The sequence below is a fragment of the Gekko japonicus genome, unplaced genomic scaffold (genome assembly GCF_001447785.1).
Source record: "Gekko japonicus isolate JY-2015 unplaced genomic scaffold, Gekko_japonicus_V1.1 scaffold1189, whole genome shotgun sequence".
Lineage (NCBI taxonomy): Eukaryota > Metazoa > Chordata > Lepidosauria > Squamata > Gekkonidae > Gekko > Gekko japonicus.
This window is the reverse complement of record NW_015172592.1, coordinates 203322-275410: the sequence shown is the minus strand read 5'-3', so window position 1 is coordinate 275410 and position 72089 is coordinate 203322. Positions and strand designations below refer to the sequence as shown.

The following is a 72089-nucleotide window of genomic DNA, read 5'->3' as shown; positions in this document are numbered from 1 at the left end:
GACAGAAGGCACACCATTCAACATCTGGTGAAAGAGAAGTATAAATGGTTGGCAGAAGTGATTAAATAGGGAAGGAAGCAGAGCTAAATGAGGTGGAGTTCAACTTGAACTAGTGTGGAGTCATTGCGATAGCAATGAAGGCTACTAGTGGCTGGGGTGGCTTATAGCACCTTCTTTCTTGCTTAACTGGGAGGGCAATCAGGGTGACACCTACTGCAGTGCTGTGCGGCTGTGCATTCACCCCCATGTATAAGTGAACCTGAAAACTCAGAAACTACAATTGACAAAAATGCTAGTACTTGAAGGGGAATTTCAATACACAGCATGTCTGCATTTAATTCTGCTAGTCATGAGGAGGGAGACATGCAAAGGCATATTTGCATAATTGATGCACTTTGTACTTTTCAACTTGTTGGTGAAGAATTTGGGCACCCTGGTTATGAGGTTTTGATTTTACATGCAGACAATGCACAGCCCTAGTTGTGGTTCCTTTTACTTCAGTTGCAGGCAGATATTTCAAATAGACTTGTGTGATTTTGTATTATCATGCTGTTGTCTCAAACATCCCTTTTGAACAGACTTTATGACTGTTCTGTATGTGGGATTCAGAGCTTGACTGTGTGCCAGCATGCGGCTTTCTTGATAAAAGGAGAAATACCATAAATAAGAATGCTCGATTGTGCTCCCTTCTCTTGCTTCTCCCGCCTCATCATCTTTGTATGAATCACACTGGATTGACAACATGTCGGTAACAGAGATAATGATTTATATTAGCAGTGTTGCTTGCCCACAAGCAGTATTAAATGATACAATATTAGATACATGTGTATGGTACTCATTTTCCCCTTGCCACCACTCAAGGGGGGAATAAAGTAAGGGGGGGTGCTTTGTGGTGTGCTGGAACAAGCCCTGGGTTTATGCAGCAGATGCTCATCCAGCCACGCAGTGTAGATGATTTCATAGATGAGGCGAATTTACTCACCAATCACCCCCCAGCACTGAGTCATCATCACTCCTTGACTGTGTTTTCAATGGCAAGAGCAGAATGCTGCAGATAATAGTTATGACCTTTCCTGTCTTTTACTGATATAGTTCCTATGCATCACTTCCAAGCTAAACCTCTTCTGTTTTCTCAAATCTGGGATTTATTTATTTTTATTACCTGCTTCATCTTCGTCAAAAGAAACATATGATTAGCACTTGAATGTTTGTTTTCCTTACACACATTATTTCCTCCCTGATGCCCTTTACTTATAAAAATGCAAATCCAAGGTGATGACGACAGCAAACAAAAAAGGCCTTTTCCAAAATGGGAAATGAAAAAAGGAGTTCTTTTTTGGTCTTTTATAGCTAATTCTATTTTCAATAATTTTCAGTCGGGAAGAAATTGTTTTGCATAGATACTGAAGCCACTGGGGTAGGCAAAGCAATTTAAATTCTTCTGTTCAGTCTCCATGATACAATAGGCATTGTTTTGCTCACTCTATCTACAGCAGCCTGTGGATGGCAACTAGCAGTGTTCAAGCAGAGCATTATAAAACCCAAATTGTAAAAGCAGGAAAAATAAAGTCTCTAAAACAGGGAAAAAAGCATCCAATTTTTCCTCTGTCTATTGACAATACTTTCTTAAAATGTACAGGCAGGGAACTGAACTGCTGATTTTTGCATGCACTGACAGGAAAATACAGCAACAGGAGGCATAAGCCAGTTTAGATCCATCGTTCAGCCTAAATGAGCCACTAGAATTTGTTTAACTCAGCTATGGAGCTACGGACGCATGGTATATGCACTACTGTTCACAGTTGGTCTGTCTGTGATTATGTATATTGTTTGCTCCTGCTTTCTGCTTCTGGTGCTCTAGGAGGGTAATGTAATTTAATATATGTGTATTGATATGTGAAAGAGTCTTCCTTGAAGTAGGTGCATAGAGCTGGTACCCTTCTCGTGCAAGTGTATGTACATACAGAGATCAGTAGCCCAAGTGGGGAAAAGCTTTTGTTCCATGCAAGAATATGTGCTCTTGTATCTTGAAGCACCAGTTTTCATTCTGTGGAGTCTCCTGTTTGCAACCCAAAGAAAATGGGGCATTGACAGAATGCTAGCAACTAAAACCTACTTCCACATGAAACAGGGCTGCACACTAGCACAATGTTTACGAATCACAGCTTTGGGGTGATATTTTGAGGAAGACATGCATGCTAGTGGCAATGGCCTCTGGAAAGCTGCAACACTGTTAAAGGAATGGTTCCAGTGATAGCTAGGGATGCCTGGGGGTCCCTTGGAATTACAGCTCATTTCCAGACTATTTATTTATTTATTATATTTATACCCTGCCCATCCTGCGAACAGGCTCAGGGCGGCTAACAAATCGGTACAATGTACCTAATTGACATAACCATAAAAATTTAAAACTACATAAAACACATACTAATTCATTACATAAACTAACAATTAGCAATAAAGTGCTCACAGTACTAAAGATTAGATGGCGTGCTTTCCAGATCTAAATCCACGTTGTTCGTCTGATCATCATCCCTCGAGCCGATGGGCCTAGCGATACAACTGGGCCAGAAGTAGGATTCCGAAGTTCAATAGGATCATTGATGGTAACAATAGTGGCGGCTCCTATTTAAAAGCCTGGCAGAAGAGCTCCGTCTTACAGGCCCTGAGAAACTGTAAAAGGTCCCGCAGGGCCCTGATCTCCTCCTGGAGCTTGTTCCACCAGTAAGGAGCCGCCAGAGAAAAGGCTCTGGTCCTGGTACTGGTGAGCCTTGCATCCTTGGGGCCCGGAATAGTCAAACGATGTTGGGCCCCTGACCGGAGTGTTCTCTGGCATACATATGGGGAAAGGTGATCCCTCAGGTAGGTCGGACCCTGGTCATGTATGGCTTTAAAGGTAAGCACCAGCACCTTGAAGCAAATCCGGTATGCTATTGGCAGCCAGTGCAGTGACCTAAGCACTGCCTGGAAGTGCTCCCGATGTGGGAGATCCATCAGCAACCTGGCTGCGGCATTCTGCACCAGGTGCAGCTTCCGGATTTGGGACAAGGGCAGCCCCATGTAGAGAGCATTGCAGTAGTCAAGTCTTGAGGTGACCGTCACGTGGATCACAGTCGTCAGGTCGCGGCGGTCAAGGAAGGGAACCAACTGCCTAACCAGCCAAAGATGATAAAAGGCCGATTTAGCAGTGGCTGCTACCTGGGCCTCCATTGTCAAGGAGGCATCCAGGAGCAACCCCAGACTCCTAACCTCCGACGCTGGCACGAGAGGTGCCCCATTGAAGGCCGGGAGTGGGATCCCCAACCCTGAACTGCCACGGCTCAGGCACAGGACCTCCGTCTTCACCGGATTCAGCTTCAACCGGCTCAGCCGAAGCCAACCAGCCACGGCCTGTAACACCCGATCCAGATCTTCCAGTCTGGAGTCCAACCGGCCACCCAACATCTGATAAAGCTGGGTGTCATCAGCATACTTATGGCAACCCAACCCATACCTCCGAGCCACCTGGGCAAGGGGGCGCATAAAGATGTTAAACAACATCGGGGACAGTACTGCACCCTGGGGTACCCCACACTCAAGTGGGCATCTCCCAGACTGCTGTTCTCCAAGCACCACCCTTTGTTCCCAACCCTGGAGAAAGGAGACAAGCCACTGTAAAGCGAGCCCCTGTATTCCCACGTCGGTGAGGCAGTGGGCAAGCAGCTGGTGGTCGACCATGTCGAACGCAGCCGACAGGTCTAGCAACAGCAATGGCGCCGACCCACCCCAATCCAGGTGCCTACGGAGGTCGTCAGTAAGAGCGACCAATGCCATCTCCGTCCCGTGACCTGGGCGAAAACCGGACTGGAAGGGATCTAAAGTAGAAGCGTCATCCAGAAAACCCTGAAGCTGTCCTGCCACCACCCTCTCAATCAATTTGCCCAAAGAGGGCAAATTGGAGACCGGCCGATAGTTGGCCAATTGGACTACAGAGATAAGTTCTCCTGGAGAAAATTCCTGCTTTGGAGAGTAGACTTTATGGCATTATGGCCACTGAGATTCCCCTCCTCCCCAAACGCTGCTCTCCCAAACCTCTACTTCCAAATCTCCAGGAATTTCCCAACCTAGAACTGGCAACCCAACTGATAGCATTGAACCTTGTTGTCCATAAGTTACTGTTGGCTGCCATACTGCTAATGTCACATTTGAAATGGACCTTGATTAAAATAGCTTTAAGGAAATTTTGCCTAGGGAACTATGGCATCTGCGTTGTTTCTCCCTGTCAGCCTTCCTAGAACACTTTTCCAACTTGAGTTAATTCAGGCCACTGATTCTTATCTGAGGTAGCATGTACAACTTTGTTTGAAAGTCCTTAGTTACATGGACTATTGTTCTGATTCTGTATAATATGTCTTGTCATGTACCGAAGTATAAGTAATTTTAAACTAATGCTCATAGTTTCTCTGGGTGGTGACCACTTTTTTCAGCCTTGACAACTTCCTGTTTGTAGGCAGAGGTGCTTTGCAGAACATGTGGTTTTGCATGTGCAGTGCACACTTGGTTGGTTGTGGACTGCAGTATATTCAGAACTTCTCCTTAAATAGAACTTGACACAGGTTTAAGGAAAGAATTTGTATCCAAATATGTACAGTTTTATCTTCATGTTGGCACTCTGGCCAAATTAACAGAACTATTCCTTGCTAATTATTGATGCCATTGTCCTAGATATTTATTTTGTCTTTCCCATACTTTCATGCTAATGTTATACTGATCCATATTGTACCTTTTAAAATATTGAGCTTTCATGTCTATAAAAATATGCACTCACCGTTTTTAGTGTGGCTCAGCCCACTCCCCCAGGAGGAAACCCCTCCATGCTTTATTTTTTCTATGGCAAAATATTATTATCAGCAAGACAGCATCTGTTCACAGGAAAACACATCTGTCAGATCATAGAGATTAAATAACCATGTTCTAGTGACTGTCATTCAAATCAAAATATCTTTTTCCTCCCTGAACACTCCTGTAACTATACTGATAATTTTTCAAAAGTGTGTAAGACAGATGCCTCAGTCTAACTTGGGAGGTACCTGCGTGCATATTCTGTTCCTTCATTTTGGGGACAAGATGCTTGAGTGAGTAGTGGCTATGCAGCATCATGTGATTTGTAGGAAATAGATTATCTAGATCCATTTCCATCTGGATTTAGGCCTGGATTTGTGATGGAGATAGCCTTGGTAGCCCTGACAGCCCATTTGATGGTGCTTCCCTGTTGATTCTTCTGGAGCTTTCAGAGATTTTTGATAGCATTGGCCATGGTATCCTTCTGGACAGGCTGCGTTCACTATGGTTTGGTGGATTCACTATTGGCTGACCAATTCCAGACAGTGGTACTGCAGGATTGTTGCTCAACCTCCTGGCATTTATGCTATGGGAAGGAACCCACATGAAATGACTGGAAGAGATCTTCCAGTGATTTGAAGTGTGATGCCACTAATATGTGGATGACACCCAGCTCTATTTATCTTTATCAGCTGAGTCTGTAGAAGTCTGGAACAGATGCTGGGAGAAAGTAACAGATGGATGAAGGCCAAGAAATTAAAGCTCAGTCCAGACAAGACTGAGGTACTGGTCAAAGGAGAAACTGTTTGATTATTGCAGATTCAGCCTGTAAATATAAAGGTGCTTTGAGAGCACATACTCAGAATCCATTTGCTGACAGAAAGCTCTGGCTATATTGCCCTCACACCACATAGTCCTGTTTCATAATTCAGCTGGAGACAGTATATTGCAATAAAGTGATGCCAGCTTCTCCACAGTGCAGGCATAGGCTGAAGTGTGAACCAGTTCTTTTGCATTAATGGCTGGTTCTCAAGGCCTGGTTTATATGGCCTTGCCCTGGTCTTCTGTGAAGAAAGAACTATGCAGACTTGGCCTTTGCAGTCAGCCATGAATGTAGAGTCCAGTTTAAACTTCAAATTATGTGCATAGTGGATGGGAAGGCCTTCCACTGGTCTCTCATGCTATTACAGGTACTATCCCCCCACAGTATTATGAATAGAGTTTCCAACTTATGGAAGGCACAAATCTGATGGGGGGGGGGCTATCTGAGAGTGGGACCTGTCCCAGGGCCACTCACCCAGGTCTGAGGATTAGTGGAGTCAAGGGTGGAGCTTGGTAGGATCAAGAGAGAGAGCTGAATGGGATGGAGAAACAGACAAGAAACACAGCCAACAGAAAATAATAATTTCTCTAAGGTCCTTTTCATAAGAGCTCTCTAACCCACTTCAGCTTCTAAATGCAAACAGATTCTTTTCAAGGTTTCACGCACCTTAATGGTAAAGCCCACTGTCAGATTTGGCCTTCTATGGATAGGAGTCCAGGTTGGGTGCGCCCTCTACCCTCATCCTTTCTTTAGCAGAAGAAGAAGAGATTGGATTTATACCCCACCCTTCACAACCCAAAGGTGTCTCAGAGCAGCTTACAAACTCCTTTCCCTTCCCCTCCCCACAACAGACACCCTGTGAGGTAGGTGGGGCTCTTGACAGAAACTGTTATTTTTTTCAAGAACAGCTCTTATCAGAACTATGCCTTGCCCAAGGTCATCCAGCCAGGTGCAAGTGGAGGAGTGGGGAATCAAACCCAGTTCTCCCAGATTAGAGTCCGTGCACTTAACCACTACACCAAACTGGCTGGATGACCTCATGCGTGTCTCAGCATGAGGGGGCAGGGCTATAACACCCTCAGTCCTCTCTCCAAAGCACTTAGTCCACTCTGTCTGCTTACATGTGGCTGAGTCAGTCCTCCCAGACTGCCCTGGGGTTGCGCCTTAGGGCTACCAAACTCCAGGTGGCAGCTGGAGATCTCCTGGGATTACACCTGATTGCTAGGAGACAGAGTTTATTTATTTTTATTTTATTTGTTCGATTTGTATACTGCCCTTCCCACGGACGGGCTCAGGGCAGTTCTATTTATTTATTTGTTTGATTTGTTCACCTGGAGAAAATGGCCACTTTGGAAGGTGGACTGTATGACATTATACCTCATTGTAGTCCCTCCCCCTCCCCAAAGCCCACTCTCCTCAGGCTCCACCCCTACAATCTACAAGTATTTCCCAACCAGGAACTGGCAACCCTACTGTGCCTAACAAAAGCTCGACTAGAGGTGGGACTACCTCAGGCTCTGTCAACGCCCTCCAGCTAGGGGGGAGGGGCTGGCTCATTCCTACTTTCTGAGCAAATGGGCCTCCCTCTGTATTCTCCTCCCTCATCAGCAGGGTTGTCAGGTCCCTCATTACTCCGGTGGGGGAATTTGAGGGGCGTTCTGGGGGTGGGTAGGGACATCACGTGATGTCGGTGATGCAATGACATCACCCAGAAGTGACATCATCGTATCGGGGATGCTCTGGTATTTGGGCAAAACTCTATGGGTTTTTTGCTCTCAAACCAGAGTTTGCCCAAATACCAGAGTGTCCCTGTGTGACATCCCCAACACAATGACAGCACTTCTGGGTGATGTCATTGCATCAGGAATGTTCTATGGTGATGTCCCTGTTTAGGGGCAGGGTTCCCTCACTGGCCAGTTGGCAGGGAGAAGCCCCTGAAACTGGGGGATTCCCTGCCCAGACCCGGGGGCTGGCAACCCTACTCATCAGCCCCATCTGATCTGTACAGATGCCAGCAGGGTTTGTTTTTTTTGTTGTTGTTGTTTTGAAGAAGAGGTGCTGGAACTCTCAAGAATGAAATGAAGTTTTCAATCTGTATACTGAAAACTCATGAACTTTTAAACATTTTTAAAAGAATTTTGTTGAAGAGGTTCCAGAACTCCATTCTGGAGTGTTCCCCCAGAAAAAAGCCCTGGATGCCACCCTCCAGGTGGGGCCTGGGGATCTCCTGGAAATACAGCTCATCTCCAAGCTACAGAGATCAGTTCCCCTGGAGAAAATGGATGCTTTGGAGGGCAGACTCCACAGCATTATACCTCACTGAGGTCCCTGTCCTCCCCAGGCTCCATCCCCAGAACTCCAGGAGTTTCTCAACCTGGAGATGGCAATCATACACCTGTTCCTCACCAGCGGCCAGGGAGACCTGGCTACCCTCCTGACCTGAGATTTCAAAACAACCTCCTGTTGGCTGATGCCAGGAAGTCACTATCCCCTATCTCTCCCTGTCTACAGGTCCCTCCTGTGGCTCCTGCCCCTGCCCTGCTTGGCTGGGATGGCTGTGTCAGCCTGGCCGGTTGTCCCTGGGTGTGTTGCCAAGGCATCCTCCCTGCTTCTCCCCCAGGCTTTTCCTGGATGGCGATTCATCCTGACCCTGCTCACCTTCTGCAGCTGCTTCCATCACTTTGCTACTGCAGTGGCCCTCCATCAGTCTTCTGCCATACCATATGGGTGTAGGGAGGGTTTTTCCTGCCTTTCCAATGTTGCTGCAGCTGCCTGGCCTTCTCCTGGTGTGAATGGTGGGCATAGGGGAAGCTCCTCCAGCTCTGATGCTCACATGGCCTCCAGAGCAGTGTTCCCTCTAAGCTGAGTTAGTGTGAGCTAGCTCACAGTTTTTTAGCCTCTGGCTCACACATTTTTGTCTCAGCTCAGGAAGGATGGCTCCAGAGCAAACTAATCTATGCAGTAGCCAAATCGCTCACTCACAACTCTAATGCCAGTAGCTCACAAAGTAGAATTTTTGCTCACAAGACTCCACAGCTTACAGGGAGCATTGCTCCAGAGCTGCAGATAAGTGCAATGGGGGCTTTTCCAGCCCTGGACATCCACTTGGCTTCTGAAGGCAAGCAGATTTTTATTAGGTTTTCATATATCTTATGGATAAAGTTGAGCAGCAGCAGCAACAAAAACACTGGAACAAAGCAGGCTTTGGAAACCTGGATTAAAGCATAATTGTTTGTGGAAGGACAGTGTTTATCTTTAAACTGTGTGAAACCTTGAAACATCTGTTTGCCTTCAGAAGCCAAATTGAATTAAAGAGTATGTATGAAAGGGACTCTTCCTCTGGCTGAGAAGACATCAGGAAAGAAAGGGAAGCAGAAGAGGCATGAAAGACACCTGTATTAAGCTGTTTTTGAGGCATAGAAAAACCTGGGTAGAAAAAGAAAGTTAATGTTGGCTGCAGGTCTAGTGCTGTAAAGGTCTTGTAGGAACAAATTCCTGTGCTTTAAAAGTTACTATACAGTTTTGTTTTGCTTTTAAACAACTTCACCTTTATTCTCTCAACAACATTCTCTGGTAGTTGGGCAAGTACATCACATTGGAATGTGTTGTCATCAGGGGTCATTTTGTAGAAAAAGAGCTGCAGGAGCTCATTAGCATAATTTATTAGCATATGCCACACACCCTGACATCACCGGAAGTGTGCACCAGCCCCTCTGACAGGCAGAAGCACCTGGGATCCATTCTTCCCCCCTCTCCCTTCCCTTCGCCTCTCCCTTCCCATTGCCCCTCTCGCATGCGAGAGGTGGGATTTGCCCCTACGAGTCCAAGGCCACCACCCCAGGGCTCAAGGAGGCGGGGGAACATTTCGCCCCCTCACGGTTGCCCAACTGATGGCTGGTGGGAGCAGGGGGTGGGGCTTATGTGCCTGCCCCCTGGGCTCCTGACTGATGGAGCGGTGCTCCGGTGCACTCCGGCAGGAACCGAGGCCTGGTTGTCGTGCCTTTGGGCAAAGGACCGGACAAGGTAACTTTGATCTTTTACATCTTTCTGACTGTGACTCTCTTCCAGCCTTGTTTAGAACCACACAGTTCCTGAGAACTAAGGTGTAGCTTCATGCTTATTGCTTTCATAGTATATAAATCATTGTCTTGTATGACCTAGTGAACCTCAGCAATGTACTCTGAACAAGTACACAGTTTAATTCCTTCCTGTATTGCTGCATTCCTTTGGAGGTCTGGGGTGATGACATAAGAGGGATCTGGCTTATAACCTAGACACGCATTGTGCCTGCTCCCATGCTACAGCAGCAACTGGAAGAACAGCCTCTTCACACTGTTCCCGCTTTCCTAGTGGACTAGGAACAATTCGGAGAACAAACGCAAATGTGTAATGGTACATTTTATTGTCAAACTTGAAACAGGTTGATCTTGATGACAGCCTCCTGGAAATGACAACATATGGTGATTTATATTATGTTTCTGACTTTGTGGACCTCTGGAGGGAAGTTGATAGGTATTGAGGAACATATGGTCCAAAATGACTTATCCATTAGGGATGATGCTATAAATGCATAGTGTTCTCGAAAGTGATAGTACAGAAACTGGAAATAACAGCATGGAAATGAAAGTGCAGATATCCAAACAACACAAATATCAAAGAAAAAAATAACATATACAAATACATTTGCAGTTTTATTGTAAGCAGAGTTACATTCTTCAAAGCCCATTGATTTCAGGGTACTTAGAAGCATTTAACCCTGCTTAGAATGGCAGGATTAGTGAAGCATGAGGTGCATATATGTAAATGCCAAAACTTCCATGCCAAGATGGGTGAATTAGAGTGCTTAATACTAAAGAAGAGTATTGATACAGTGGGTGTATCGGGACCAACTAAATTAGATTATTAGTGATATGTCTTCCTGGTATATTTCTATAGAGAAAGACAGCATAAGGCACGTACTGAAGGTGCATTGCAAGCAGGACAAAGAAAGCATACATTTCAAAAGGTTTAACATCTTACAATGAATAAATATAACCTCAGAAACCACAATCCCACACATGGTTGAGTTTAAGCCACAAGGAAAATCAATGGCCCTAAGTACATCTAACTGTCTTGGATTATGACCAAGAATTATTATAAACACAGATTACAGGACAACTAAGCAATATATTAGGAGCATGCTATCATCTATCTGATCAATATTTTACATGATCTTGAGATGCGAGCAGAAATCAGGAAGACAACAAAAGAAGAGAATGCAACGTCAGAGAATGTAGCAACAAATTTTGAAATTTCTGCATAAATGGCATGACAATTATTTTTTTTAGGTACAGTAAGTGATGGCACCTTGGGGCAGTTATTTATTGAGACATTAAGGAGAAGGGAGACTTCTGGTTTAATCCCACATAATGCCTGTAATGGGATGGAAGCCTTCTTGAGCCACTTGGATATAATTATGTTAAATGCAACCGATATGTGACTGGAAAATTATCCAGAAAATACAACTGTTATATTTAATTTCTAAATAGGGAATTCCTTTTTTAAAGAAATGATTAAAAGGAAGCTGCAGGGTATAATATTAGTTTTTTATGTCTTGAGTAATTTGTTATCATAGATTTACATGTGGTTTGACGCGGTTTTCCCCTCCCCCCCCCCCCCGGACAGGATTTCTACTTTTTAAAAGCCAGATTTCTTGCCTCAGTTGAGAGGTTGCTATCTTCCAGGTGGGGCCTGGAGTTTCCCCAGAATTACAATAGATCATCATCTACATACTACATACTACAGAGATCAGTTCCCCTGGAGGGAATGGCAGCATCCGAGAGCAGACTTGATGGCATCACATCCCTGCTGAGCTCCCTCCCCAAATTCTGTCCTCCTCCCCAGGCATCACCTTCCAAATCTTCAGAAATTTGCCAAGCCAGAGTTAGGAACCCTACCTTCATATATGGGGTGTGAGTATGTATTGTAAACCATTCTCTCTCCCAACACATGAAGAAATAAAAACAAAAGTAAACACATAAGAAGCAAGACCCCAGCCAAAGAACCGTGACTCAGCACTACGCAGGGAAAGATTTGGAGAGGAGTTTTAAAAACATAAATTTGACTCTCAAAAAGTGAAAGAGGTTAGTTGCTTTCACTAGTTTCAGTGGAAACACAGTGTAACTGAATCAGCACTGTATAACTTCTGTTCCCACCATGCAACTAAAGTAAAATTATAATAACTGGACCCCTACATCCCAGGGAACTTCACTTCCATATTTCAAACAGATAGAAAAACACATCCGTGGACAACTGGAATTCTTGCCTGCAGAGTGGACACAGGTGAATTGCTATATGAGGAACTTCCCCCCTCCTCTACCAGAAATTCAGAGTGTTTTCATAAAAGCAGGGGACCCTGAAGTGTATCCTTCTCTCCTTACTTTGTTTCGTGCAGCCTTTTTCTCCCAGCCCTGCTGACTTCTCATATTGGAGTGTGGTTGGGAAAAGAATTGGAGTAAACTGTAGGATGTACTTGGTTTATGTCACCCTGGTGTGGATGTTCTTGATCAGATTTAAAATAGATCACAGTCTCTTGCTTTCATTACAAATGAATGGGTGGCAGTTCTCCCTTAGAGGGGCTAATTATGTTTGCTAAGTCCAGGTTGAGAAATTTCTGGAGACTTTGGGGGAGGAGCCTGGTAGGGTGAGCTTTGGGGAGGAGAGGGACCTAATTGGGATATAAGGCCATGGTCCACTCTCCAAGGCAGCCATTTTCTCCAGGGGAACTGATCTCTGTAGTCTGAGGATCTGTTGAAATTCTGGGAAAGCCACAGGCCCCACCTGGAGGTTGGCAAGTTTAGCAATAATAGCAGCCAGAGTGGGTTATATGCGGCTGCTTAGTGCTTTTACAGGAACTTACAGGTGTGAAGAGATCATGAATCAGCCCCGTCCTATCTCAAAGAGAAAAGTAATGGAGACCCTACTCATCAGTAATCTCTCTTGCATCTTGCTTGGTTTGCTGTGTGTGTGCGTGTTGGAGTGAAGCCTTAACCTCTGCCTCCCTCCCCAGCTGCCTGAAGGACTGGCAAACAGTTTATGGAGGGGGGAAAGAAAGGTAAAGGCAGGATAGTTGAACGGATTCCACCTGTCTCTGGAGCCCTGCCTGCCTCCCAGCTACTGCAATTGAAGTGTACTAGAATTGCAGAATGTGTTTACTCCTTAAACTACAACTTATTCTTCTCTATTTTACCTCCTTATCAGTAATCCCCATGTACGCCCCAGCCCATATAACTTCAGACACATGAGAGTCGCATTTTGGCACACTTTGACATAGAAAAACATAGCTCAACACATTCTTTACATATTTGTCATAGAAATGAACAGGTGTTGTCTTTCTGAGACACTCCACGCCCAGTACAGTTTCAGGGATTTTCCATGTATCATGCAGTCTTCTGGGACTCAAATGATTATAACAACTATCAGCCAGGTGCAACAGTACTGCCTACCTATTGTTCGGGCAGGGGGAGAAAGGGAACACTGAAGCCCACAGCTTCTATGCTTCTATCCCTCCCATCTACCATGCAAAATCTTCCTATGCCTGACTAGCACTGCAAAGAGTACCATCAGAAAGCCCTCCTCCAGCCTCAAGTTAAAAATAATTGGTGGAAAATGGAAACTCTTGGGCACAAAAATGTCAATTTCCAACAGCAGAGCCCTAGGCTGTGATCAGACAGGTGGCTTGGCGTGGTCTGGCTGCACCTCTAACTGGTCCAAGGCTTTTTGTACCAGGAGAGCTCCTCCATGGCATCAAGCCTTCTGCTGCCACCACCTTCTTGCTGGCCTCCCACTCCAGCCCTACGTGTCCACCTCACCTCTCTCGACTGTCCTTCCCACCTCTACCACCACCAGACCTGAGCAGGACTGGCCACTTCACCTGCCAGACCCCACTTGGCCCTTCTCTAGCAACATCATCATTGGGTGCAGCCTGAGCCCTGCTGCCAGCAGCTGCGCCTCCCTGTCTACCATCCTTCCCCATGCTCACTCCTGGGCTTGCATAAGTGGTTTTAAATGAGCCTTGAGCACATAACCACTTATGCGCTCATTGCTAAAGGCTAAAAAAGAAATGGTGGCAGAACAGGAAGTGAGAGATTGAACGTCCCAAAAAGCTTCACCCTGCAAGAGAGCGATCAGACACTTGCAGAAGCGCTGTGAAACTGGTAGGATCCCTAAATACCAGACTTTCTACAGTGTCAAGTAAGTCAGGGTGAGCATTGTAAGCTGACAGCTGCAGGATGGGAACCAGATGTTGCTGTCTGATCGAGCACTTTACATCTGTTCGGGAGGAGAAATGAGAATGGACCAAAGTGCTCATCTGCTTGCACCCCTAGTGGAACTGACAACATTGAAAGAAAACAGCAAAATGGTTAAAAGGACATTAAGTGAATCTTTTGTACCAGTCTTCCCTGTAGAAGATGGAATAGCCAAGCTGAAACATTCATTTCTGGTATACAAGAGAAGCCAACAAAGGGTAAAGTTTGAGAATGAACTGACACATTAACATAAAATACATGCTTGATACCAGATGGCATTTGCCAGAGAGTCTGTAAAGGCCTCAGATTTGAAACTGCTGAATTGTTAATGAAAACATGGAATCTATCACTGAACATTTGTGTTATATTTGCCACTATTGGTTAAGGAGGCTGATTTCAGGGGTGTTTATCTTTTAATTAATGATTATGTAACATCATATTGGAGTTCTTTACAAACTCAGGTGTATAGTATCCAACACCAGGCCTTTCTTAACAGGCCAGTTAGTTCTAAAGCTTCATCTTTGCCAGCTCCATGTGACATAGCTCCTCCTAATGCACCATCAGAAATAGTCTCACCCCCCGGTTTTGTCCTAATCTAAGGACACAGATTCTTAGGAGGTCAGGCAGTAGCGTCTATAGAAAATATATGCCATTCAAGGCATGAGGGCAAAGTAGATTAGAGCTCTAGAAGAGGGGAGAAAGGTGCCAGTGAGAAAGAGGCTGAGACCTCCTTTCAACCATCCTTCTAAGTTACCTGCAGAACATCTGCAGCAGCCAGGAGAGGAAAGGAGGTTTGGGGCTCATCATAGGTAGAAGTTAGATGTCTGTGTGTGAGGGGAAAGATTTGAATAGGAGAAGGACCAGCAATTATGAACAATTTTAGAACTCTTGATGAGAGTCCTTTGATAGTGTTCATAGCTTCTTGGGCCCTTTCTTATTGGAGCCTGGGGAATTTTGCCCATCACTAGCCATTAGGGCTGCTAGCACAAGGATTGCAACCGGTGGAGGAGGCCCTTGCCAGCAGCATAATAACTTCGCTGCTGACATCACTTTGGGCGAATTAGAGTATTGACCAAGTCAAGGCTTCAGCAATGATGTGCTCAGGGGTCATTTCGTAGAAAAAGAGGTGCAGGAGCTCATTAGCATAACTCATTAGCATATGCCACACCCCCTGACATCACTGGAAGTGTGTCAGAAGGCAACACCCACTGCTCAGGCTCCACTGGACTGTTTTGGATTGCTAGCTATTGGGGGGGGGGGACATGCAGATCTGTCCTCACAGAAGAGAGAGAGCTTGTACCTGAATAAAACTTGGTCTTAAAGGTGCCACTAGACTGTTTTGGACCAGGGGGCTGGGGGGGGCTCTGCAACTTACCTAGCTGCTTCTTGCTCTGACTGAGGGCTGCTGGGAGCAGGGGGTGGGGCTTGTTGCGTGTGCCCGCCCCCTGGGCTCTTTACTGCCGGAGCTCCACTCCTGTGCGCTCCTGCAGGAAATGACCCCTGGATGTGCTGATGTCACTTCCAGTTGCATTAGAAGTGATGTCAGTGAGTCAGGAACAATGCTCCCTCTAAGCTGTGGAGTCATGTGAGCAAAAATTCTACTTTGTGAGCTACTGGCATTAAAGTTGTGAGCAAGTGATTTGGCTACTGCATAAATCAGTTTACTCTTGAGCCATTCTTCCTGAGCTAAGACAAAAATCACACTAACTCAGTTTAGAGGGAACACTGGTCTGGACACTGGCAATCACTCCCCCCCCCTCCGTTTTTCTCCCACTTCACAGCTGAGTGGAGATGGGCAAAGCCCACTGAGAGCAAGAGATCCACACCCAGCAGGAAAATGGCAGCATTACTAGCCATGGCTGAAAAGAAGTAGACATTGCGCAGTGGAGGATTTTTGCTTTTCTTGATTGCGAGAGAACTTGATAAGAATGGTTCTCCAGTGACTTTATAAAAATCAACAAAAATCCAGTGACATAATGGTTACTTAATGCAACAATGAACCCTGCTCTAAATGCGGGATTTTATTTCAAAAACCTTTCTTTGAAAATAAGCAAAATGAATTGCCAGATTGGTGCAAGGGTCCTAAACACAATTTACTTGAAATTAAGGGGCAATCCTTTGCACATTTACCTGAAGCCAAGCAGCACTGAACATAGTGGAACTCACTTCTGAGTCAACATGCATAGGATTGTGCTACAAGAGTGCTGAGGATAGTGACTTCTTCTGTGGTATTGTTATCTGGTTTGTCAATCTCTTTTTTTTAAAATGAAATATTGATCCAGATCCCACTGTCTATTGCCTTTCTTTCATGTTTTAAAATGGAGTGTTGTCATTATATGTTTGAATGGGTGTCCTGCTTTAATGTAAAATGTTAGCTCTGTCAGAAAAAAATTGTGCTTGTGGTTTGCATTTATCAAGTGCCTTCTATTTTGAGGCTTGGAGGATTTAAGATATTACTGCAATATAAATTTATAAAGGGCTTTTTATTAATGGAAATCCACAACTAATGATACTGAAGAGCAAGGAAGAGTATACACTATGAGATGATTTAACAGGAATTTATATATGTTGCAGAGAAAATGGACTGAATCTAAAATGCTATTCTACATTCTCTTTGTCATTCTAATGGTGGGGGGACCACAATGAATCTGTCTCAGCTGTCTGGTTTCTTTCCACTTCTATCCCTGTGAGTCACAGATTTTTAAAAAATGGAATATAGACACTACATTGCCAGCAAAACATTGAACAAAATTAAATGAATCAATACAATCACAAAAGAAATCGTGTCTGCCAGATCTCTTTTGGATCTATTGCAGCCTATTTCCCCTTCTTTCTGGATTGCACTCTCTGTTTGTCTGACTGCTCCTCCTCAAGATTTTCCTTCAAACCCATTTCTTTAGACACATCTTGTATGCAGTACCTGTTCGTTCACACACATTTGACTCGGCCTGTCCCAGTGCCACCAATTGTGTTGTTAGAGAATGAACTTGATATTTTGCTTTATGAACTTATATTTGCTGCTATACACACAATGGACTGCGTGCGCACACACACATAGGCTCAGAAAGCTGTACAAGTCACCTGTTGTGATACTACACATAGAAGGTGCATGCATAAGCCTTACACGTGAATGAGGTTTCAGTTATACAGCTGCCAGCCTTGTGAGGAAGCACACATCTCCATTATTGTCAGCAAAACAACAACTTGAGAAGAAACAGTCCCCATTGCTGAATTGACAGACACGTATGCCACATCTCTGCTTTATTTTACATTGGCATTTCCTGCCAGATGGACCTTTGATGACCAGGGAATGGCCGAGCTTCATCTGCACTTCAAGGGAGCATCTTGACGCCTAGTTTTCACACTTGCCCAGATGCCCTCATTTGAGTTAGGTCTTAGGTTACAATATTGTCCCACCCTCTAGGTAGCCACCCCTCACTACACACAACCAATGGGATTGTTTATGGGACGGACTAATAGGTAGGTGGGTCAAGAGGTTGGCACAGTTGCCACCCACCCAAAAGACCACCTATAAAAGGTAAGGACCATTCACCTGGCCCTTGCTAGCTAGCAACCCCCGCAACAACCCCTGTTTGTTTATACTCCTCTTTTGTCCAGCTTGCTATACCCAAACCCTTGTCTCCACTTTGATCTCTTGATCTGCAGTCAAGAGACCCACACGTGCTAGCTGGTTCTAGCTGTGTGTTAAACTTCCCTAGATTTCTATTTTCTCCCCATCCATTCTTCATTGGAACGGACAAGCTTCAGGACAGATAAGTATCACCCACCATCACCCTACCTGCTAATGCAAACGTGCTCAGTTTAATACTGTATTTCTAAGGAGCTTGACTGAATGTGTGAGTGCATCAGTATTGTTTGTATGTGATTTATATTCTTAAGTAAAAGACAGTTTTTTAACAACAAACACCCTCGAACTCCTTCTAGTTTCATAAGAACATAAGAACATAAGAGACGCCAATGTTGGATCAGGCCAAAGGCCCATCCAGTCCAACACTCTGTGTCACACAGTGGCCAGAAATACCAGTGCCATCAGGAGGTCCACCAGTGGGGCCAGGACATTAGAAGCCCTCCCACTGTTGACCCCCCCCCAAGCACCAAGATGACAGAGCATCACTTGCCCCAGAGTCCCTATCTATACCTTGTGGCTAATAGCCACTGATGGACCTCTGCTCCATATGCTTATCTAATTCCCTTTTGAAGCCGTCCATGCTTGTAGCTGCCACCACTTCCTGTGGCAGTGAATTCCAAGTGTTAATCACTCTTTGGGTGAAGAAGTACTTCCTTTTATCCGTTCTAACCCGACCGCTCAGCAATTTCATGGAGTGCCCACGGGTTCTTGTATTGTGAGAAAGGGAGAAAAGTACCTCTTTCTCTACCTGCTCTTTCCCATGCATAATCTTATAAACCTCGATCATGTCACCCCTCAGTCGTCTTTTCTCCAAGCTAAAGAGCCCTAAGCGCTTTAACCTTTCCTCATAGGGAAAGTGTTCCAACCCTTTTATCATTCGAGTTGCTCTTTTCTGCACTTTTTCCAAAGCTATAATATCCTTTTTAAGGTGTGGTGACCAGAATTGCACACAGTATTCCAGATGAGGTCGCACCATTGATTTATATAGCGGCATTATGATATTGGCTGATCTGTTTTCAATACCCTTCCTAATAATCCCCAGCATAGCATTGGCCTTCTTTATTGCAGTCACACACTGTCTCGACATTTTCAGTGAGTTATCCACTACAACTCCAAGATCTCTCTCTTGCTCAGTCTCTGCCAGTTCAGACCCCATCAATGTGTATTTATATTTAGGATTTTTGGCTCCAATGTGCATCACCTTGCACTTGGCCACATTGAACCCCATTTGCCATGTTGACGCCCACTCGCCCAACTTTGACAGATCCCTTTGGAGTGCCTCACAATCCTCACTGGTTTTCACCACCCTGAACAACTTCGTATCATCCGCAAATTTAGCCACTTCACTGCTTACTCCCAACTCCAAATCATTAATGAACAAGTTAAAAAGCAGTGGACCAAGTACTGATCCCTGTGGTACCCCACTGCTTACCCCCCTCCACTGGGAGAACTGCCCATTTATACTCACTCTCTGTTTTCTATTAATTAGCCAGTTTTTGATCCATAAAAGGACTTGTCCTTTTATCCCATGATTTTTGAGCTTACTTAGGAGCCTTTGATGAGGAACTTTATCAAAAGCTTTCTGGAAGTCAAGGTAAACAATATCTATTGGATCCCCCTTGTCCACATGTTTGTTCACCCCCTCAAAGAACATTAACAGGTTTGTGAGACAAGATCTTCCCTTACAGAACCCATGTTGAGTCTGCCTCAATAGGTTTTGTTCATCTATGTGCCTACTAATTCTTTCCTTAATAATGGTTTCCACCAATTTACCCGGTATCGACGTCAGACTGACTGGCCTGTAATTTCCCGGATCTCCTCTGGAACCCTTTTTAAAGATGGGAGTGACATTAGCTACCTTCCAATCCTCAGGAATGGAGGCTGATTTTAAGGAGAGATTACATATTTTTGTCAGGAGATCCACAAGTTCACAATTGAGTTCTTTCAGAACTCTCGGATGTATGCCATCTGGGCCCGGTGATTTATCAGTTTTTAAGTTGTCTATCAGTTTTAGGACCTCCTCTCTCGTCACCTCAATCTGACTCAGGTCTTTCAACACCCCTCCCGAACTCAGCAGCTCTGGAGTGGGCAAGCACCTCTCATCTTCCACAGTGAAGACGGAGGCAAAAAATGCATTTAGCTTCTCAGCCATTTCCCTATCATCCTTCAGTACTCTTTTTACCCCTTGGTCATCCAAGGGCCCCACTGCCTCCCTGGCTGGTTTCCTGCTTCTAATGTATTTGAAGAAAGTTCTATTGTTGGTCTTTACATTTTTTGCTATATGCTCCTCATATTCCCTTTTTGCCTGCCTGACCACAGACTTGGTCAGTTGCTGTAGATAAAGCAATTCGGCTAACAGTGTGTCATTTCTGAGGACTCTCTTCAGTGCCTGACTTGTCTGTCTGCAGATTGCAGGCTCTTTGTGGGAGATTATTTTAGTTATCTATTTTTTATTAATCACATTCATACCCTGTCCTCCCCGCAATGCTGCTACTATGTTCTATATACAGGACCTAGCACCTCCTCCTCCTCCCCTTATTTAGCCACCCTCCACTTCTCAAAGGGCAATGAAATTAGCCTCAATTGGAAGATGTTTAAGCCTCTAACCCAGAAGAATTTCTCCCAGGCTAGCTCAATCTCATCAGATCTCGTAAACTAAGCAGGGTTGGCCACGGGTAGTATTTGAATGGGAGACTTCCAAGGAATACCAGGGTCATGACACGGAGACAGGCAATGGCATACCACCTCTGAATGTCTCTCACCTTGGAAACCCTAAGGGGTCGCCATAAGTCAGCTGTGACTTGATGCTACTTGCCACCACCCTGTGTATAAGCTCTGATGCCGTCTCCAGTTCAAAAATGTCATTCATAAATGTCGTAAATGTTTGAACCTGGGTGCAGTTCAAAACCTTCTTATCATCAGCTACCAAGGCAGTAGGGATCATGGCAGGTGTGTTGTCCAATCAGACCAGTTTACCTTTGATCACACAGGATTATTCTGAATGGTGTTTTTATCTTTCTGCCAATCATTGCATTGTTCCACTGGTTTGGGGGAGGACTTTTTAATTCTAGATAATCATGGTTCCTGCTTGTATGAACTACACCTGCACCTGTTACTTGCTATGTAAGGACACAAATTTTGCTTGCACACATTATTAGGCAGTTCAAAGGGGAAAGAGAAGCAGTGTACATTCCTCAGGTCCCATCACTTTCTCATGATAAAAAGCTCTCCTACAGGAAGTCTAGGCAAAGATTTTGCTTGTGCAGCCTGGCAGGCAGATGGTCAGTCAGGGTTGCCTAGGCCCAAGGTCCCCCTCCCTCCAGCAGACTGAGAGAGGACAGAGGCAAAGGCTTAAGGCTCCTAGAAAAAATACTCACACAGCTAGGAGATGTCAGAGAGATAATTGATGGCGAAATATCGGATCATCTCACTGAGCAACCCAGAACTGCTGACTCGAGATCTAACAGACATCTTTGTTGCATTTAAAAGCGCAGCTGCTGATATGCACATGTTGGCCCACTATTGCATGAAGAAGGAGGGATAGACAGACAGGTTTTTAGTAAATCTTTCTCCCTCCCTCCTCATCCACCTTATCTCACTGCATGCCACTCCTTGACGTCTATTTTCTCCCATCCCAGCTCAACATGGAAAGCTGAGTAAGACTGAGGGAAAGGGCCATGGCAAGAAGCCCCAGGTTCAATCCCTGGCATCTCTAGGTTAAAAGATCAGGTAGTAACCAACACTGAAGAGTTGCTGACAGGCAGAGTAAACAAGAGGAACTGGATAAACCAACTGTTTGACTCAGTAGAAGGCAACTTCATGTATCCATGCAGGGTGCAATGAGGTAATCATGGGAAGGGACAACGTTTAGGTCACCTCATCTGTATGCTTAATTTTTGTAAAAACAAATATCCGTCTTCCGTTCCTTGTTAGAAGCTCCAGGGAAAGGAGGAAAAGCTCACTTACATTCCAGTTTATGCCTCCTCATGCCTGTTGCACAAGTGAGAGTTTTTGTTACCTGTACAACTAAGACACTTTCCCTTATTTAGCTGAAATTTGAGGAGCAGTATTCCTTGGGAAAACTACCAGAAGTACAAGCTGGGTTTCGAAGAGGTAGAGGAACTAGAGATCAAATTGCCAACATTCGCTGGATTATGGAGAAAGCAAGAGAGTACCAGAAAAATATCTACTTCTGCTTCATTGACTATGCTAAAGCTTTTGACTGTGTGGATCACAACAAACTATGGCAGGTCCTTAAAGAGATGGGAGTACCAGACCACCTCACATGTCTCTTGAGAAACCTGTATAAGGGCCAAGAAGCGACAGTTAGAACCGGATATGGAACAACTGATTGGTTCAGCATAGGAAAAGGAGTACGACAAGGATGTATATTGTCGCCTTGCTTATTTAATATATATGCAGAGTACATCATGCGAAATGCTGGCCTGGATGAATCACAAGCGGGAATTAAGATTGCTGGGGAAAAGATCAACAACCTCAGATATGCAGATGATACCACTCTAATGGCTGAAAGTGAAAAGGATCTAAAGAGCCTCTTGCTCAGAGTAAAAGAGGAGAGCGCAAAAGTGGGCTTGAAGCTCAACATCAAAAAAACTAAGATCATGGCATCCGGCCCCATCACTCCTTGGCAAATAGAAGGGGAAGTCGTGGAAGTAGTGACAGACTTCACGTTCCTGGGATCCCAGATCACCGCAGACTGTGACTGCAGCCATGAAATTAAAAGACGCCTGCTCCTTGGGAGGAAAGCGATGGCGAACCTAAACAGCATGATAAAAAGTAGAGACATCACCCTGCCAACAAAAGTCCGCATGGTCAAAGCAATGGTATTCCCAGTAGTCATGTATGGCTGTGAGAGTTGGACTATAAGGAAGGCCGAGCGCCGAAGAATAGATTCTTTTGAACTATGGTGCTGGAGAAGACTCTTGAGAGTCCCTTGGACTGCAAGAAGAACAAATCAGTCAATCCTCAAAGAAATCAACCCTGACTGTTCCCTGGAAGGCCAGATAATGAAACTGAAGCTCAAATACTTTGGCCACCAAATGAGAAGGGAGCACTCACTGGAAAAGACCCTGATGCTGGGAAAGATTGAAGGTCAAAGAAGACGGGGACGGCAAAGGATGAGATGGTTAGACAGTGTCAGCGATGCAACGAACATGAAATTGAGCCAACTTCGGAGGACGGCGGAAGACAGGAGAGCCTGGCGGGAGATTGTCCATGGGGTCGCGAAGAGTCGGACTCGACTGTGCGACTGAACAACAACAACAATTCCTTGGGACAGGGCTGCAGTCTGTGAGAATTTCATCCTACTGAAACCAATGACAATAGCTATTAAATTGATGTCCGAGTACAAATTGCTTGAATTCTGCCATTAAATTTTCCAAACTCAAGGGGATTTTTGTTTGTTTGTAAGAAACAACAAATTACCCAAATCTGGTGCTGAGTTGTTGTTGGGGTTTTTTTGGGGGGGGAGGGAGTCATCTTTACCTTATCCTTAGAGCAAAGTCTGGGTGAGCTCTGGCTCACTTTAAGGTGTGAATAGTAAAATAATTGTCCTATAAAATTTGCCATGTCTATAGCATTGCTTCCAGTTCTAAGCAAAGATAACTATATGCTTCTGATTAATGTTAGGGTCCACATGATATTTGCCACCCAGCAAGAAAAAGACTACAATGGCAGAACCTTGAAAGAGAAGGTTTAGGTGAAAGAAAGCACAGCACTGTACCTCCAGCCACTTGGTATATCACCAAATCTAACTGGAATGTACTCTACCTATTTTTTGAAAGTCAGATTAAGTACATATGCAAATACCTCCAGCCACTTGGTATATCACTAAATCTAACTGGAATGTACTCTACCTATTTTTTGAAAGTCAGATTAAGTACATATGCAAATATATATATTTTTTATTTTATTATTTTTATTTGCTTTTTTATAGTCACTGGGACTTCAATCAACAGAATGGGATATTCAATAAACAATGAAATAAGATTTGGGTTGTAAAACCAACCAGAAATTTAAAAATCAGAATTGAAGCAAAGTGTAAGTGTTAACATGACACATTCAGTGATGCAAAATTACATAGGATCCAGTTTACATGAAACTATATAGTGTTGTATAGACCACAGTCCCTAATAATTTGTTCACATAACTCTATAATGTTACCCTGTTGCCTGCAAAGAAAAGCCCTCCTGAACAATTCAGTTTTGCTTAGTGTATGGAAAGCCAGGAGAGTTGGAGCCTTCCTGACCTCTTCAGCCAGGCTATTCAACAAGGTGGGCATGTATGGGCAGTTGTTGATTTTGCCTTTTTTGCAGGTTGGCACCTGTGGAAGTCTCTGCTCAGATAAGCAAAACTGTTGTGGTGAAGCATAGGGGGGAGAGATGGTCTCACAGATACGAAAGTCCAAGGCCATGAACGGCTTTGTAAGTGATAGCCAATACTTTAAATTGAGCCCAGTAACTGATGGGCAGCCAGTGGACTGACTGCAGAATGGGAGTAATATGCATGTTCCATCTAGCTCCTAATAATAGCAGAGCTGTGGCATTCTGTACCAACTGGAGTTTCCAGACTGATTCTGAGGTAAGACCAATGTACAGTGCATTACAGTAGTCTAGTCTCGATGTCACCATGGCATGGATCCAGGTGGCCAGATCAGCTGTTTCAAGGTAAGGGGCCATTTTTTGAGCTAGGCGGAGTTGGAAGAAAGCCTTTTTTGCAACAACATTAAGTTGATTACGTTGCTTCTCCAGCAATAATATTGGGTTCAGTATAACCCCGAGGCTCCTAACTGAGTTGGCAAGGATCAGATTAACCCTTTCAAAGGTAGAGAGCATAATGTCCTTCAAGACCTGTGCATTCACAACCATCATCCTTTCTTTCCAGGATTTAGCTTAAATTTGTTCACTCTTTGCCTTTTAACCACAGCAACCAGCCAGCGGTTTAGGACCTCTACTGCATCACCAAGAAATTTGGATAAGGGTAAGTATATAGCTGTGTATTGTCTGCATATTGATGACAGCCAACCCCAAAACTATGAATGAGTTGGCCTAAGGGTTTTACGTAAAAATTGAAGTGCACAGGGGATAGGATTGTGCCACGTGGGACTCCACAAGGCAGGTCCTGCACTGATAACTGGTCTCCAAAGGCAATTCTTTGGGTCTGATCTGTGAGGAATGAGTAAGAGCACAATTATTTATTATTTGAAACTACTTTGCTTTTTCTAATCTATTATTACTCTAATAAGAAATGATAAATCAAATACTGCATATTTTTCTAGGGATGTGCAATTCAGATTTTGGAATCTTCAGAGTCATTAATCAATGCTATATTCAGAATAGTTATGAATATTTCTGAATCTGGATTTTATAGAATCTGAATTTTATATTTGGAATATTTCCTAATATTTAGAAGCCCATTACAGAACGCAGGCTATGCTGGTTGCGAGAAGAGGGAAAGTGAAACCTATTCCTGAGGCAGCCTAGCCTGTGGGTGTTCTCTCAAGCAGAGGATATTGTCAGTCCACACTGTTCACACCTGGAATCTGGATTATTTTTCCATAAGGAAACCAACCATTGATGGACTTCTTTGATCTGCCTTTCGAGTAAGAGAGAATGGCATATTCCTAGGGTTGCCAGGTCTTACATGGTTGCCAGAGGGGGGGGTGGGGGGGTCCCTTTTTTGCTCTGGGAGTTCTTCATAGAGTTTTTCCTCAAATGATAGAACATCCTCCCACAATGCAGCACTTTGGGGGTGGGGTTCCCCCCACTGGTCAGATCCGCGCTGGCGGATTGGGGGCCAAGAAAGCTGACAAACCCCCACCCCCAGCAGGGAAATGGCAGCCCTACATATTCCAGTCCATAATACGTGCTGTGTCATGCTTCAGTCTGCTCCCCTTCCCTTCTTCCAGATGCTACTCTTCCAGGACTGTGCTCACTCACTCTGCTGTGCCCAGTGTTGTTGGGGTAGTTCCTACCCACCTACACTGCCTGTTTGCTTCTCCAGTCTGCCTGTCAGTGTTGCCCAGATATTTGCCCACTCCCTAGCACCAGCTGTCCTCTGCTCCACTGTGCTAAACTCAATGTCCATGTCCAGATTGCAATAATTTCCCAATGTCAGGCACTGCTACCTGGCAATAGTGGCTGTTGCTGTGTGCACTCGCCACATATTCTTAACTCTTTGTGGTTGGCATAGGCACTGGGAAATGGTCAGAGGTCTGAGGAAAACCTTTTTTTAAGTGCTTTGCCTTGGGGGGGGGGGTTAGTGGAAAATGGCTATTCCTATTTTTTTTTAATGGCGTTTTGGTTATTTGGAAATTCTGGATTTACTAAATTCTGAAGTCTTTGGACAGCTCTGGCTCTTTGGCTTGGAAACAGAGATGAGCACCAGCCCCTACAGTCAGATTCGACTCACTTTCGAGCAAGGGAAACCTTTACCTTTACCTTTAGGGTTCCAATTATGAATCCAGAATTTGAATCTGGATTTTCATGCTAGTGTGCATTCCTAAGTCTTTCCCTCTAACAGTGAATGTAATTTTTGCTTATTTTAAGTCATCTCATACTTCAGTATCTCAAATAAATATACTGAAATTTTAGTAGAATATAGTAATTTATTTTATTTATTTAAAATATTTTATGCTGTTTTATGCTGCCTTCCGACCAAATCAGGGTCCACAAGGCATGAACATAAGAACATTAAAACATCTAAATAATTAAAAATACAGTTAAAATTATAAAATTCAATAAAAAACACATAAACAAACAACACTAAAAAGGGGACCAATAACTGTTAGTAGAGGTATGCCAGATGAAACCAAAAAAGTCTTCACCTGCTGGTAAAACACTGATAGAAGGAGATAGACAAATATTCCTGGAGAAGGAGTTCCAAAGTTTTGGTGCCACTATGGAGAAGGCCCTTTCTCGGGTTGCCACATGTCTAGCCTCAGATGGCAGGGGTAAACCCAAGGATAAGCAGAGGGAGTGGGTAGGTTTGCATGGGAGAAGGCAGTAAGTAAGGTATGTTGGTCCCTGGCCATATTTGTCTTTAAAAGTTAATGCCAGCACCTTGACTTGCACTTGGAAGCAAATTGGAAGCCAGTGTAGATGGAACGAGACTGGGGTGATATGGTCCCTATGATTCACTCCAGTGAACACTCTGGCCACAGCATTCTGTACCAACTGTAGCTTCCAGAGAGTCTTCAAGAGCAGCCCCATATACAGCACACTTCAGTAACCTAATCTAGATATTACTAGGACATGTACCACAATGGCAAGATCTTTTCTGATCAGGAAGGGCTGCAGCTAGTTCATCAGCAAAAGCTGCTGAAAGGCACTACTGGCCACTGCTGGCACATGTTTATGGGTCCAGGAGCATCCTCAAGCTACAAACTTCCTCCTTCATAGAGAGAGCAACCCAATCCAAAACAGGAGATAAATTATTTCCTGGATTAGACCTTATTCCCACCAGTAGCACCTCTGTTTTGTTCAGCTTGTTAGCCCTCATTCATTCCAAAATTACCCCCAGGTGTGTTCCACAGCCTCCCTACAATCTGTGGCATAGAGCCTGGCACTACTGGCCACTGCTGGCACATGTTTATGGGTCCAGGAGCATCCTCAAGCTACAAACTTCCTCCTTCATAGAGAGAGCAACCCAATCCAAAACAGGAGATAAATTATTTCCTGGATTAGACCTTATTCCCACCAGTAGCACCTCTGTTTTGTTCAGCTTGTTAGCCCTCATTCATTCCAAAACTGCCCCCAGGCACCTGTAATTTGTTCTTTGAACTGCTAGTAGGCAGGTGATTTATGACTCTACAGCTTTACCATTACATTTCTCCCTATGTGTTCTCTCCCTTACAAGAAATTTAGAGAAATGTCTTATTCCCCATTATAGTCTCACTTTCATAGTCTTTTAGGAAATATATGAATTACAAAAATAAAAAACTTAGCTTAAGTAAGGGGTATTCATTCTATTGGCTCCAACGTTAGTCTGAGTCAAGCAGGTGAAAGTTTTCCTACAAATGGCCCAGGGACTACTGATCAAGTTCAATAGGTAGGGAAGATTACAGCTGAAAATCAGGTATGCCTGGAACAAGAATCCAGCCTAGCATTTCACTGCTTTTCTCTTTCTTCAGTCTCAGATGGCAACTCGTCTGTGTGTGTGTGTGTGTGTGTGTGTGTGTGTGTGTGTGTGTGTGTGTGTGTGTAGGGTCGCCAACTCTGGGTTGAGAAATACCTGGAGATTTTGCAGGTGGAGCCTGGGGAGGGCAGGGCTTGGGGAATGGGAGGAACCTTGGCAGGATACAATGTCATAGAATCTATCCTCCAAAGCAGCCATTTTCTCCGGAGGAACTGACCTTTGTCATCTAGAGATCAATTGTAATAGCAGATTTCCAGGTGCCACCTGGAGGCTGGGAAACCTGAGGGATGTCAGGTGCTCATAAAGCAGTTGTCAGAAAATGTGGGAGTTCTTTCATGAGTGCTTGTACAGGCATTTGACTTCCAGGATTATGGTGACCTACAGGTGAGATCTCAGCTACAAGGTCCCATGCATATATATGATGGTGATCATGCTCTTCTGTAAAAGAGATGGTCATATTTCAACAATTCCATTCCTTTAGAATTCTGAAGCAGTGGTTCCCAATATGGCACTTTCCAATGTGTTTCCAAATGCCCAGTTTCTTCCTTGATACCCTGTTCCCTGACCCCTTCCATGCTCCTTCCTTATATGTTTTCAATTTGCCTTCTTCACTTCAGTCTCCTTTGGCCTGTTCACACAGTCTCCTTTTCTATTCTTTCTCTTGTCACCTTTTACATTCCTTGTGTTCCCTTTCTTCTGCCTTTCTTTCTATTTGTATTTCTTTGTCCTTCACCTCATGACACTTCTACAGCCGGCTTCCAGTTTGCGAAAGGTGATGGCAAAATGAACAAGCTTCTGGTGATGGTAAGAGGATGGGGGGGGGGACCCAAGCTCCAGACACCTCCTGCAAAAGTCTGGTCAGGAGCTGCAACAAGTACAAGAACCTGAGGTCACAGCTTGGCTCTGCTTGACTTCATTACAGACCTGTATGTATGTATGTATAGCATTTATATGTCATCTCTTTAGAGACATGCTTGAGATGGCTCACAATTGAAACTATACAACAAAACCCAAAAAGCCATTCAAAGCAAGCCACTGTTTGAAACTACTTCACCACAACAGCACCACCAGCAATAGAAAGGAAGGCAGAGAGGTATCCTCAGTATAAGAAGGAATTCTAAGATGAGCTGAAAGAGGTAAGTGAATGTAGGATTCATATTTCCCCCACCCCACCCTCCTAGCCACTGCCACATCTAGAATACCTTCATATGCATACCAAACAAAATCCATTGTACACAGGCTCATGTATTTCCCAGTACTGGCTTCATCTGAGCAGCCCACTGGAATCCTTGACCCACAAATGTAAAGGTTATGGAATTAGCTGAAGTCACTGCTTCCAAAGAAGATAATGTAAGGGCTGTTACTAGTTTTCTTTTTGGTGCTCATATTTCCTTAGTGATCACTAATGTTTGGAAGGATTTTTTTCCCCAGTGACCCATTACGGTTGGTAGCTGTGTCCCTGCCACTCACACACAAAAAGCATGCTCAACTGAGGCCTGAAAAGAAATGGCAGATGTAATGTAGCTAGTAAGAAATAAACAAATGGCTGGAAGAAATAGTCTGCTCTAAATGGCTGCTGCTGTCTTGGGGGGGGGGGATTGATACTGCTTTGAAAGTTACTCCTGACTGACTACTTGTGCACTCCCACAATGTGCAGCCCTAAGTAAAAAGGCTCCAGTAGTCTCTTGTCCAAAAGGACGCTGACTCTGGAAGATCTCACACTCAAGAATGTGAAGAATCAAAACAAGACAAACAAGCTTCCCCACCCCCCACCCTGTACAGTTGTGCAATATTTGGTGTTTCTCCACACCGCAGCTGCAGTAAAGATTGCATCATGGATGTTGGCCTGGGTTTCATTTGGCTCAGTGTTAGTAAATATACATTAGACTGCAAATAGTACCCTGTTAGTTCTACCAGATGCAGGGAGATGCTTTATGGCTCTGTCAGGCATTTACAATGCAATCATAGGAACATTTTCCTGGGAGTAAGCCCTGAAGAGATCAGAGTAGGATTCTCTAAGCAGTTGACTGACTTAGCATGGTTCACTTAAAGCACCATTTTCAGCAAAATCACATCCTTCTAAGCCCACTGAAGACCACTGAAGTCTGTGGACAAAGGGCAGTGTACATATAGTTGAGGTTCCTGATTGCATGGGAAGAGCTCTAACCTGTGAACCTGTGTAGGACAGGGAACAGCTTGCCACCTGGATTCCCCCTCCATGTGCATCTGAAAAGTGCTTTTGTTTAACACTTTCAGTGATAGAATTCATAATGTATACCCTGTCTAGCCTTACATCTTTTGATTTTGTAAGTGTAGTTGTAGTACAATTTAAAACCAGCTGAACAGTTTGCCACAAACTATAAAACCCCCAAACAATTAATCATCAGAAGGGGAAACACAAAAATAATCTATTATCAAAGCACAGTGATCAATACCTCTCATCCATTCAGCCACTCGGGAGAATGGTGTCCTATGGGTTGATGGGCATGTTCAAATAGAGGTCCTTCAGAGAGGTATTGGTTCTATCCCCTCTACAAAAAACATTTAGGGTCTTAAAGGTATCCTTTGCACTGTTCCTGGAAACAGACTGAAAACTAATGTAGATATGGTGCTTAATATGTTCACTGCTATTTAGTTTTCATGTGGGGGCTTTTTTTTGGGGGGGAGGGTATTTTTGCATCGGGTGTATGTGCATGTGTGTGCCTGTACCTGGAAGTTATGGCAACCTCTGGTGACTCCTACTGGGGCATGGAGGACATTCAGAGAAGTGGCTTGATAGACTGCCTCTGCCTCCCAGCCCTGGTATTCTCTGGAGGTCTCCCATTTAAATACTTACCAGAGTTAGCCCTGCTTAGCTTCCAAGATCTGATAAGACCGAGCTTGCCTGGGCTATCCAGGTCAGGGCTTCATGTTTTATGTTTTAACCTGTTGTGGATATAAATTGTAAATGGAAATCAAAGAACATCAGGAAGTAATTTGTGTATTTATATCTATGTAACAGATTTTAAAAAATAAAATAAAGGAAGTATTCTTCCAGGTTTATGATCTTTTCAACAGGATAGTTGGATTTGACCTTCAGCCTGGTCAATATTTGTAAAACATGCTGCATTGCATAACATACTCAATTGCTGACGGAAGTCGAAAGTAAACCTTACATCGTATATTTATCAATACATTTTGCAGGTAACTTCAGAATGGGTTCTAGTACAATAGTATCAGAACATGTGAATGCAATTAATTTTGCAGTATGTACTTATAAAAACTCTGAAAAATATTTTCACATCATTCCGTATTGTACTATGGACATTGATAGTACTAGTAGTGCTCCCATTAGCTGCAAGGCTGGGCGGTGTGGGGTGGCGTTGTCAAGACACAAGAGCTGAAGGTGGAAGGTACATTTGGCTTAGATGGAGAATCTGGGAAACCTGGTACCTGCTCCTCTCTATCAAAAGTTAAAAAGATAATCAGCACTGGCCCATGCAGCAAATTGAATGGTTTCAGACTACAGCTCTCACATTTTAGTAGCTTGCAGCTGGCCTTGAACTGGGATGGCAGACAGAGATTCAACCTATGTATCACCACCCTCCAGCTCTGTGGCTACTCAACCCCTTCCCTTTCTGTCATTTTCCTTTCAAAAATGCCTCCACTGATTCTTTTTACCCACAGTTAATAAAAGAAAAACAAGAACCCATACATTTCCCCAGCAAAACTAAAAGTTGGTTGAAGGTGATGATTTTCAGAAGAAAAATTGCATGAGGATAAATAGCCCATCTTCTCTATGCTGGTCTCACCTTCAAAATAGCAGTTCCAGGAGCTAAATTGAGTTTTGGAAAATGATGGGGGAAAGAATCAGATATCTGATATAGTCCTAGCATAATACACTCAGCTCCAAAACTCCCAGGATGCATAAGCAAGTGGCTGTGGCATCTACTGGGTCCTCTTTTCAAGAGGGCCAGTGTGCTGTAGTGATCAGGGTGTCAGATGAGGATCTGGAGACCCAGGTTCAAATCCGTACTCTGCTATGAAAGCTTGCTGGGAGACCTTGGGCCAATCACACACTTTCAGCCCAACTTACCTTGCATGGTTATTGTGAGGATAAAATGGAGGAAAGGAGAACGATGTAAGCTGCTTTGTGCGCTATGGGAAGAAAAGCAGGACATAAATGAAATTAACAAAGAAATAAACACAGCTATATCCTTATAGTAAGCCTAGTTTTGCTGTAGCAAAGCTAATTCTCTTCCCCTGCCCAGCATTTGGAAAGGATCTTGCACTCTTCCAATGAAAGGGACTTTTTGGAGTATAATGCAAAATCTGTACCATCACAGAAAACTGGGACATGCTTTGATTCATTGTGGAAAAAGCCTTAAAGATCCATCAGAAAATGTTTCAGAAATGTCTTCAGATTCTTATTCATCAAGAAAGATACCATCTCTGATTTGCTTTACCAGAGAGAGAAACGTCCATCTCTGATTTGCTTTACCAGAAAGAGAAACGTTATTTACTAGTCAAAAGATCTGAAACTGTAATTCATTTTCAGTGGTTTTTGGGGAAGAGGAGCACTGTTGCTACATTAGCTTCTTGAATTATGCAAAGGATCTGTATCATGTTTAGGCAACAAAATTAAGACTAAAAATAGGTCATACATATCCAGATTTTTAGTGTTACCTGGCCGGTCTGGGAGAAGAGGATATGCTCAATCAAGCAACGTATAGGCTCATAGTCTCAGGGCTCTCTTGGACTTTCTTTCAGAAGACATGTGTCAGAAGTAGCCAGGCACACCTTTTAACCAGCTTGGGTTGGTTCTTCAAATACATCAATTCCTGAAGAAAACAGACCTGATCACTATTGTGTATGCCTTGGTTACATCCAGGTTGGACTATTGCTTCACATGGGTCTGTCTTTGAAAACAATTCGTAAGTTTCAGTTGGTACAAAATTATATTGCCAGGATTGGTGATATCTGTGTAAGGCGGAGTTCAATAAGAAAGAACATCTATTGTTATAGTAGTAGCTCTGAAGATTAATTCACAACTCATTCATACTTGCACAGCAGTAGTTCTTTTAAAAAATACTTGCAACTTAACTAGCATTTGAGAGGCTGAGTGATTGATCAGACTCAGATAAGATTACTCACTGAACACTGTAATCAAACATTTGCCAACCTAAGGCCCCGGTCACACGGGCAGGAAAATGCGGGGGGGAAGCGTGGCTGTTTGCCCCGGGGCAAAATAACGCGCGGTTGCGTGAGCATACGTCCCGTGGAGGTCCCGTGATTAGGGGGGAGGCGCTGATCACAGGACAATCCTGCGGCACTGCAAAGAAACGGGGCCGCAGGGCAAACGGGGTTGTGTGTTTTTTTTAACTAAAGTGTGCGCATGCTTCGTTGGGTGCTTGTGCGCATCGGTGGAGACTTGGGGGGGGGAACCCTTTTTGCGAGGGGACATGGGCGGGCACCGGAACTACCACCAGAAACGCGATCAGACGCCCGCCCATGCCCCGCGGTTTCCGGAAACTCGTACCTCGAAGGTACTAGGTTTTTTTGCCCCGCATCTTCGGAGTGAAGCCTCGGGTGAGCCACAGGAGCTCTACGCTTCCCAGATGTGGCGGTGAGATCACGCCCGGAAAATCCGCCTACCTTCCATCTCTCTAGCGGGCCTAATGCTCCGTGTGACCGCAGCCTAGGTTGATCAACAGCTTAGAAAAAGTAAAACGTTATATATCTGTTTCAATCCCATGTCCACACACTTCTTAGGGAACCATAGCAGTGATTCATTAGCTGAATCTCATGGTAGAATTTGGTGGGCTGGATGTGTTTTTATGTACAAATAAGTCAGGTTGTCACCATCTCTCCTTCAGCTCTGGCTACATGTTTTCTTTAGTGTTACTACACATGTTCAGGGCTGATATTTGTATGCGTAGTACAATGACAGGAGTCCATGATAGAATGCAGGGACTCAACTTGCTCCCAGTCATCAGCAGTGTTCAGAGCTGGCTGGCAGCAACAAAGGAGGAGAAAATGGGTGTGCCTTGCTTGAGCTGAGCCATCCCTGCACATGTGCAGAAACGGAAATATGGTTGGGATTTAAGTACCATGTGGAAGGCAAAGACATATACCAGTTGGCAGGGGAAGGGAGTGGTAATAAGGAATGGCTGCAGTTAAATTACGGGGGGGCACAAAGGGTGGCTAACATTAAGGCCCTCAGCCAGAGATGACAGGCTATAGCTCTTGAAGTATTGCCAAAATGTTTTGTGTATATTCTAAGTTCAGAGCAGTAGTTTTTAAAATGTATTCCAAGGAATCCCAAGGTGCTTGGGAAGTTTATCAGAGGCTTCCCAATGAAAATACCAATAATGATGGAAAAGGTTGTCCACTACTATTTTCCTCTGCAATATGACTCTGCAGGGGAGTTGGTTGTATTCTAGGACAGGCATACTGTCCATTCATGTGTGGCTATGGTAAGGCACATAGACAGCATGGACTGGTATCCATTTTGTGAACTCAGGTCTATTCAGTGGGGCTTAATCCCAGGGAAGTGTCTTTAGGATTGCACTGTAAAGGCAGAAAGTCTGAAAACTGCTGCCTTAGAGTATCACTCTAAAATTATAATATAAATATTTATGAAAGAATTACATGTGCTGCTTTCTCCAGATTGACCCCTAGGGGGCTGTTACACACAATAGGATTTCTGTGATGATCCAGTCTTTACTAACACCCACCTCCCTTTATTTCACACTAGCCTGATACCCATGCTTTGCTATGGTATTTAAGTTCTGTAAATCCAGTTATAATACTGATGATGTGAAGTTTGAAATGTAACATTTGTTGTAGGAATTCTAATGGAGAAGATTGTAGTGTTAAAAAATGAAATGAAACATATGTACTCCCCCCCTTCTACCGAAGGACCTCTCTGTAGACCACATTGGTGGTTCTGCCCTCAGGTGCTAGGATCACCAGGCTGCTTGATGAGCTCACTCTGGAGCAGGCCGCATAGAACTGTCCATTTAAGAAGCAGTCGTCTGTTAAGTCAACTCCTGCCACCTTCCACGAAAGTGATGGCCTCTCTACTTGTGTTCCTGGATTGTTTTGCTCATATGGAGACTGTGTTGTTCTGAGCACCTCAGGGTGATCTCGCTGGTACATGGCTTGTGCAGCTCAGTGTCACACAGGAGTACTATATGCAAATGTCTTTGCCACATTCCTAAGTTGCCTCCTCCTTGTAGCATTGGTGTATCTGGCTCGATATTTACCAGGAGCTTTCGTGGGGGCAGTAAGAGGTGAGAGGTGTGAAGGGGAGTTGGTGTGAGGGAGTGGTGATGTGGGGGATGCATCAAAATGGCTCCTAGAAAGGTCCTTCACTATCTCCCCATGAACATTTATTAACCATGCTGGCTTTTTTGAAATATGTCTATTCAGGAATCTTGATTTGCTGATTTCTGTAACTGTCCTCAACTGTCTGCAGTCTCTTCTAACTGTGTTTTTACCTCAGAACATTGAGATCCACAGCTGAGCAATCAGAGGGAGGTGGGTGCAAACAGGCAGGTCGGGGGGGGGGGGGCACAAGGAGGCAGCAGCCTGCCAGGCACGTGGAAAACAATTTGGGGGACACATTTTGCCCCTTTTTTACCCCTTAGGGGTCGTGTTTCTCAGAAATCTCTTTGTGGGGGGGGGGTTTGACATCATGGTAGGAATACACTCCTGTTATTTTGGGTTTCTTGGTGCAGGGGTTTGGCCTGGGCATTGAATGGGGGGGAGGGCATACCCCCCCTTTTACAAAATTGCCTCTCATTTATGTTAAATTTAACAAGTGGGACATAACTACATATTCAAAACACCATCTGAGCAATCAGATATTAAGCAAGTTCATAAGAACCAGTTATCTAGAACCCACATTGTAGAAGTTAAATAACCTAATAAAGGAAACCACTTTTCTACAAATTTGGGGTATATTTCCATAGTGGGTGGAAGTGTGGCTAAAGTCATTGGTGAGGCTGGGCCAGCAGCCTCGCTAAGCTGATCCTACTGGGGTGGCGTCCCTGATGGATTAAAGTACCCTGGCCCTGCTCCTACACCTGACAGACACCCACGTGTCTGGTGCTGGGGGGGATTGTGTTTAAATGCATCAGGGAGGCTGGGCCAGCAGCAGGGCTAAGGCAATCTTGCTGAGCAAACCTCTCGGCATCTGTAAGCGTGACGTCCCACCTCCTCTCCTACCCCTGACAGGCAGCTGCCTGTCCAGTGTAGGAGCGGGAGGGGGAGGAGTATTAGAAGCTACTGTTGAGGCAGGGCTGGGAGGATCACTAAGACGTTACTGCTGGGGCAGGCTCCCTGGTGGCTTTAAGCACCCTGCAACCGCTGCTGCACCTGACAGACAACTGCCTATTAGGTGTAGGAGGTGTGTGTGTGTGTTTGAAGCCATGGGGAGGCTGGGCCAACAGCATTACTGCACCTCACAGGTGGTTGGCCATTCCTGATTTCCTCAACTGTGATTAGCTTTGTGCAGTCTCCTGTAACTTTTTTTTAACCTCAGAACACTTAGCTCTGCAGCTGACCAATCAGAGGGTGGGAGGTGCAAGGTAGCAGCAGCCCGGCAGCCATATAGGAATCAATGAGGTGAGCGCATTTTACCCCTTTTGACCCCCTTAGAGGTTGAATTTCTAAAAAAATCTCCTTAGTGAGCATCTACACCATGGTAGGAGCGCTCTCCCCAAATTTTGTGTTTCTAGGTCCAGGGGTTTGGCCTGGGCGTTGATTTTACTGTGAGGGAACTTTCTTATATATATATAGATGTTGTCTGAGGTTCTATGGATCTCTGAAGCTAGCTCACTGCTTTGTGGCTTTTTATTGGTCTTCACATGCTGTTGTTGCAGTCTGGATTTAATCAAAAGTTATGGGAATTATGGTGGAATCTAATTCTGGACACCATAAACCCAGAGCTGGAAGACTGGGCGGAAGTGGGGGATGTGTAAAAAAATAGCTGTATTAGCCAATATTTATGGATGTTTCAGAACAAAAATAATTTTTTCTTCATTACCCATGTCACGTATGTTAGATCAGAATGGTATGTGTGTATGTGTGTGTGCATAGGTGCTGTGTTACAAGTTTTGATCAGACCCTGACAAATTATGATCTGTCCTGCTTGCAAATTATGATCTGTCCTAAACTTAAGAGCAGTGTATTTTATTGTTTTAAATGTTTTATTTTCATCTGTAATTGAGACTACTGAAATTGTTGTACACCACCCTGAGCCCTATGCACAGGAGAGGGCGGTCTATAAATTGAATTTATAAATAAATAAATAAAATGTTTAGGGGAGGAAAAATTACTGTGCAAAAAGTAACAGTGTGCATATGTTCCCATTTGCAGAATTTAATAGATGAATCGAGGAGAAAAATTAGGTCAATGGAAGTAAAATTAACAGAACCCTTCATCCTTGAAGTTCATCAAACGAAGATGCTAGTTCTGCTTTCCTGCAAACATTATGTACTTTGTAGCCTGTAGCACAAAATGCCAACTGGCATAACAGAAGGAAACACACCCAATTAATAAGCCAGCCTATCTCCAGTAGACGTCTTTGATAACCAGTGAGTAAACATAATTCATTAGAGGATCACCCTAGGCAAGGGCAGCTATGCATTGGGCAAGTTCTGCAAATGCTCTGAGGTCTTATGTAATAAATTTGTCAGTAATATTACTGCCTGCATTTCTTACCTTCTTTGCAGACACATTACAGTACACAGCTAATTTAAATGTTTGATTTAAAAATGTTTTCTAATTAGCAACAGATAACTGTGTGCTAATTATCAGTTGATAATTAGATCTGAGAAAATGCTTTCACAAATGCTTGAGCTAAACTTTTCCCATAAAGGGAGGCAAAAATGGCTCTCATAAACACATCAAAAAGACCCATCTGGACAGCACAACCTGCACCTACATACATCAGGTTCTGTTCTATGCACTACTTTTGCAGTGGGCTTTTAAAAATGCACTCCCAAGAACACATTCCTGGGAGTAAGCCCCGCTGAATAGGCCTGACTGGGAGTCTGAGTAGCCCTGTTTAGAATTGCTATTTCCCCTTGAGCTCTAAAAATATACGTGCCGTCCTCGATTCCAGATATAATTCTCATTTTCCTCATGGGTAACCCTTTCCCTTCGTGGTTGCTTTCAGAATGTAGTTTAAATGCGTGGTGCTACCGTGCGTTGTTGCGCGTAGGCAACTGGGCCAGTTTTGCAACCCTCCGGGCTGACGCCGAAGCCGCCCCGAAATGGCTTTGCACGGAGCATTTTTGCCTTTGAGGGTGGGGGTGAACCCAGAGCACAAGCTGCCGCCTCCCAGCGTTATTTTCAGCCTCCGTTCCGACAGCCCGCTCGCCTGTGATGTCAATTCGGCAAGCTGACTAAAGAGCGCCGAGCGCGCTGCACAGTCTGGGCAGAGTCTCCACCTCCCCGCTGGCCTCGCTGGCTCTCCATTGGGCCATTACGTAAATGTCAGCAGCCGTCTCTCCTCTCCTCCTCCCGCTATGCCTAGTTATGCAATACCTAGCGCATACATCTACTGTACCACACACACAGCTCCAACGGGGCTGGGGGGAGGAGAAGGAAAGGGGGGGGGGACGGAGTTCAATTCAAGTCTGGTCCTGCCCTTGTTACTTCCCTCCCGGAAGCATCCATTGGCTGCTCTCCGGAAAGCCCTGAGCTCTGATTGGAGCTGGGCGACCGCCAATCATTGCATAGGCTGGCATGAGGATTGTACGTTGTGAGAAGTGTACAGTATTGACCTACTAACACAGATCCCTTTCCAGTGGCGGCGGCGGCGGCGGCAACAGCATTAGCAGCCCCGGCAAAAGACACACTCTCGTCTCCTGCCTGGCTTAGCTGCTCACTCCCGCCTGACACGGGATCGCTTTGGGGCTGCCAAGAGAAGGCAGCGCGCTCGGTTAGAAGGGGTCTTCAGGGGGCCTTCCCCTCAGGCTGAACACTTTTCATCGTCGGCTCCACTCCCAGTAATCCGCTTCAGCGGGAAGCAAGCAGATGCCAAAGGGATCTTCTGAGACGGCAAAGGAGATTGGCAAGGTATAGAACTAGACATTGCAATGCGTTACTGTGGGGTTGTTTCCCACTGGACACTTTTGTTATCACTCTCCGTGTTAATCAGCCTTTCTTACCTTGCTATCTATAGACATGTGGTTCTGGGAAGAAGAAAAAACAAACCGCCCCTGCCTGTCTGTCGTCTAATCTCTCTATTATCCTAGTAACTTTTCCCCGCACCCTTTGGTACGTCAACACTGGGACTCGCCACCTTAAGGTGGCTGCTTTGGTTGCAGCGCCCCTTTGAACAGCTCGTCGACTCGGAGCAGTGGCTGCCGCCGCTTGTTCACTGGTTACATTGTTGTTGCATAATATGTCTCCTTGTTTGAGGGGAATTGATGTTTTGGAGAAGAGGGGGGAGGGGGGGAGGGGAGCCTAACATTGAGCCAGAGCTGGGAGAAGGACGCTTATGGCCTGAGGAGGAGTGTTGGAGGAGATGAATAAGAGAAAGTTGGCATTCTGTATTGTCATTTGGGGATAAAGGGGGGTTGTGGCTTTTTTTTTAGTATTCGAAAAAAATGCCTGCTTTCAGATTTGTATATATGTAGTTATAAGAGGGTTTTTTTAATATATATATATATATATATAGATATATATGTATATATATATATCGACACGCACACGTTTCCCCGTCTGAGTGTCTAAACAGCCCGAAGGGGGTTGATGGGACTTGTTCTTTCAGAGATTGCATAATCTGTCCACTGTGAATTACGGGTAAACGTTTGATATTCTGTGAGCGTGCCGCGCTTTGTTAATTGTGGTGCAGCATTCGAGATTTCAGTATTGCGCTACCTTTGTTACTACTTTATGGCTCAGAGAATGTGCTTTTGAAAAAGCCGAATGACTGATGGGTTACACTTTTTAAAAGCACAGTCTTTAAGAACGGTAAAACCAACACTCATAATAATCGCCTTGTTCCCCTAGCTTGGTATTTGGTTTGTATGTGTTCATACTATCCAAATTCAGTAAGATTCCTCTTTCTCCCGATCGGTGACTGGTTTTCAGCACTGCGTTTCCTGAGCGTTCCTGGAAATGTTGCATTATGTAACCGCAGAATTTGCTGGCAGTCGAGCTAGGAAGCTAATTGTGCGTTTTTATAAATCTCGCCACAGAGAAACTAGAGCAATCTCAGTCTTTAAAATGTCAGACTAACAGATTTCCAAAGTCGTTCTTGTCCTTCTTCCCCGCCCTCCCCCCGGCTCCCCGCCTCCTCAAGAAAAGTGGATCGCTGTGTAAGTAGGGAGGCAGCACGGCTTTTTGAATGTGTGCCATGTCCCTTAAAATGAAAATTGCGCACGTCTATATTTAGTCCTATCACATTTGAGCAATTGTGGCTTCATGGGCTATTTCTGGTCTTTTCTCTAGAGCTGTGCAAATAGGCGTTCAAGGACATTTGCTTGCGTTTTGAACTCCACGCCCTCGGAGACGTTTTGATAAGGCTGGTATTTTTAGGAAGGCATTTCGCCCAGACATCAAGTGGTTTAGTAGGTGTTGGCTTTCTTGTATGATTTTCTCTCCCTCCTCCCCTCCTGCTCTTGCAAAAAAAGAAAAAGAAAAAGACCTTTAGGAGATTATTACGCATTTCGGGAAAAGCGAGATCGTGTCTGATCTCATCGCCAGTGTAAACTGCAATGAACAACGGCGAAGTCAGCCTGACAGCAAGGGTGTGTTTTTATTCCAGCGTTGTGATCTCTGAAGACTGATCTAGGTCAGTATTACATGTCGAATGACCGTAGTTCTCATGGAAGATCATAACCTACGTCGTAGTATATTCTCTCCCCTTCCAAATGTTTGCCTTACTTTTGTAGCAGTTTGGCCCTGCTGAGGGGTGGTGGCCCCGATCCGGAGTCACTTCCAAATCCAGTTAGAACGCTCCCGAGGAACAGGGCAGAGAATCGGATCCAACATGTTTTGTTTTCTATCGGTGAACTCTTTTATGGGTGCAGGTGTGAATTCCAATCCAAACTCCTTCCGAGGTGTGTCACACAGGCTATTCCCCGGATTTAAGGTGCACACCGTGACCCCCTTTTGGAATCGATCTGGTGGCTGGTGCATAAACCGGGCGGGGGGGATGGGGGCGGGAGCGGTCCGTCGGCGGTGTCCGATCGAGGAAAATTCCGCTTCGATTCTCAAGCGCTTCTTTTTTCTCCCCGGGGCGTCCGTGGGGGTGAGGAGGGGTGCCGCGGCGGGACCCGAAGGGAGGGCTCGCCGGAGCCTTCGAGGCGTTGGTTGTTGTGACGGGGAAGGGAGCGCGCGCTGGCTGCCTGGCTGGCAGAGAGGGCTGGAGGGCGCTGCCGCCGCCGCCGCGCTTCGCATTCCTTTGTTCTGGAAGGGGGAGCGAGACGAGGCAGCGCTCCAGTGGGGCGGGTGGGGGAGAGCGGGAGGCAGGCTGGCCCGAGCAGGGCAGGCCAGAGGAGTAAATAAGGCAGGAGAACAGTTGTTTTGTGTCCTGACAGGGAGCGAGAGCAGAACACGCCGGCCGGAGGGAGGGATGCGTCTCCAGTCACGTAGTGTGTGTACTCGCTGCTTGACGCGGGGCGAGAGGAGGGAGGGCGGATGGGCAGAGCGCTCCTCTCCCTCTTTCCCCCCGCCCCTCTCTCTCTCTCTCTCTGCCCCTTCTGGCTTAGGGATGGAACTGTGTGAAGCCAGTCAGGCTTCGCTTTGGCAGCCTGCACGGCTTTGCCCGGCCAAGACTTCTCTCAGACTTTAGTGGCCTCGGCTTGCGTGTCTTTACTTTTCATGAGCCCAAGCCTAGACTGGATTTCTTTTGTTTCAGAAAATGTAAACTGTGTGGTAGAAAGCCCCAAATACTCTGGACTCTGTCTGAAGGAGGCCTGTTTGCCAGCTTCCTCCCATGGTGTAGTTGCTTCTTCTTAACAAAATTTCAAGCCCCTCCAATTTTCCCACTGTTCCCTTCCAGGGCTAAAGCTTTTCTTCAGATATGTGAGATTTGTTAGTAAGCTGGTAGAATGCCATGGATTGGGGGGGGGGGTGAGAGAGAATTTCTGTAGCATTAAAAATGTGCCACTGGACTCAAACTTTGTTCTGTTGATATGACAAAGTTATTGGTGTGAGGGAGTGAAGTGACAGGAGACTTGAGGGGTACACATTGACAAATCCTGTGGCATACTGGGGATAGTATTTTCACCATGCACACACAAAGAGAGAATTAACTACCACAACCTCTGGTATTATTAGTTCAAAAATATTCAGTGCTTGTATATACAAGTTTGGGGATCCCCCACCCTCCTTCCAACAGTAGCTATAAAATAATTGGTATTCCACTGGTGTTAATGTTGCCATGAAAACGGGTCTTAGCAGACTAACAGAAGAGCCCAGGCATTTTTTAAAAAGATGTCCCATGGAGCTTAGTGGGACTTGCTCCCAGTTAAATGGACACAGAATTGAAGATTAAGCATGACCCCAAGTTGTTAGCCATGGTAGTAATAGCTACAGGCAGAGCACAAATGTTTGCATGGTTTTAAAATGAGCACATTCCACTGGTGGTAAGAGACAGTTATAACTTATTGCTCCCACTTGAAATGCCAAAGTAGTTATTATTCCCCTATGGAAACAGAATATAATCACTCAGTGGCAGCGTACATAGCTAATGATAAAAATCCCAGCAAGGGTATACTTATGACATTTCTATTTGATATCCTTTTATATTTTTCCTGTGGTATATTAAAATTATTTGAATACTTCTGGTTATTTTTTTCTTCCACTATCTGACCTTTGCTGTTTTTATTAGAATTTCTGATACTTTCAGTTTTAGTGAGTTCCCTAATTTATTCAAAATATGGTTGCACTTAACATTTTAAAGAATGTCAAGAAATCTTTGCCACAGGCTTCCCTGGATTGCCCACTGAACTGAGCAGGCAGCTTTGCTGTTGATTTTATTGTCCTAATGCCAGGCCAGCGGCAGCCCAGTTTTAAAGAAAAACACTAAATGCCCCCTGTTATGTATCAAATGTTGTATTGCAGGGAGAATTTAGACAAATATCCCTGGAAGCATGGCTCTGTGCCTTTAAACTGAGATGAAAATTGTTCTGTGCTAGGCCAGTGGCTACTGGAACAAATGCAAATATATTACTATTTAAAGACATTTAAGTTAGGCCTTTAGGGCTCATCCCCCCCCCCCCTTTTGGAATCATGAGGAAAACTGAAGCTCTTGTAGTCAAGTGAATAAGGATGCATTCCTTTGTTATGGTTTAAATTATACACATAAAACGTTTTACACATACTTTCTTTCAAACACCTGTACCACTCTTCTGAGATTTGCTAAGGTTTGTGCCTAATTGAAAAACAATTCATAATGCTCGACAGGCTCTTAGAAAAGCAACAAAGTGTCAAAACAGCATTACTTGAATGGCGCTTTCCAGGCAAAGATTGATCTTTCATTCTGCAACCAAAATTTGGCAGGAGTCAAGAATAAGGAAGGAAGGAAGCATATTAGTATTCCCTACTCAACCTCACATATAGTTGGGATGGACCTGTGACTTTAGCTAATCCATGCAGATGTTTCTTCACTGGTGTAAGATGACAAGCTCTTGGTCTTACTATTATATTCCTGTCTTGCCTTTCTTGTGCTTTTGTCCATCGCTTGCATGTCTGCCTGTTCAAATTCTGTCAGATATTTTCACCCATTGGACTCAGAAGGCTTCTTCATGTCTGCTTCCTTATCCATGTAGTACAGTGTATATCCTTTCCAGAGTTATGGTCTCTGCTCTCTACAACTTTAAATCGTTAATTTTAGTCTCATACTGCCATTTTTCACATTGTCCAGTATTTACAGCCTGTAAATACGCATGATGACAGAGTTTGAGAATACACTTTAAAACTCACTTTAGTTCTGGTTTGTTGTACCATAAATAGAAACAAATTATTGGCACATGTCTTGTTTATTTTGTCCCTAATGTTGATTGTAAGATGGCAGACCTTGCAAGACTATATCTTATGCTCAGTTATTGTGACCAGGTTTTTAAAAATATTAATCAGTTGAACTGGGAACACTATTTCCCTTGTTCAAAAGCTAGTCGAATCCAACTCTAGGGGGTGGTGCTCATCTCCGTTTCTAAGCTGAAGAGCCAGTGCTGTCCAAAGATTTCTCCGTGGTCATGTGACAGGCATGACTAAACGCCGAGGTGCATGGAATGCTGTTACCTTCCCACCGAAGCGGTATCTATTTATCTACTTGCAATTTCTTGCTTTTGAACTGCTAGGTTGGCAGGATTTGGGGGCAGAGATGGGAACTCACTCCATCATGTGGCACTCGGGTCTTGAACTGCTGAACTACAGACCTTCCAGTCTGCAGCTTAGTGTCTTAACCTCTGAGCCACCACGGCTCACTGTAAGATAACACAGAGCCATATACATTAATTTTCTTTTTTCCTGACTTCCACAATAAACACAAATTAAGGATTTTTCACGTGTACTTCTTGGAAGGTCTCGCACGCATCAGTTTTGCCAGATAAAAGCTCATTAGCAAGAGATAATGGACAGCAAGTTTCCCTTAAGTGGTACCCCACAGAAAGCTTCACATATGACAGTGCTGCTGAACATTATTTCTGTCACTCTAGGTGACCTTTCTTTGGAAAATGCCACATGGGCAGCAGACTCTCATCACATGCAATTGCAGGAAAGTACATCAATCATTTAGGACATATATAGTGTTATCTGTCTTGTTTGGGGGGGGGTTGCTGCTTGAACACAACATCTCTTTGATACATCATAATGGGTTATGGTTACTCCAGTATACGTAGTAAGCTGAATATCTGAATATATTTCCTGATATGCTATGATTGTACATTGTTTATATACTTGCATATAAACAGTGGATTATATAATCACTGGAATCAACTACATTGTAGTTTTAGTAGGCTGTCCTGCAACTGAACTGTAACAGAGTAACACACCATAATGAGATAGCACAACCTAGTTAAACTTGAATTTTCTGAATATTGAATATACAATATTTAATGTAGCCAGGGCTGAATTAATCACCCAAGTGATCCAAGCAGCTGTTGGAATGTCACATTGGCAGAGGGCACCAACTGAGAGGCATGGCTTTTGCCTGTTGTTGCATCCCTGACTGGGTTCAAGCTAGGCTGTAGAGGCTGTCTGCAGTCCACCTTGGTGAGGCATAGTAGGAGATTTGCACTCCTTCCCCATTTGTGCCACTGAGCTCCAACAGGACCCAGAGACCCTTTGCACATCCTTGGACATGATGGGGGTACATGATAGGACAATTTATGCTGCTGACAGCTGGCTCCAAGATTAATTTATTTGGAGCTGGGCAGCTGCAACATAAGCGGGGGAGGGGGGAGTCACCTCCTGTGTCATGTAGTGACTGCTTGGAGCAGCAAAAAAGAGTTGAGCTTTCCCTGATTGTAGCTGGATCTGCATAACTGTATTGCATCCATGTGAGACCCTAGTGCCACGTCATGTGACAGAGTGAGCTCCCGTCTCTGGCTCCAGCTCCTGCCAACCTAGCAGTTCGAAAGCAAAAAAACTGCAAGTAGATAAATAGGTACCTCTTCGGTGGGAAGGTAACAGCATTCTGTGCACCTTGGCATTTAGTCATACCAGCCACATGACCACAGAGAAGTCTTCGGACAGTGCTGGCTCTTCAGCTTGGAAACAGAGATGAGCACTGTTCCCTAGAGTCAGATTTGACTGGCTTTTGAGCAACGGAAACCTTTACCTTTTTATAGTTAGCTGTTCAAACTGGAGTTCTATTTTAATTTACCTTTATTGGACTGTAATAAACAGGACTATAACTGGTACAGTCTTTCTCTGAGTGGTTACTTGAGGCCTTCTGGCTATACTTGTTATTTTATCCTTAGAGATACCTTCCTAGTGGAAAATATTCCCAAGGAATTTTGCAGGATCAGGTCTTTACCTCTGGAAACAGTTCTGTGTTATGGGCTGGTTTTTGCTCCTGATCTGAGTTCTTCTATCTATGTGTCTCCGCAGCTGAATATTGACTATTTATTCCCAATTAGTGTTCTGTTTGAGAACTTGATCTTCAGGTGTCCCAATTTGTTCCACAGCCTTGCATCTTGTTATACCTTGGGCATTACTTTTTTTGCACTCACCCCATGTTCTGATATTACAAAGACCCTCAGTTTTCTATGTTGCTATGTGTGCATTTTTGTGATTTTGGTTCCATGGCTTAAATGTAATCAGGAATCATTATTTGTAATTTCTGTAGAATGTTCACTATGAAAAGTTTTTTGAAAAGTTTGCTTCATATAATTTCCACAAGCACCGTTTGTGTGTGTATGTGTGTGAAACTGAGGCTGAACATTAATTATTTGCCCAAGCCCAGAGTTTGAACATTATTGTTGAGGGACAAACAAATAGAACCCCCGTTCCTATGTTTAAGGCCACTGGCCTGCTGTTGCCTTCAAATATCACCATACTTTCAGATCCTGATTATATTAATATCCTCAGCAAAGGTCCTTTGGGTCATTAATGGCTGCGGTCACATGGAGCATTAGCCACACTACAGAGACGGAAGATAGGCGGATTTTCCGGGCGCGATCAAACTGTAACATCTGGGAAGCGTAGAGCTCCTGTTGCTAACCCGAGGCTTCCTGTCGAAGAGGCACCATAAAAAACTAGTACCTCCGAGGTACTAGTTTCCGGAAAACACGGGGCAAGGGCGGGCGTCTGATCACGTTTCCGGTGGTAGCTCGTGGCATCCGGCACCTGCCCATGTCCCGTCGCAAAAAAGTTTTTTTTCCCCAAGTCTCCACGGGATGTGCACAAGCACCCAACGGTGCATGCGCACACGGCAGTTAAAAAAACCCACAACCCCTGCCGTGCCGCTTCTTTGCCGCGCCACAGGATTGACGTATGATCGGCACCTCCCCCCAAACCACAGGATGTCGGCAGGACATTTGATCTGATGGGCGTGCGGTAGTTCGCTCCGGGGCAAACACGGGGCCAATGTGTGGTTTCCTAACAATTATTCTTTCCTTTCAGTTTTTAATTACCATCTATTTTTGGCCTTCCTTATTCTCCAGGGATTTGTTAACTAGTCTTCATATTCTCAGCTTCCTGGATTTGCAGGTTCAGATTTCTGTTGGAATTGATTTTTTTTTAAGGAAATGACCTGAGAGACGGCAAAAAGCAATGTGAGCTTACTCAGGCTTCTTAATGGTTTGTCTCCTCCTGTGAAGAAAAAGACTGTTAGCAATGTGTGTACAGTCTATCAATCACTACTGTGCATTAGCTTGAAACAAAACACACACATTTAGCCTATTTTAAGGTGGGCTTAATTTATGAAAGGCTGTGCAACCTTCATTTATGAAATGACATTCTTTTTCCAGATGGCTGACTTGTTAAATTATCATTATGATCTGCAGTTATTATAACATCACTGTGATGCAATCACCTGAACAATACATTGCTTTGTTATATGGTTACTGCATATTGTTAAGCAACAGATCTGACTCATCAGCTTAACATATTTTTCTAGATGACCTTGCCATGGTTGTTTCAGTCTACTCTAGTATGAGAGGAAAATACTGCAAGTCCTTGGGCAAAACGTTAATTGATTTTAAACAAATAATGATTTCAGTTTAAACCAGACATCAGTCGGGAAACATTTCCAGTGAAATATTTATAGCTTTAATCAACAGGATGGCAGGTTTGGCTGTCAAAAGCAAGAAACTGAACAAATAAAGGGCAAAGTGTTTTCAAAAAAACATTGCCTTGACTCTCTTTACTTTTGCTTTTTTGAAAAATTGCCATAATTTCTTAGCATAACCGCACAATCTGATCTCTCTTAGTTTTTCCAAATTGCTTTTGTATTGCTCCTTGTCCAAGTAAGCACTACATTAATGGTCTTCGTGGATGTTATGTAAGAGACCTTTGTTTTTTTACACCCTTCAGTGCTGGGAATGGATTACATTTCAAAATGCAATAATAATGAACCACTTGCATAAAGAGGGAGTGACTGAAATCACATTTGAACTCTAAATACAGTTTTTGTAGCTTTTGTAAAATGATAATGCACTTTTGGAGGTTTTAAAATATTTCTGATAGCTCATAATAATTAAAATTTAAATTATCTATTTCTTAAGTAACAGTTTTCAGTCAATAATGTACAACTGCATGGGGCTGAGCCTACGGGGAGGGCGGGATAGAAATATAAATAATAAATAAATAAATAAATAAATTTTTGGGAGCAGCTGACTTTGGGAGGGGCTGACTTGACTTGGTTGCTAACAGGCCTGGTATAGAAATCTAATTAAAAAATAAATAAATGTTCTTGTAACAGGGTCTTAAGGAGTAGAAACGAGTAACTGAAGCTTCATGGCATGGAAGTAAATAATATTACTTGGTAAATCACATCCCATCAAGCCTCTATTAAAGGGACAGGACATCCCCCCTCCCCCCCAAGCAGTTGGCAGCCCCATTTGAGAGTGGTGCTGCGGATTTGTCTTTGTCTGTGTTATAGAATTGATTGTTCTGATTCTACAAGTTTGGGTAGGACTTTGAGTTTTCTTCTGGAAAACCTGAAACTAGCCCCCACAAACAAGACTGGTATGTGTACATTTTTGTATGATTATTGAAAGTGGGTGGGATCCATATCCACATGCTCATGTAGTTTTCGGGGGGGGGGGAATACTATGCCTTTAGTGTGCAACTGGCTAGGAATGCAATTGGCAAGGTCAATTTCACATACTTTGAGTTCTAAGGCACAGGACTCCAATCTTAAACTGGTCTCCCACACTTAAACATTTTGGGCAGAAGATAAGTGTAACAGGATACCTTTTAAAATGAACATACTGTTTAAAAATATTTTCTAGCATACACACAGTTTACTTCAATCACACAGTGAAGATCCTTGTGTTGCAGTGGCAGCTGCTTCTGAAAGCAATTTTTAAAAATCTGCTCAGCCAGTCAGAAACCCTGCTTGGCAAAAGCTATACCTGGCCCCACCCACTTTCTAAAAAAACTTGCTGGGCACCAGGAAAGGTTTCTGTGGGCAACACATTATGGACCTCTGTTCTAAGGCATTTCTGTTCATGGACCCCTGTTCTAAGGCATTTCTGCTCATGCATCAGGAGCAGGTTTTGGGAGGGAGAGAGAGGATGCAGAGAGCTTCACAAGGAAGAGAAAGATGTGAGAAAGATCTGTTCCATGAATGGAGCTCTGCTTACAGTTCCTAGAATCCAGTTCTCATTTGAGACTAGTTCTGCAGGTAGAGAAAAATACTTCAAACAAGATGTTCTGTTCTCAGGTATTTACCTATTACATTTGTACAGTTATTTAAGGATGCCCTAGCAGTGCTAAGGGGTACGTTGATATCATTGCTTTCATTAAATAGGGTGTACATAGTCTTAATGTAAGTAACTGTTCTATCAGTTCTTTTCTATGTAATTCTTCTAAATAAACGTTCACTTAATTTTCTGACATATTTAGTGTGTTTTTGTTACATACCTTCCAAATCTATTACTCTTGTGGAAATGGAAATGTAATCAGTTCATCTGATTGCTTCAATCTTCATCATGAGGATTTCACCAGGAACCAGATTTGCTGGCTGACTCATTTCCTTTTCAGGGATTATTATTATTATCATCATCATCATCACTATTACTATTATCATCATCATCCACCCTTCTGCAAAGGGCTCAAGGGCGATATACATCATAGTAAACATAGTAAACAAAACAGTGAATAAAATTAGTAATCATTAAGCAAGAAAACAATATACATTGCAACATACAGCACACAGTCAATGGCATACCAACCACTTTGCTCCCCCATGGGGTGGATCTCCTATAGGGAGGCTGATAAGGCAGATAGAAGCTGTGGTCAGGAACTGTTGCTGTCCTCAATTGTAGGCCTGGTAGAACATCTCCATTTTGCGTGCCCTGAGGAACTGAGCAAGGTCCTGCAGGGCACGGATGTTGTTACGTTGGCCAGTGAAATATCCAGGAAGGAATAGATTTGGCTGGTGAATTCCACTCTGGTGAATGAGCATTGGATCATTTAAGTGGTCTGCTGAATGCTGCATCATTTGAAATCATGAAAACCTCTAATATTGCAAGTCTTCGTAATCTAAGATAAGATACTATGTTTTAATGTAATTATCTGTTTTTATGTGAGCCGCCCTGAGCCAGTTTCGGCCGGGAGGGCGGGGTAAAAATCTGAAAAATAAGTAAATAAATAAATAGTAAAATTCTGTTTGAGCATAGAGCACAGGTGAATCTCTTGCCTACTTAAACCAAAATTATGATGCATAGTGGTTTTGTCATTTAGCAACAGTATAAATATGTTAAAGGAAGAATGTAAATAGTGTCACTGACCTCAATGTAGTTATCTGAGTGTACACTAATTACCAGTGGATACAGTATACCAGATGATTCTTGTACACAGGCATCATGGAAATCGGCATGGACTATGAGATCAGAGGTTGATATACTGCCTTAGCCTGGGCTTTGAGCTAATGGAAATGCATTTAGATTAATCCAGCATGAGCCTATTGTTTTACATAGAAATGGAACTTTACTTAAGGCTCAACTTCAGAATTCTGTTATCCTTTAGATTTCTCTTCAGAAAGTTAATAAAAAGGCTTTATTAACTGAAGATGCTTGAGGCATTTAATAAAAATCTATCTATTGCAAAATAATAATAAACATGGGAAAGTAAAATCAGGAAAAATCCACATAACTTTAGTGTGCGTGTAGGAGATTTTCACATTGATTGTCTCCATGAATATATCAATATAAAAGATGAAGGAATTGCCTTCTAGGACCTGATACTTACGTTATATTCCTAACCCCTGTTTTTGAATGGCATATAATACCGACTAAACCCTATGCCAATGTAACATCAAGATACACTGGTACATTTTCAAGTTACATTGTTATATCTGGAGATATGCAGGTACCACAGTACACTGGGAAACAAGAGAGGCTTAGTCAGCGTCCCAATCATCTCCAGGCTGCCCCCAGCAATGGTATAATGTTACACCAGCAATAATCCTTGTATAACTGGAAAAATCCCCACAGAAGCCACAAGGAGAGAAAATATAACTGCTTTCTTCCAGTCATTCTTATGGCACAGCTTGGGATACTAAGTCTGCAGCCAATTACAGCTTTCAAAAGCACTGTATAACCCCCCAACTAGGATATCTGTATGTCTGATGACAGGGCATGCAGCATCTTCCTGGTTGTGTGATGGGCACATGTAGAACACCTATGGGGGATGAGCTTTTAAAATGGGAGCCCTAGAGAGAACACTTTGCACAAAAATGGAGCACTTTGAACAAATGTCAAAGGGAAAGAAAAAACATGTTGTGCCCAGGTGTGTATTGTTTGCTTTGTGGTCTACCATACAGGGAGGGGTCTTCTGTTTTTTTGTTCCCTTATTTGTAGTGTTCTGCATATGAATGGTGGTAGGCTGACATCGGGGTGTGCCCCCAGTTACATGTGCCAGTTGGCTCCTTCCATCTGTGGCTGTCATGGGGTGTCATGCCACTCTGTGTTTGGTAGGTTACCTTGTAGGTGCTGTGGATTTCACTGCAGTTGCTATGCTATCTGCACCTTAGAGTTAGATCTCTTTTCCTCTCTGCTGAGTGAGCACTGGATACCATCTAGCACTGCTGATACCAGTACTCATTGGGCTTGCTGGCTTGCTTGTCCAGTGAAATTAGTCTTTACCGATGACAATGAGTTTTCTAACTAATCAACTGCTATTTTTTGCACATATTTAAATACTACCTAAAACATAATTTAAACATGTAGTTTGTATAATTTATCTTTGGGAAGTATAGTTGTACTTCAGTTAGTTAATTTGTAACTATTAATACAGTGTTAAATATACAACTCATAATGGTGAAATTACACTATGAGCTGAATCTTAGAGGTGGGTAATATGGTAATCCTGCGGTATTACATGCAACAGTTTGTTTATTGTATATTACCTATTATTATGCATTTGCTGTTATATAATTGGTACAGTGTTTGCATGATGAATATGATTTCTTCATATTAAAAAGACCATTATTCTGATTTACTTTGGTCTACAAGTTAATTATGGATTGGTTGTGTAATCTTTGAACATTTCAGACTGTTTTTGACTTGTGAGAAGGTTGTGGCCCCAGCAGTATGAGACTGTTTAATAACATCAGAGACTGAATCCTGATTTATATGTTCCTTCAATAAGATTTGTGAAGTAACATCAAATATTATTTTTGCCATTGTGATCATAGGATGTCGAAATTTAGGTAACTTTCAATTTTTGTCTATTCCACCAAACACCTTATAAAGGAATATGGCTGAAGTAAAATAGAGTTTGTTTTACTAGCTACTTGTGTCTCAGCTGCAGCTTCTGTCTCCAGCTTCATGGGACACCGTATTAGGCAAAAGGAATCTTTCTCTTAGTTGGATGTCTTTACTCATGGTCCAGCCTCATGTTCAGAGCCTTACAGTCAACTTAAAAATCTGCAAAGTAATAATGTAAATATTTCTTTTGCAGGGTTGTTATGATAGTAAAATAGAGGAAAGGAGAATACAATGTTAATGAAATCTTACATTACATTTTTCTAGGTTGAAGTCAGGGGCTTAGAATTGTTTACATTGTTTTATGTAATTATTCACCATTACACACATACATTGTAGGCACCACAGCCGATGCCAGGAAAGGTATTAGTGAGTGCCACATTTGGGAACCCTGATCTATAACATTACATAGTAAGTCTATGGTTGTCATTATGGTTATTTTCATTCTAGTATAAGTTTTGTAGAGCTATCTGATCCTGTTTCCAGTGGTAAAAATATAGTAGGAAAGGAAAAAAAGATGCCACAATTTGAAGCAGGTGAGATTAAACTTCAACTCTATTATTACAAATAGCATTGTGTTAGAACAGAGCTCCGTTGCTACTTTGATATTGAATTGGGAGGAGAAGGTAGGTTGAAGTAGAGTAGGTTGAAGACTATAACCAAATCCTGAGGATGTGGCTTTCAACCTCTCTTTCAGTCATAGGACCAGTTCTGCACACTTTACCCCAGATATCTGAAGCAGCCTCAGTTAATTTTCTCAAAAAACCTACTCTATTGTCCCTGCCACACGGGGGGGGGGAACACGGGCAAAGTGCAGCTTTTGAAAGCTGCACCAAAATAGACATGCGGTGGTGGGATCATACAGATCCCGTGAGCCACCGCGCAGTTGCTCCCCGGCACGATCAGATGCCGGGGAGACCGGGGAGAAAGCGACGAGACAGAGACAGAGGCTGCCGAACTGTGCATGTGTGAGCATGCACAATTCGGCCAGGGGTCTTGGATGTGCCGGCAGAAGGACGCGCCGGTGATCCCACAGCCGCGCTTGATGCGGCCGTGCTGGTAAGTCCACCTCTGTAGGTGGTTTATTTTAGATGCGGCTTTTCGGCCTGAAGGGCCGGATCGGGGACGGGTGCACAACGTTTCCCAGATGTTGCGGTGGGATCGTGCCCATTTGCTGCGCCCCCGATCCGTCCCTCTCCCGGCCCAAAACCTTTCGTGTGACCGGAGCCTGAGACTCCCAAGAGCATTCACCTGCAGTACTGTGGAGCCTCTTCACACCCAGCCACAGCAAGTACCATTGGCACCTCTTGTCTCTCACTGGGCACAGTCAGGTCCCTGCCCATGATCCTTCTAGTCGCAAATAGATAGCTGTTATCTTAAAATTATGATTTAAGAATTCATACATGTGGGTAGGCTTGCAATATTAAGATTACAAGGCTGTGTATTGACTGTTATATTGTTGAAATGACAGTGTTGCAAACAACTTTAATGGCATTTCTAAAAGCTCCAGATCTGTCAAGAGTGACTAATGTAAGGCAGTATTAAATGTTGGTTTTAGACTACTTTATGGGGGAGTTATAAAATAATTGCAAAATTAATCATAAGGGGAAATTTTAGAATTTTAAACATAGTAATAAAAGTCATTACAGTCCATTAGTGTATGTGTAAATACTCTTGTTTTCCAATGAATTTATAGATTGCAGCCAAGGTAAAATAGCTTGTTTTTGTTAAAGGCATTTTGCCATTATTATCAAATGGAATTTAATTTGATTACAGGCTGTCTTGGCAGGAAAGGCATCATGGTATAGCCCAATCTTGTCAGATCTTGGAAGTTAAGTAGAGTTGGTACTTGGAGGGGAGACTGTCAAGGAAGAATCTGCAGGGGAAAGCAATGGCAGACCACCTCTGCTTTTCACTTACCATGAAAGCCCCTTGCTGGGGTCATCATAAGTCTGCTGTGCCTTGATGGCACTTTATACACACATAAAGGCTGTCTTGGGCTGATCCATATACACATATTAACAAGTGAGGGCTTTATCTCCATCATTTGGGAAACTATTGGCTCAGTCTGAACAAAGGATCTCAAGATAGACATTGATAAGGCATCGATAAGATATTGAAAATATTGCAGATGTTTGTCTGAATTTACACAGACAAATAAGACTGCTCCGAAAGGTCTACCTAATGTGAGAAACGAAACCACATCATGTAGCTATTGTAAATAATGTTTGCTATCAGAAAATTAATCTAATCCTGGTCTCAACAATATTTTTACAAAGACAGAGGATGTTGTACTATATGATTGTTTCCTTAATTCACATCACTTAAAAAGAATATAGGGTAGCAAAAGTCAGTTTCTCTCTTTGAACCAAACATGGTCTATATTTTAAACTCATCCCCATCTGAAATGGTCTGGAATATGGGTTTCTGTATCTTCATAAAGTAATACTTATGAAACTGACTTTATTTTCAGGCTGTATCCATTTTATTCTTACCTATCTTGAACTGCAATGGGATGCTATGCCGGGGGGAAATCCAGAAGCTACAGAAGTGATTCCATTTTGCATAGTTATAGGATAAATAATCAAATGTCTCATTCAGTGCTGGTATGACTCAGATAATATCTGCAGTGAATGGTTTATGCTATAGTCCTGCACAGAGTAGGGTGGGAATATATATCCCCCCCCCCAAAGCTGTCTCCCACTTCATCAAGGGTGCACTCACTGAGTGCACTGTACCTCAGAAGTATTACCATGTTTCACTCATCCATCCACTATCATTCAACACTGCAGTTCTGCTTCTTTTGAAAACAGCTGTGTGCCAGGGTCCTGGGGAAGATGAGGCCTGTTGTGTGCCCTATAATAGGGTATGGTCCTCTTGAGATCAGTGCACTTGGTTCAGCTGTGGCACACCAACAATGATTTTCTACCATCCATCCCTAGTTGAGGATGAGGTTACTTTAGGTTTCTTATGAGAGGCTCCTACACAGACTGCTGCGTTTGCATGGGTGAGGCTTAAAGCCTTAGCCCGTCTTTCTTCTTCTTCTTCTTCTTCTTCTTCTTCTTCTTCTTCTTCTTCTTCTTCTTCTTCTTCTTCTTCTTCTTCTTCTTCTTCTTCTTCTTCTTCTTCTTCTTCCAAAGGAGGGGGGATTAATAGTCCTACCCTAGATCTTTATTTCCATTTTAATTTGGACAGTTTGGGGGTATGGAAAACCTGAGCTGTGTTATAACAACCTTTGTCATTTGGAAATGTAATCTGTAAGTGCTATTAGAGGCATGTTGTTTCACTAATTACTGAACTGTCTTGTTTGTTACATAAAGTGAACCAGTGTTAGTTAATCCATTTTATTTCTTTTCCCTAAGTATTCATTACAGGTTAGATGATTTATGTTTCATAATGCATTGCTTCAGATGGTTAAAATGAGAACGAAGACATCAGTTGAATGGGGACTTTTAAAATTACTTCGTTACAAAACATAAACATAGTGGGTTAGATCTCAACAATAAATTTCACTAACAGAATTGGGTAATCATCACCAATTCTCCTTTCTGCTGCAGATTTCCAATTCACCCTCCTGCTCTTCTAGGGGTCACCTAGGAGCAACATCTCAGGCTGATCAGTGGGCTGCAGTGGGAGGAGGGAGGCAGGGAAGTACTGGTCCAGTAATGGGAGTGTCTTTAATTTATGGATCATTGGGAGCCAATCCATCATATAATCTATGTTTTGTTTTATTAAATGTATTGTTTTATTAAATAGACTGCCCAGCTTGGATCTGTGATTCCCAGCATTCACTAAGGTTAGCTATAAACTCATAAGGCAGCTAACAACAATGTGTTTCTGAGTTCAGTTCAAGATGTTGGTTATGTTTAACCCTCCCAAGACAAAAAAATAAAAATAAAACTGACTACACTACTTTGCCATAGGGGGCAAAGTGGCCCCATACCACAGCAAAAATAATGGAAATTTGATAGCTCTCTCCGTCATGGCATTAGGTACTAAGAAAAAAAATCAGACCTCAAGAGTAACTTCATTCAGCAATGCAGGACAAAAATACCCCTCCTTGAAAACATCAAAACCCCACAGAAACTTATGTAAGCCGCTCTGAGACTCCAAGTGAAGGGCAGGGTATAAATCCAATCTCTTCTCTCTTCTCTTCTTCTATATGGGGTCAAATTGGCCCCACCATTTTTTAAGGCATAAGAAACTGTTCTTCCATTGTTCTTCAAAGGAGTTTTGAATTTCAAACCTAGGCAAAACCTCAGTGAAGTATACTACAGGTGTGCCAAGGTAGAAATGCAAGTGGTATACAAGGACCTCATACTCCCTTATATTGTCATTGTAACCTCCCACCTCCCCAATATGTAAAGTTGAGAAGGTCACTCAGGGGGTTAGAAAATCTGAATGGAAACAAACAGCTTAGTGAACAGGTGACCAGGGATCATCTAGAGTTCCAAGCTGACTGAATGGTTCCTTCAAGTCTGGAAAATGTATATAGGTTCACTGGATACCTGCAGACATGCCTGGGCTTGTCTTGCAGGAGGATAGAATGACCCAATTTCCAAAATGCAATACAGTTCAGTTTGAGCTTTGATAGAGTACAACAAAATCATATCAGTGAACAGATAGCTAGGGGTCATATAAAGTTCCAGGCTGAATGGGTCCTTCAAGTCTGGAAAATGTGAGGTTCAAAGAATGTCTGCAAATATGTCCAGGCTTGTCTTACAGGAGGATGGAATGACCCCATTTCCAAAATTGCAGTACAGTACAATTTGAGCTTTTTCACGTGGCTATAAACATGGGAAGCTTTGACAGAGCACAGGGCTCTTCCTACTATATAACACAACAATTCAGGTTGCAGACACTGGTTTCCTTGGGGAGATTTCAATCCCTAATTCCAAAAGTGGTGTAAAATCCCAAAACCAACAAATATATATAGATATAAGTTATGGAGAGAAATTTTAGTTTTCACTGTTTTCTCCACCTTCCTATAAAACTGAGATAATAAGTGTTGGGAACAGTGCTAAAATCATTTTTCAGTATTGGTAGGGGTCATTAGAACTCCAATTATGATTATGCATAGCACTTTCATTTTCAAGCTGAGTCTATTGGGGTCCAGAATGGCCCATTGACCCGTTTGATAAACTTCAAACTTAAAAAAAGAAAGGCGGGGGGGAGGGAAGAGAGGGACTTCAGGGCACTGCAGTTCATTGGGGAGGAAGCGTAACAAGTGTTTGGTGTCCGTAGAAAGCTTTTTCTTTCTTTTTTTAAATGATTTCTGGGGTGTGAAATATCCCCAGTGTCATGGCCTGAGCCCCACATATCTGAGAAATCATCACTTTCCATATGTTCCATATGTTCACTATAGTTGGTGACTTATGGTTCTTCATGGCCTCCTCACTGTGAGATTGGCTCCCTGGAGAGGGGAGGGGAAACCCCTTGGTGGAGAACTTAAGGTGGCACTGCAATGCTTGTTCACTGGGATTTTGCTGGGGTATGAATGGCAGGCATCTTTGGGGGGTTAAAAACATCTCATTTGGTTTTAATTTGTAATGTTTTAAGTATTACTTGTAAGTGACCTTGAGCTAAAAGAAAAGGTAGGGTATAAATGTTTTAAAAAACAATTAATAAGCTGCTATCCTTTAACCACAGACTTTTATAGAGATGTATGAAATGAGGAGAAGTTTGTGCAAGTTTAGGAAGGGGTCAAGTGTATGAGGGGGTGGTTTTACTGTTTCCACTTTCTGGCTACAGCCCCCTGTGCCATTCCTTGCTATCCCACATCATTCCCCAAGGAATGGGGAGAGCATAGGAGGAAGCACTGGAAAAGGGCAGGCAGCAAAATTCCCTTCTGCAAACTCACTTGTTCAGGTTTCTTAGGGCCCAACCACAAGACTTTAAACCACTTCAAGGCATTTGTTGAGGCACTGACAAATCATTTTGAAACGGTTACTTCGAGTTACTGTCTAAACTTTCATTGTAACATTCTTGCAAACCCAGCAGCAGGATGTTAGGTTTTCAATTATGCTGCTGCAAAAGTTGACATGAGTCTTTCTAGAAGCATCCTTACTGCTGCAAGAAGTCCTACATTTTGCCATACCGCCCACCCATGTAAATTGTTACTACATCTGTCCTTAGGAAAGTATTTTCTAACTAAGTAGCTGTAAATTTCTGTGGAAATTGTTTTAGATCATTAAAGCATAGTTCTTTTTTAAAAACTCGACCTGGATGATGATGAAGATGATGATCATGATCTAGCTGAAATGTATACCTGAGAGTGCTCTGGACAACCCACTTGTTGGTCCAAAGACTGCTGTGAGGGAAACTTCTGGCATTTGTGAGCGAGAGTATATAAATCAGGTTTCCTATTCTCATCAAACGTAAATAGTTCTATACACACCTTTCCTAATTTGTGACTTTCCAAACTGTCACTTATCACTTCTGTGTTATGAATACAGTGGTTGAAGTGAGGTAAGGAAACAGCTTTTATTCACGAAGCATAAAACAAAGAACATTTATTTAGGAAATCTGACAGACGACATCTTTCTGTCTTGCATACAAACAGTTAAAAAAATTAACATTGCTATCCGAAAAAGTGCCATCCTAAGAAGACTTCAGTGGACTTAAAAGAGTGTTACCTCTACTTAGGATGGCAGAGTATTTAGGTCAGTGCAGAGTATTTAGGTCAGTGAATCTCAGACTTCAGCAACCTTTGTAAGGACAGAAGATGAGACAAACAAGCTGTAATGATTCCTTGGTTTTTTTGTGTGTGTCTCTTTAAAAGTTTGGTTGCATGGCTGTGATAGATAGAGTGGTTGAGAGAGGCAAGTGTGGTATGATTGGTGGTTGACAGAGAGGGGGAGGGGTTTTGGAAGTGAATCTGGTTGGATGAGTATGTGAGTCAGAAGTTTCAGTTACAAGTTGACAGTTGATGTTCAGTTAGTGAGTTCTGTGTTGAAGCAGTTAGAAGTGGACAGCTGCGGTTGTTCAGTGAGAAAGCTGAATGTATAGGAAAAGGAAAGTAAAGTTTAAGTGAAGTAAAGTTAAAGGAAAATCTGAGTGTCATAACAGACTGGAGAGAAACAGTGAACATATATGGCATTGAGATAAACAAGTGTTACAAAGTTACATGAAAAGATCCCTGTCAGTGAGGGAAAAGATTGAGTGTGATACCAAAGAAATTGTACATCATTTACACATTACTAGTTACATTGTATCACCCTCTTATTTAGTATTTATTTCAATAAATCCTCTTTTATTTAAGTTTATACCAGCTCTGAATGAAATACTTCTCAGGACCACATAGTTCCTCGTAAGCCTTGAACTCGGTCTACCAAACTAAAAAGAGCAACAGTAGAAGCATAAAGGTTTGGAAATCCTTAAAATTTCCTGGTGACAGCAGAATCTACCCAGTTAAACAAAATATGGAGAACTTTTAAAGTGAAACTAGTCCTCCCCAATAAGGAGGACGTCACACAAGCCTTCACAGTTCTCTAGGAATGATGGGAATGACTACCTGCAGTCACCTGGCTTCCAAGGTCACCCCAGAGCACTAGCCAGAACACTCGGTGACTAGTTGCTGGGAACCAATAGCTCAGTTTTGTGAAATCTGATTGATGGAATGGCACCAAGGAGGACAGTCCTAACGAATCATAGCAGGCAATAGTGGTCTTCAGTTCAAGTATTATTTTATTTGTTTATCAAGTTTTTATGCCATCCTTCCAGGGAACCTGCTCAAGGCAACTTATAGAATAAAATGCAATAAAAATTAAACATCGAGAAGTAATATCTGGATTAAAACCCCACATTAAGTACCCAGCCACAGCTAAAAACACAGACCACTAAGAAGCTTAAAATAGCAGTTTTCAGACTAAAAGCTTGCTTGGTGGAGCCAGTTTGGTGTTGTGGTTAAGTGCGCAGACTCTAATCTGGGAGAACCGGGTTTGATTCCCCACTCCTCCACTTGCACTTGACTGGATGACCTTGGGCAAGCCGTAGTTCTGATAAGAGCTGCTCTTGAAAAAGAGCAGTTTCTGTCAAGAGCTCTCTCAGCCCCACCTACCTCACAGGGTGTCTGTTGTGGGGAGGGGAAGGGAAAGGAGTTTGTAAGCCGCTCTGAGACACCTTTGGGTAGTGAAGGGTGGGGTATAAATCCAATCTCTTCTCTTCTTCTTCTAATTAAAAACCTGGGTGAAACTGAAACATTTTGGCCTGGCACCTAATAGGAACCAGGTGAGCTTCAAGGGGAAGGGCATTCCACAGCATGGTGCCACTACTGAAAAAGCCTGTCCCTGGTTTCCACCTGCCTCACATCTCTTGGTGGCACCAAGAGCAGGGCTTTTGAGGCAAATAACTGGTAGGCTGGACAATATGGAAGGATGTGGTCCTTCTAGTACTCTATCCCCAAGCCATGTATGGCTTTATGTACCCTTGGATTCCTTGGATCCTGAGTCCCCTGAGATCCATGGACCTCAGTTTAAGAAATATGTGCAGCATGATCCTTAGTGCATCACTACCAGCATGAGTACTGACTGATAACAGCATATTGGATGTGGGTGGACAGTTAGCAACAAGATACTTACAAAACACTGATCCAGTTTTCCTCTCCCTTCACCACCACCTCACAGTGTCTACTGGCAGAAGCATTGGGCTTCCTCTCATTCACTTCTCAGAGTTGGTAATTGATTCATCTGCTGCCACTGCCACTTGATATATTATATTCTAATCAGAGTCACACCATTCGAAGCAATGTTTTTTCTAATTTTGTTTCCCTATTGAGCGGAGTAGTTCACATCCTGAGCAGAATATAACCACTGTAATCTTAAAATGGATAATGGACAGATTGCTGCTAAGCAGGGCTTCTGTGTTAATGAGCAGCCACTCACGCTCACAGTTTAGAGGTAACACTAATTCCACGTTCATTGAATTCAGTAGAATGTAAATACTCTCCATAGCGGCATCCAGGTTAGGATGAATAGAAACCAATACTTCCTCTACATAATGTTTGGCAAGGTTCCTGACAGAAAGGTCATAAACTAGCAAAAGCTTATGGTCTTTTCTTAGAGTTCTGTAAGAACATATTTGTTCGATATTTTGTATATGGTAACAGAAATCCTTCTGTAAATTTCTTGATAGTGATTACACTTGGTATGGGTTTGGATGCTTATACATGTCTGAAATAACCTCAACATTAAGTTATTTGCGAACTTGTAATGTCTGGATTTAGTAAAATACTGCATCTAACAAAATGGTAATTCAGAGGGAGAGCAAATGGGTTAGATTCATATTAGATTTTTGTTTATAGCAGCATCAATTTACAGCAATTGTTCAATGCTAAACGTCCGTATTCTGGAGTAAAGTACAATTGAGTTAAACCACCCTAGTAGGATTGCATCATTAAGTAAACTGAAAGTGTCAGTGCATTTAAGTAGAGCTTAGTATTGTCATGTAAAGGTACAAAAGCATTATTTGTAAATTATATATAATTTATCCTTGGTATTGTGTTAATTATTTCCCCAACAATAGGTATTAAATTACCATGTCTCTTTGTTAATATATGCCCAACAAGGTGAAGTTGCTTAGTGATTTATGTCTTGGATGTCCTTTTTTTATTGCAAAGTAATTGATTAATCTGTGCGTTTGTGTGTGTGTGTATTTAAAAAATTAAGGAGTAGAATATCAACTGAATAATTATTATTCTTTTGTGTTCCACAGGTTGGTTAGATGACTGCCAATTGAATCTACTCAGAAGAAAATATGACTGAGATAGCTTGATGCTTCAGACTATGAAACAAGCGGAAGAATGCTTATGGATTTAAAATTATTGTATTTACCCAGTTGTTATGGTTCAAGGAATCCTAGGATATTAATTTGTTCAGTTATTATTTGCACAGCTACAAAAAATTGCTTCTGATGCAGCTAAGAAAAATGCAGTCCATTAAAACAGAACAAGCACCTGCTGATACAAGTAGCAATGTGGACAATATTATGGTACTTAATTCCACATTAACCGATGTATCTGATGACTTAGGAAGTGGTGAAGACATGTTACTAAATGAAGGAAGTGTTGTAAAAAACAAATCTTCCACATGCCGGAGAAAACGGGAATTCATTCCTGATGAAAAGAAAGATGCTATGTATTGGGAAAAAAGGCGGAAGAATAATGAAGCTGCCAAAAGGTCTCGTGAAAAGCGTCGGCTGAACGACCTTGTGTTAGAGAACAAATTAATTGCACTGGGAGAAGAAAATGCCACTTTGAAAGCTGAGTTACTTTCACTGAAGCTAAAGTTTGGTTTAATTAGCTCTTCAGCATATGCCCAAGAAGTTCAAAAGCTCAGTAATTCAACTGCTGTGTATTTTCAGGAGTATCAGAATTCCAAATCAAGCATTAACTCTTTCATTGATGAACATGAGCCAACTATGGTGGGCAGTAGTTGCATATCTGTCATTAAGCACTCACCACAAAGCTCTTTATCTGATGTCTCTGAAGTTTCATCAGTAGATCAGGCTCAGACAAGCCCTATACAAACTAATTGCAGAAATCCTGAAACTAAGTTTCAAATCATAAAACAGGAGCCTATGGAATTGGAAAACTATACAAGAGATCCACGGGATGAAAGAAGCTCCTATGCATCATCCATGTATCAAAACTATATGGGAAGCAACTTTAGCGGTTATTCCCATTCTCCTCCTCTCTTGCAAGTTAACAGATCCTCCAGTAACTCTCCAAGAACTTCAGAGGCAGATGATGGTGTTGTAGGAAAGTCATCAGATGGAGAAGATGAGCAGCAGGTTCCTAAAGGCCCAATCCACTCCCCTGTTGAACTTAAAAATACTCATGCCACAGTTAAGGTTCCAGAGGTGAGCTCTTCTGCACTGCCTCACAAGCTTCGAATTAAGGCCAAGGCCATGCAAATCAAAGTGGAATCATTAGACAATGAATTTGATGCCACCCAGAAACTTTCATCACCAATTGACATGTCATCTAAAAGACATTTTGAGCTCGAAAAGCACAATGTACAAAATATGGTACATACTTCCCACACTCCTTTCTCTGTTCAAGTGACTAACATTCAGGACTGGTCTCTGAAGCCAGAACACTGGCATCATCAACGAGAACTCACTGACAAAATTCAGACTGCCTGTAAATCTGGAGTGGGTGATATTAAAGACAATTCCTACAAGGTGTCTGAGACAGAGAACTTGTATTTGAAGCAGGGCATAGCAAATTTGTCTGCAGAGGTTGCTTCGCTTAAAAGACTTATAACTACACAACACATTTCTGCTTCAGATTCTGGCTAAATTACTACTGAATAAATGCTCATTGTATTAAAGGATGTCATTTGCAGTAGACTGATATGTTTTGTATTATGCTGAATTTTCACTGGACTTGTGATGTCATTTCACTGTAATGTTCACATAATGTCTGATGGATAGTGTCTTTTTGTGCACAAATGACTATGAAGATTAGATTGTCATGATCACTATGCCTTGTGTATAGTCAGGTAGCCTGTGCAAAGGCTGTATATAGTGAACATTATTTTTCTGTTGTTCTGTTACTATAAATTGTGAAAGTTATCAGTTCCAATTAAAAAATTGGTGACAAACACATAACTAGTTTGCTGTCAGTCAGTTTCTATTAGCCTGTAGATAGAGTAAGCACAATTCAAAGAACTGTTTCCATTTTCTTAGGCACAGATTACTTATTGGGACAGTAGGATCCCTTTCCCCCCAAAATTGAATCTTTTGCATTGGCCTGGCGAACTACTTTTGCATTTCTAAGTGTTATAAGTGAAACACTGGAAGTACTTACAGTACAAGGGAATGAAGAAGTGCCTGAAAGATTTTTTGAATTGTGACTATTTTGTTTTAGAACAGTTTATTAAATTAGTGTGGTCACAAAGTAGTTAATTATAAAAAGAACTCACGTGAAGCAAAGTCTGATGCACAGATGAGGGAAAATCTGAAATCATATTCATAAGGAGAATGAAAACAGCCAATGACAATCTTATCAGATCTGTATAATGAGAACTCATTATACAAAAGGGAATGATGTGGTCATCACCAGTCTGTCAGTCTGACTGCTCTAACTCCCAGTGCTTTCCTTGAGGATTAGAGAAAGTTACATAGAATGAGATGGTATCAGACTCAGACTTGCCACTTTCACAACAGTCGCTGGGTCTCAATTTGTCTTGGAGTGAATATATTTTAGAACATGCAAACATGCTCAGCATCCTTTATAGATTTTCATCATGTAGAGTCCACCTTTCTCACGTGTGTGTGTGTGTGTGTGTGTGTGTGTGTGTGTGTGTGTGAGAGAGAGAGAGAGAGAGAGAGAGAGAGAGAGAGAGAGAGAGAGGTGGACTATAAAACTGCATAAATCATCCAATAAACAGTGCAGTAGGATTAGGATTACAGAACTGGAAAACAATCCAAACAATTTTTAAAAATCTGCCTAAACATACCATAATGCAGAAGTGGGTTACAAAGATAGAAGACAATACAGTAAAAGCAAGGTGATTAAATACAATAAACATAGCAATTGATTACAGTCTTATTCCCTCATTAAAACCATGATGAAACAAGTAACTGTAACTTGCATTTATTCTTTCTCATACGGAATGTAAAAAACTTAATAACATTATAAAGGATTTCCCCCTACAGTCTTCAGTGGCTTTTAGTAGCTTATTGAAGCAGGCATTTTTCTTTATGTAGCATGTAGTCCTCCCTGCACACAGTAGCAGCATATATTTACATTCCTTTACATTTGTACAGGTATTCTTGTCTCCAATAAACTCAGTTACTGATTTTTTTTCTCTTGCTGGACACAGATATGAACAATCCTTTTCTTTTTCCCTTTTATAATGATCTCACAGTCCACTCCTATGCAGAGTTACACCCTTCTAAGATGATTGGCTTCCGTGGATTTAAAGGGATGTAAACTGTTTAGGATTACACTGTAATTTATTTATGAAATGCTTGTAGTGTGCTGCATACAATCTGTTTCACCCTTATGTCAATAGGAACTGATTTTGGTACAAAGTGGGCTGTAGTCTTAAATAAAAATATCTTTTGAGCTTCCAGGGGAACATGGACAATTGAACATGGACAATTCAGGTTCTAACTAAACAATTCAGGTTTATTAGTCATATTCATAGTCCAATTTATAAAAGGGAAGGTAGATTCATCTTCCTTAGATATCTTTCATAACTAAATGTTCTCTCATAGATTGTCCTGTAGATTTCAAATACGTATCCTTATATGTGCCCTTATCTGGATAGCCCAGGCTAGCCAGATCTGGGAATACTAAACAGGGTCGGTCCTGGTTAGTATTTGGATGGGAGACCACCAAGGAATACCAGGGTTGTGACATGGGGGCAGGGAATGGTAAACCACCTTTGAGTGTCTCTTGCGTTGACAACCCTACAGGGTCACTATGGGTGCGTTGAGACGGGGCATTTACAATGGTATAGGTGCCGGTTGGAATCGGTGTACTTACCGGCGTTCACATGTAGAACATCTGCCTTCCGTCCCTAACCGTTGCAAAGAGCTTTAAACCGTTGTATTCTGCCACTAGGTCCCCAAGTGGTGGTATCCTGAGTGCAACGGTTGTAACCGCTTTACCCCCGTCTGATCGCTCTCCACTGTTATAGAGCCACTTCCGTTCGGAAGCCCAAGGCTTCCGATTTTCGTCCGCCATTTTTTTGGTTAGGTCGGCAATATGCGCTTGGGTGAAGCTTCGACCCGGCTTTTGTTTTAAAAAAAGAAAAGAAAAGGTCCTTAGTTTAAGGTTTTAGAAGAGTCCGGGACCTCAGGGAGGCCAGTTTGCTCTTTAAACTTCAAAGGTAAGTCCTCTCTTCAGGGCATGCTTTTCTGGATGGGGTGTTTTGCGCATGCACGAAGATTGCCATTCTGTGGATGGCTGCCTATGCGCATGTGCAAACTGAGTTAAAAAAACCCAAAAACTGCTGATGCCCGCTGTGTGTGAATGAGCATACAGCGATGGGCTCCGCAGACAGGAGGTAAGTGTGATCACGTTTCAGCCTGCATAAACTGCACCGGCTTCCCATTTGCTTCTGGGCACAGTTCAAAGTGCTGGGACCTTTAAGGCCCTAAATGGCTTGGGGCCAAGGTTCTTGAAACAGTCTTGTCCAGCCCACCAGATATGATCATCCTTACAAGCCCTGTTTTTTGTGCCCCTGCCTTCAGAGGTGAGGCTGAAACGCCCCGTCTGAACGCACCCTATAAGTCAGCTGTAACTTGACAGCACTTTCCACGACCATTCTTACATGTATATTGGAATAATCAACCATCCTCCTACTTGGTCAGCTTTGTTAGATGAAAAGAAGCAATGATCTGCAGTAACAGATTATTACTATTAAATGTCACCAGGTAACCAAGTTACAGGTGCTGCGGTGGCTCAAGTGGTTATGACGCTGAACTGCAGGCTGTGGAAGGTCAGTAGTTCAGCAGTTCGAGACCCAAGTGTGCCGCATGAGGGAGCTCCCGTCTCTAGTTCCAGCTCCTGCCAACCTAGCAGTTCGAAAGCAAGAAATTGCAAGTAGATAAATAGGTACCACTTCAGTGGGAAGGTAACAGCGTTCCCTGCACCTTGGTGTTTAGTCATGCCAGCCACATGACCACGGAAATGTCTTCGGACAGCGCTGGCTCTTTGGCTTTGAAACGGAGATGAGCACCGCAACCCTAGAGTCAGATTTGACTGGCTTTCGAGCAAGGGAACCTTTACTTTTACCTATTGACCAAGTTACAGCTGTAATTGTGGAATAAGAGTATTCCACACATACATTGATTTTTATGTCAAACTAGTAACTATTCCTCATACTGTGCAGTTTGCACCTTATGTCATGTCCTTGCCCTACATAGACTCCACTCATTCCACATTGTGAAGTTTTCTCCCAAGGTGATAGTCTCTCATTTGAATTAAAAAGAAATGGCATTCTTGTCTGTCTGCTCCTTTTATGGGTTAAAACCACAAATTACTAATTCACACATTTTTGATCTAAAACTACCTTATATGGCCAAAGCAGAGGTATACTACCTTCTATGACCACATCCATAATGGTCTATGACAGCATTTTGAACATTTATGTCTGGGCACTCCTTGAGATCCCTGAGAGTGCTCAGTGTCTGTGTGTGTGTCTGGAATTCATCTTTAGGGGACAGTGGTTCCTTGAGTTGTTTAGATTCCTTGTTTTTAATTTTAAAGTAGCTCAGGTTCAGCCTCTAATGCTAAGGCCTTCCTAAGAAATCCCCCTGGGTGAATAAACATTAACCGCTGGTATTTGCTTTAGGTATAAGAAGCTACTGGCAGAATCTGCAAGTGAAATCTATTCCCCATAGATCTGTTTAACCCCTTCCTATTGTCCTGATGGCCTTTGGCTCACATACTGCCAAACAAACAGAGCTAATTCTTACATTTCTAACATGGCTGAAGGAAGGGCTGTTCTGCACTTCACATTGCCTCAGTGCATTTTAGTAAGGGCCAGTGGTCAGAGGTCAGCACTAGCAGGCAGGGTCCAAAGGAAGGGCCCAGCATCTATCCATGACACCACAGTGGTCAAGTCACCTAAGAGCAACAAGCAACTGCCACATCCTCACTCTATTCTCTGAATCCTAGAGTTGCCAGCTCCATGTTAGGAAATTCCTGGAGATTTTAGTTAGTGCTTGGAGATGGGGGAATTTCAGGGGGATCTCAGTGGGAGGCTTGCTGGCAACCAGTAGAAGGGGTGGAGGGAATTATGTTGTGCTGATGTCACCATGCTGGCATGATGCTCTAGGTTTCTGGCCCCAAACCCTATGGTTTTACTGCACAGCTTTGATGGAATCCAGAGAAATAAAGAGAATAAGCCATATGCCATTGCCACCACACATGCATACAAGAAAGGGAGGAGGGCCTAATCCCTTCAGGGACCAACTCAATACTGGCAGCAGTGATTTCTTGCTGCTGAATTTGAAGCTGGAACACTGCACTTAAAAAGTGTCTGTGTGTGTGTGTGTGTGTGTGTGTGTGTGTGTGTGTGAGAGAGAGAGAGAGAGAGAGAGAGAGAGAGAGAGACCTCCTTGGAATCAGTGCTGTTGTTGACCACCCTAGTCAGAGAGGAAGGAAGTGGCAGTTGCACTAATCCCCTGGATAGGATACATTAAGCAAACTCCGGAGCACAACGGAAAACAGGAGGGCCTGGCGTGATGTGGTCCATGGGGTTGCAAAGAGTCGGACTCAACTGTGCGACTGAACAACAACAATGGAAGTTAGGAGCAGTTGTGCTGCTGCTAACTTGTTCATTGCTTGTTTGCAGTGTTGGCACACTGGCCAGCTTGATGACTGGGCAGCCACTGAAAGTACTGCTACCTGATGTCATTCTTGGGTGCATTTCCCCTCCTCTGCCCTGAGCCTACCTCAAGCTGTTTGGAGCTCTCTGCCAGTGGACTCCCAGGGGACATGCCTGCTTATGTATCTGCTACATAGAATGACTATATTGCTTGGGGGGAAGGGGAAAGGTCCTGCCAGGTGTGGGGTTATTGTCATGGCGCTTCCAATGGGGCGGGGGCTGGCCATTGCAGATTTCTGTGGGCAGGGGGCATGGCAGAGCAATAAGCCTGCCACATTTGATTAACTGGCAACTACGTTCCCCAAATGTGCCAGGTTATTTATTTATTTCTATTCAGAAAATGTTATGTCGCCTCTCCAGGGGAAAGGGCCAAGGCAATTTACAAAATTATAAAAACATTAAAAATTATTAATCCGACCAGACCATAAAACCATAAATCATTGAACAGCTTTAAATGAATTTAACAGTTTCCAGGCTAAAAGCACACTATAAACATGGTGTTAAAATATCAACCCTTAATTGAAAGTCCGGGTAAACAGAAACTTTTTGGTCAGGTGTCTAAAAGAGAATTGTGTAGAGAGGTGAGCTTCAAGGGGTAGGGCGTTCAACAGGCAACATGCCACAACTGGAAAAAAATCTTGTCTCTGGTCAACACTTGCCTCACCTCTGAAGGCAGGGGCACAAAAAACAGGGCTTGTAAGGATTATCTTACCTGGTGGGCTGGACAAGACTGTTTCAAGAACCTTGGCCCCAAGCCATTTAGGGCCTTAAAGGTCCCAGCACTTTGAACTGTGCCCAGAAGCAAATGGGAAGCCGGTGCAGATCTTTCAGCACCAGAGAGATATGAACTGTATATCTTGCCCCTGAGAGTAGCCTGGCTGCCAAATTTTGGACCAGTTGAAGTTTCCAGACTGTTTTCAAAACCAACCTTATTACGTTAGAGCACATTACAGTAATCTAATCAGGATGTGATCAGAGGATGGATCACTGTGTTCAAATCATGCTTTTTAAGGAAGAGCCTTAGCTGGTGTTTCAGCTGAAGCTGGTAAAGGTGTATATGCTACAGGGGAAACCTGAGCTTTCAACTGTAGGCCAGGTTCCAGCAGCACCCACAAACTATGAACCTGATCCTCCATGAACAGAGCTACCCCCTCCAGTTCAGACCTCAAGTGGCTTCATCACTGACCAATGATACCTCATCCTTGTTGGGACTGAGCTTCAGTTTATTGGCCTTCATCCACCCCATCTTCTCTGGGCACCTGTTCAGGTCTTCCAGAGCCACCTGACTCAGCTGTTAAGAAGAAATAGAGTTGACTGTTATCTGCATATTGGTGACATCACAGTAGAAATCTCCAGTTAATCTCCCAATACCTTCATTCGATAGTAAACAGCACGGGAGACAAGGTGAATCCCATCTGGCATAAATGCCACAGAGCTGAGCAGCAGTCTCCCAGTACTATCTTCTTGAGTTGGCCAGTCAAATAAATAAGAGTGGAACATCTTGTAAATTAACTACATCTCCAAAATATCTGAATAGGAGCCACAGATGAAACTTACAAATACCATAAACAAGTTAGACTATGCAAATTATGTATAATGGAACAAGGAAAAAAGAGGTAGGAAATAAAATATTACTGGGGTCAATCACAGCCTAACACGTAGGCTATATATTTCCCCTAAGAATGTTGGGTGAAATGGTTTTTATGTAGAAGAGATAAGTAAATGGAATATCTGAGTCAGTCTTCTCTAGAACTGGAACTCTATCTCTATTTTTAAAAAATAAACTGCTGCTACGAGTTCATATTCTAAAAATACAGTGCCTGGGACCTAGCAAAAATAATTAGGCAATAATTATTACTTATACTGCAAGCAAATTGATACTCCTATGTAATATTTTACCTTTAAGAATCATTAATAGTAGATAATGTTGTTGTTGAAGGAATTAGATTATCACTTCACTATGAAACTAGCTGAAGTTAGATCCAGGTTGTCAGCTGAAGTTATGCATTGAGGTTTACTAGGAAGCTATTGTTGGTCTTGTGGATCAGTCCCTGTCACTAAGCAGATATACACCAACAGCTCTTTGAGAGAACAGCTCTGTGTTATGGGAGATTTCCCCTTCCCATAATATATATTGACATCATCTACCCACTGCGCTAATTCATCACATTTCCCTAACAGTATACAATATTGTCTACTACTGGTGAGGTAGTAGAAATGCTTTGGTGATGATGGTGGACAAGTGCCATAAAACATATAGTATGTCAATAGGGAATTTGGGGTGGTATATTTGTGTCAGTGTATATACCCAAAGCATGTCACGAATTTTTGAGTCAGAAGGAACTTTCCAGTCCCTGAAAGTAAAGATGAAACTTCAGCACTTGTTACTTGCTGGTTGAAGTCAACAGGATTCCTTTCTGGTTCAAAGCTTGAAGCCAACAAGGGATGGACTGGAGAATAAGATGTAACGTGGCCAGAACAGGAAACTTCATTCCCATTTAATGTTATGCTGCTGCTCTTTAATAAATTGTATGTATTGTGTAAATAAAATAGACACACCCACATGTTGGGAAAGGCTGTAAATAAATATATAAATCCCTTTTAGAAATATTAATTTCAAAACACATTATATATAGTTCCCTCTATTAATTATATTGAAATTGTTTCAAAATGTTAAAATCTACAATTAATTTCTCTACCATATGGCCACCATTTATTTGAACATGAAAAAGTATTGCTGGTGTTGCACTAGTGCCAGTAACATTAGTGGACTACTAAGTAAAATATGGCTTTTATTACCAACATATTGTTTTAAAAATACTTTTAAAGCTGATTTCACAATATTAGCTGGGTAACCACATGATTACAGCAAAACAATATTCATTGCAAAAGCGAACTAGCTCCAGTGTTCTGGTACAGAACATCTTGTCCAATGATAAAAGATATTAGGCCAAATGCTAAGGTCCTTTTTATTTTTCTGTTCTGAAATAAATGTCTCTGTAATAAGATATGGGCTTTCTTCTTTCTCTTTAGACACAGCTAATCCTTTTCACAAGTTACAGTGAACACACACACAATGTGTGTAAGTGTACACTTGATTTTTCTTTATATGTTGGTTGGATAATTCTCAATTACACTCAACACATGTATTTAAACATTTATCTAAGTACTGGTTCCCAGTTTCATTTGTAAAGTGAACATGCAGTTGTATGCATATACAAACAGGTGTTTGTACATACATGCAGAATGTACTTGCTCTTACTGTAATGCAGGGTTGCCAGGTCTGGGTTGGGAAATACCTGAAGACTTCGGGGGTGGATCCAAGAGAGGGTGGGGGTTTGGGGAGGGGAGGGGAGGGGACTCAGCATGGTACAATGCCCTAGAGCCCACCGTTCAAAGCAGCCATTTTCTCCAAGGGAGCTGATCTCTGTCAGCTGGAGACCAGTTGGAAAAGCGGGAGATCTCCAGGCCCCACCTGGAGGATGACAACCCTCCTGTAATGTGAACATGGTTAGTATGGTATAGTGTTGGACTAGGACTGAGGAGACCCAGGTTCAAATCCCTACTTACCATGAAAGTCACCGGGTTCCTCAGGTTAGTCATTTATTTATTTATTTGTTG

General features: G+C 43.0%; 1 protein-coding gene across 2 annotated transcripts; it reads left to right on the top strand.

The window, feature by feature from the left end:
* The first annotated feature begins 38484 nt into the window (after positions 1-38484).
* NFIL3 (nuclear factor, interleukin 3 regulated) lies at positions 38485-64377 on the top strand. 2 transcript variants are annotated; one of them, XM_015421527.1, is made up of 2 exons: positions 38485-38806; positions 61834-64377. In XM_015421527.1, the coding sequence occupies exon 2, from the start codon at positions 62032-62034 to the stop codon at positions 63418-63420; it is 1389 nt and encodes a 462-aa protein (XP_015277013.1). In that variant the 5' UTR covers positions 38485-38806; positions 61834-62031; the 3' UTR covers positions 63421-64377. The 2 variants fall into 2 exon arrangements, with proteins under 2 accessions (XP_015277013.1, XP_015277014.1); XM_015421528.1 differs by lacking the exon at positions 38485-38806 and adding an exon at positions 40148-40529.
* The last annotated feature ends 7712 nt before the right edge of the window (positions 64378-72089 follow it).

Excerpts from the sequence above, each read along its gene's own strand:
- NFIL3 (XM_015421527.1), top strand. The coding sequence starts at position 62,032 with ATGCAGCTAAGAAAAATGCAGTCCATTAAAACAGAACAAGCACCTGCT.